A 72,089-nucleotide genomic window follows, 5' to 3' on the forward strand; every position below is an offset into this window, starting at 1 on the left:
GGAAAAAAAAGAGAAAAAAAAAAAGAAAAAAAAACTCTATCCTTCTATCCTTCCGACAGGGCATTCTTGTTAATACTGTTTTCTTTGCATCATTGTGTCCCTCACTCCGAGTCCAGTCCTTGTCAAAAAAAAAGCAGATTTTTTTTTTCAAAAATCTGCTACCAGCTTTTCAATTGCATAAAGTAAATGAGCCAGCATATTTCAGTTGTTATTTGTCAAAAAAGCCTTGAAGGGTACTTCATTCGCAATGGCTCCCTCCCAAAAGCGACTCCTGGTCAGCCTACTGCACAATACAGAGGGAACTGCGTATCATCTCTAACAGATCAAGTTTGCTCAAAAAAGCAGAAGTCATTCAATGATATCAGGAAAATCCCATAAGCAAAGATCTCCAGTTTGGGATTAACAGGTGATTGAGCCACAAAATCAGAAATGGTACTGGTGTGAAACAATCAGGGGTTTAATGCCAACAAAAGTCTCTTGAGACGACTGGAGCTGATTTGAGCAAAAAAGCCAAGCTGCCAAAGACTCAAGGGCCACAAACCGACCACCATTTTTCATGAAATATTATTTACTTTGGTGTGAACAGGAACAAAGCATTCAAAGGAAAGTGTTTCCAAAAAAAAGAGAAAAAAAGAGAAAAAAAAAGGAAAAAAAAGGAAAAAGAAATAATAAAAAAAAGAAGAACAAGAAAAGAAGAGAAGACCGACAAAGGGTAGTTTCTCAAAAATCTTTTCCTTTGTTTTCTTGCTATGTGCATTAAATCTTGCATTGATCTTCCCATTTTTTCCTCCTAGGAGTAAAAAGTTCCTAGTCTGACGAATTTTCCTCCAATAAAAATCTTAGTCTCATTGAGTTCTTCTCCTGTAAATAGAAACTTAGTCTATTGAACTTTATTCCTAGGATCAAATTCTTAGTTCTGATGAACTTTCTCCTAGGATTGAAATCTTAGTCTATGATATCTATCTCCTAAGAAAACCTAATAGTCTTGAGAACTTTCTGCCTAGGATCAAAATCGTTAGTCTGGCGAATCTTTCTCCTAAGATAGAAAACCCTAGTCTGATGAAACTTTCTGCCTAGGATTAAAATCTTAGTCTGATGAATCTCTCCTAAGATAGAAAACACTAGTCTGAATGAATCTTCTCCTAGGATCCAAAATTCTTAGTCTGATAAATTTTTCTCCTAAGATAGGAAATCTAATCGAATGAATTTATCTCCTAGGATCAAAATTTAGTCTGATTGAATATTTCTCCTAAGATAGATGACCTAGTCTGGTAAATTTTCTCGGTTAGGATCAAAATCTTAGTCTGATGATCTTTTCTCCTAAGATAGAAGACCTAGTCTGATGAATTTTTCTCCTAGAATAGAAATCTTAGTCTGATGAATTTTTTCCCTAAGATAACAAAAAATGGGAAACCTAGTTCCTGAATGAATTTTTCTCCTAGGATCAAAATCTTAGTCTGAGTGAATATTTCTGACTAAGAATAGAAAAGACCTAGTCTGATGAACTTTCCTCGCTAGGTAGAAATCTGTAGTCTGATGAGTATTTCTCCTAAGATAACAAAAAAAAAGGGACCTACTGATGAATATTTCTCCTAGGATCAAATCTTTAGCCTGATGAATTTTTCTCCAAGATAGGAAACCTAGTTTGACGAATTTTCTCCTATTGGTTAGATTTGAAAAAAGTCCTTTGTTCATGCTTTAAAGTTTTTCTAAAAAAAAAATTCCTTCTTGGATTCATTTTTTAGCAAGGTACCAACAATTCATAGTCTGCTTTTTTTCAACATTTAAGGGTCTCACTCCCTAGCTGATGCAGCATAAACCTGGTATCTTTTCCAACATCAGGGCTCCAATCCTTGAGTAGGTTTTTAGACATAGGGCCTCCATTCTAGTCCGCCTTTTTTGCTAACATTAGGGCTCCCAATCCCTGAGTTGAGATTTGTTAGACATAGGGCTGCCATTTGTCCTAGTCGCCTTTTTTGCCAACATAGGCCTCCATTCCCTATTTGAGAATATTTAAGATATAGGGGCGTCATTCCCTAATTCTTTCCTTCCTAAGATACACATATCCTTATTTTATTAACATTCAAAAAAAAAGTTCAGATTTTTGTTACAAAAAACTCACGAAATTTTCCTAGTGAAAACTAGGGCAAGAAAATTTCAGTTCGTTTGTTTGTTTTTGGTTTTAGTGTCGAGCAGAGGTTTACCCTCGAGCACACAGGTTCGAGTATGACCAAAAGAATGAAGTCCTCAATCCAGAATAAAGAAAAAGAAAAAAAGAAAAAAAAGTTGCAATTCAAAATGCAGAAATTGATGAAAGATGTGAGCTGCTCAAGACAACGGCTGAGGACAGAGTCTGTTGCATTCCCGTCTTGGTTGAAAAGCTGAAGAAGATTGAACCAACACCTGCAGCTAGACAAGCATCAAGAATTCAGATCAGGGTCCGCATGAAGAACCAACCCAAGACTCAAGATTCAGCTCAGAAGACTCAATAGAAAGGAATCCTTGCAACTCGTAGCTGATAGATTAAGTTAGTTTTTTCAGATTTTTGATTTTTGATTTAATAATGGGACCGCGGGACCAGAAACTCTCGACGGGACGGACCCCGCTCGGGGCTCTCAACCCTCGAATATTCATAAACCTCATTCACTTTTGAACTACACGTGGCCTTGATTCTTTTATAGCCATGAATATGAGCAGCTCATGTAGCAGCTCGGATAACAAGGGGCTCGATCACATTCTTTTCTTTTACTTTTCTCTAAATAAGGTCGGGGTCAAAAAATCTGTTAGTCATTCTTTGTCTGAAACTCTTTGCGTTTCCAGTCAAGGGGGGCAGCTGTAGGACATGTAATCTTTTTGAACCCTCACCCGTATGATTTCTCCACTAAATTTTAGTATGTAAATAATTTATTTAGGCTGAATACTAGCTATTTTTAATTAATTTTTCTCTTTACTTTTTTTTATACAAGCCAAAATGAAAATTAAATAAAAATAGTTTTTGTTTAGTGCTTTGAATCATTTTTTAATCTTGAAAAATACCAATAAATGTTTTAGTTTTAATGGTTTTAGTTATTTTAAATAATTATTTTTTCACTTCAGTCTAGGGCTAATTAATTATATTTTAAATAATATTTCTTATTGAACAGGATTTTTTAGGTTTAATAGGGCTAATTTTAGCTAAAGTTAGTAATAAGGCAAAAGTTTTCAAGCCCGTAATTTTAGCCCATACCCCTACATAATTCCTTCCCCTATATAATTTAGCACATTAATGCCTAAATAGTGCACTACACTCCTACACGCTCAAAACATAATACACAAGAATAAAAGAACGCTTCAAAACTGGAGAGGACGGAAAATCACCTAGCCGGCAATAACCAGAGACTCTCCCCAAACGTCTGCTTTCTCTCAGCCTAAAGACACCCACCCATCACCATACATGACAAACAAGAACAGGACCTACAGAGGTTAAGCTTTCAGGCCGCATAACAAACACATAAAAAATAACACCCCTAGCTTCCTCTTTCAGCCGTTGATCGAACCAGAGTCTCACCCAACACCCCGCTGTTCTTCTTCTTTCGTCTCACATCTCCAGCAACTACACGCTCACACTACGCGCGGCAACCAAATGAATGTCACGGCCAATTATGATAGTTTAAGCGACCGTGCTAGAACCACGGAATCCGGGGGTGCCTAACACCTTCCCCCGGGTTAATAGAATTCCTTAGTCAGAATTTCTGGTTCGCAGATTTCACTTGGAAAGTCGAAAATTTCCTCGATTTGGGATTCAAGATAAACCGGTGACTTGGGACACCAAAAGCCAAACCTTTCCCAAGTGGCGACTCTGATCATTAAATAATCCCATTTCGAATAATGTCACTTAAATTGGAAAAACTCCCTTATACACTATCCTTCGGGGTAGGTGTGTAAAAAAGGAGGTGTGACAGCTCTGGCGACTCCGTTGGGGATACGAACCCAGAATTTCAGTTCAGGGTTCAAGAATTCGAGATTAGAGTAGCTGTTATGATTGGCTTTATTTAGTATCTGATTTTCCTACATGTTTCATGATAAATGTGCTAAATGCTTTACCGCTTTGATATTTGGTGAATTGTATCTATAAACTACTACGAAACCCTTCCTCTCTCTGAGTCTTCAACATCATGGAGAAGGGTGCACTTCGTGTGACTTCTCTTCTGTTTAGAGTCTTATCCCATTTAGAACGAGGTTCGGATAAGTTGCTAAGCCGGCGGAGCTTCTGTATCCCCAGTACGCTGCCCCCTCCGGCTCGAGTTGTCCGCTCGGGTAAGCCAGGTCTAGAACAATAAACCCAGGTTTTAAACCTACTATAACAAAGCCTCATGCCGGATCCCTAGTAGGAACGCTTGTTAGCGTCATGTGCATTTGACTTTGGGGACTCAACACAGAGGTTGGGTCCGTCTAGGACAGGTGTACCAAAATTAAAAGACCATCCTGATGCATCTTACGTGGTACTTGCGTATCTGTCTGTTCAGGCTTGCATGTTGACTGGCTTCTAGAATAGGGAAAGAAAATGAAAAAAAAAGAGAAAAATGAAAAAAAAAAGTGAGAGGTAGGTATTTAGAAAATTCTGAAACTCTCCCGAAATTCAAAAAAAAAAAAGGAAAAAAAGAAGAAAAGTCATTTCAAAATAAGTCATGTTTTTCTTGTTCCGTCAAAATTGGCGAACTACGCGGGTCTAATTCTCACCGGATGTGAGATACGTAGGCAAACCTCATCGGTTCCGGCCCACAATTTTCAAATAAATCAAAAAATATTTTCCTTTAGTTCATTCTTTAGAGAGTCTTTCTTTTAGGCCCCAATTTTAAATAAAAAAATACAAAAATATTTTCTTTTAATCTCTCTCAAAATCCAAAAATATTTTCATTCTTCTTTCAAAAATTGAAAAGAAAATTAAAGATTCGAAAATATTTTCTTTTCCTTTAGAAGCATTTCCTTCATAAATTCAAAATAAAATTCCAAAAATCCAAAAAAAAAAAAAAAAGAAAAAGAAAAGGTCGATATTCGAAAAAATATCTCTTTTCTTTAGAAGTCTTTCTTTGCAAAAATTTTGAAGAAAAATCAAAATCCAAAAACATTCTCTTTCTTTCGAAAAATAAAATGAAAAATTCAAAAAAAAGGGTTAGTTTATTTACTTTATTCCCGATCTCCCGAACTACGCAAGATCTGATTCATGTTCCCATATGGTACGTAGGCAACCCACATCAGGTTCGATCAACCGTTGAAAAGAAATGAAAAAGAAAAATGAAAAAACAAAAGTAAAAATGTTGATAATAATAAGGACTGACTGAGTCCATTCTAACATGTCTTTTGTTTTGAATTGTGAAGAAAGTTTGAGGTGGTCGGTTTGTGGTAAGCGGACAACACAAGATTCAAGGAAAAATGATAACTGACATCGAAGCTGTTACAAGTGCTCAAGAGACTCAGGGTCAGAGGGTTCGACAAGAGTCTACTGTGGTTGAGGAAAATAAAATACTGAAACAGCAAATGACCAAAATGTGTCGAGCATGGGCCAATGGCCAAGGACAACTTTGTCATGAGTTACAATTTGCTACCCAGCAAGAGCAGTACCACTCTCCTGACTACCACTTGTACTTGTTTGATCATCCTGCAAACATCGAGAAGCCTGCCCGAAAGATGGCACAGGAAGAAATGACCCAAAGAGTGAAAAGCTTAGAACAACGGTTGAAAAACATGCAAGGGTTGGCAGGTCAAAAGAGTATTGCCTTCAAGTATCTATGTATGTTCCCCGATGTCCACTTGCCGCCTGGTTTCAAGACTCCCAAATTTGAAAAGTATGATGGACATGGAGACCCCATAGCCCACCTAAAAAGGTATTGCAATCAACTGAGAGGTGTGGGTAGAAATGAAGAATTGCTGATGGCTCATGTTGGGGAAAGCCTTACGGGAGTAGCCTCCGAATGGTTTATGGATCAAGACACATCTCGCTGGTATGTCTGGGATGACATGGCACATGCCTTTGTCAAATAGTTCCAATACAACATTGACATTGCCCCAGACCGTAATTCCCTTTCAAACCTAAAGAAGAAACCAAGTGAATGTTTCAGGGAATATGCCCTTAAATGGAGAGAGCAAGCAGCTAGAGTTAAGCCACCCATGAATGACCACGAGCTAATCACTGTTTTCCTTCAAGCGCAAGAGCCAGATTACTTTCAAAACATGAGGTCCGCAGTTGTTAAATCTTTCTCGAAAGCAATCAAAATGGGGGAAATGGTTGAGAATGGTCTTAAGATAGGCAGAATTATAAGTCAACCAGTTCTCAAAGCCGCAACTCAGGTTGACCAGATTGAATCCGATAATTTTGGTGACATGAATGAGAAGGTTGAAGAATTCATGATGACATCAGGGTCGAGAAGAGGTCTCAGGAGAACATCTCGAAGGTATGATCAGCCTCCTCAGGTTTTCCATGACTCCCCTTAGCAATATTATCCACCTCAGAACCCTCAATACTCTGTTGCTGCACCTCAGTATGATGCCCGGCCACCAAGATACCCTAGAAGGCGAGCACGAGCACCGCGAAATCTCCACCAGCCTCCACAAAATTTTCAAGTGCCCTATAACCCACATCCAAGCCAGGGGTATAGAAGGGAACAAAGGTTGAAAGGTAATTTTACACCAATAGGAGAGTCCTATGCAAGCTTGTTTGAGAAATTAAAGCATTATGACATGATTGCACCTATTCCTCCAAATCATGTGGACCCACGTGCAAGAAGCTTTGACCCTTCCAAAAGGTGTGAATACCATTCTGATGCCCCGAGGCACGATGTTGAAAGTAGTCGGGATTTGAAAAGAGAAATAGAAAGGACGATCCAGGAAAAACTGATTGTTCTCCAAGACAATGACACCCAGAATATCACGCAGAATCCTTTACCTGCACATGATAATGTACACTTTGTGGGGATGATGCCTGGTGACATGGAGTATGAGAGTCCTCTCGAGAGCTTGCGGACTGAAATTGGAGAAGGCCATGGTGATTCTAATGAGTAAATTTGTGGCTAAATGTCAAGCTTAGAAATTGAAAAGTCATTCTCTCCTTACTAGGAAGGAATCTTGGTAGCTTGTTTTGATGTTTTTTCTGCTATCTGTGTTATTTTAGGGTTGTGATCCAGATTTTATTTGTTTTATTGAGTCAAACCCTTCTATCGTTCTATTCTGCTTGTATGAGTCATGTCTGTCTGTTTTCGTTGCTATTTTCATTATCCGGGTTATTTTTGGTTTGTAACTCGGATTTTAGGTTGCTTGTTTAGTTGTCAAACCCTTCCATCCTTATTCAATAAAATACAGTTTGTCCTTTCATGACATTCTATTCCTAGTTCTTTTCTCGCTAGTTCTAATGACATGACATGCATGCGGAAATTTTGGCCAGATCTTAGAAACTGATTTAATCTTGAATTGTATAACTGGAAAAAGAAAAAAAAACACTTTTGAGGATGAATAAAGAGTTGAAATACTTTGGAATTAAGGTCGAGTAAAATTCACCTTCAAATCATTGTGAAGATCGGGCTTGAGGATGTTTAATCAATTGAAATTTGTTGGAAAGTAAGGGATGGAAAGTGTCTTGTGACCATGACACACCAAGAAGACAGAAATGTTCGTCAATGTTGTGATCGCGAAAAGATACTATGTTTGGCGTTCTCGAGGTTGGGAGGCCCTTTTTCTGCTACCCTAACACTTTATATCCTTCGCTACCCCTTTTGAGCCAATTTATTTTCTTTGACCACCCTCGTCTGGAATCAAGTTTAGAGTCAAGAGTCAAAAAAATGAAAAAAAAAAACGAAAAAAGAAAAAGAAAAAAAAAAGTCCATGTCCCAAGAATACAAACTGGGGCAATTCTTAGAATGTTCAAGTGAAAAAAAAGAAGAAGAAAAGAACAGTCAAAGGTCCATGCCCCTAGACAATAGAAGCTGGGGCAATTTATTTTTAAAAAAAAAAGAGAAGAGAAAAAGACAAAAAAGAAAAAGAAAAAAAACATAAAGAAAGATGAAAAATAGTTAGGTCAGATGTTTGAACTATGTTAGACCTGATTCTATTAAATGATACGAAGGCAGCCTCACGGTTCGGTCCAACCAAATAAGAATTTAGAAGAAAAAGAAAAAGAAAGAAATCCAAAAATTTCCAATAGCTGAAACAGGGGCAAAGATTTTATTTCATTTTCGAAAGAGTCGATTCCAAGGGTTGTAAGTCTACAACCCCGCATTTTGAATCTACTTTGAGCGTTCATGCCGACCCTTCTTTCCAACCCTATCCAAAAACCCTCCCAATAAGTCCTCCCGATGAGCCTTCAAGAATGTCAAGATACGCATGCAATGAGCAACAATTGTCACACGACATAGAACACTATCAAGTTGCTCACACAAAAAGGAAAAAGAAAAAGAAAGAAAAAAGAAAATAAAATGAGAGAGTCTTACTAGTGAAAACCCTCATGGGCACTGTATGGCGATGGTAAGAAGAGATAAATAAATGAGAGAGACTTGTTGGTGAAAAAACCCCTCGGGGCACCACTTGTCGAAAGTGAGTCGTGAAGCTGATGTGAAGGATTGGCACGAACAAGCCCGACATCAATGGTCATAAGAATGGAAAAATGGAAGATTGGATTAGTTTGATAGATCAGGCCGTTGAGTCCAAAATGAATGTCATGATCATTAAGGCTAGTTATTGAAAAAAAAAGAGAAAAAAAAAAGAAAAAAAAACTCTTCCTTCTATCCTTCCGACAGGGGCATTTCTTGTTAATACTTGTTTCTTTGCATCATTGTGTCCTTCACTCCGAGTCAGTCCTTGTCAAAAAAAGCAAGATTTTTTTTTTCAAAATCTGCTACCAGCTTTTCAATTGCATAAAGTAAATGTAGCCAGCATATTCAGTTGTTATTGTCAAAATACCTTGAGGATTCATGCAATGGCTCCCCCCCAAAAGACTCCTGTCAGCCTACTTGGCACAAACAGAGGTAACTGGTGATTCTCTCTAACAGACAAGTTGCTCAAAAAGCAGGAAGTCATTCAAGATATCAGAAAATCTCACCTAAGCAAAGATCTCCAGTTGGGATAAGGCTGATTGAGCCACAAATACAAATGGTACTGGGTGTGAAACAATCAGGGTTAATGCAGAGCAAAAGTCTCTNCTTCTAAAAGAGAATAGACAAAAAGCCAAGCTGCCAAAGACTCAAGGCCACAAACCGACCACCATTTTCAAAACTGACAAATTTTTCTTTGTGTGAAACAGGAACAAAGCAGTTCAAGGAAAGTGTTTCAAAAAAAAGAGAAAAAAAAGAGAAAAAAAAGGAAAAAAAGAAGAAAAAGAAAATAATAAAAAAAAGAAGAACAAAGAAAAGAAGAGAAGAGCCGACAAAGGGAAGTTTCTCAAATCTTTTCCTTTGTTTTTCTTGCTATTGTGCATTAAATCTTGCCATTGATCTTCCCATTTTTTCCTCCTAGGATAAAAAGTCCTAGTCTGACGAATTTTCCTCCCAATAAAAATCTTAGTCTCATGAGTCTTTCTCCTAAGATAGAAAACTTAGTCTGATGAACTTTCTCCTAGGATCAAAATTCTAGTCTGATGAACTTTCTCCTAGGATTGAAATCTTAGTCTGATGATCTATCTCCTAAGAAAACCTAGTCTGATGAACTTTCTCCTAGGATCAAAATCTTAGTCTGGCGAATCTTTCTCCTAAGATAGAAAACCTAGTCTGATGAACTTTCTCCTAGGATTAAAATCTTAGTCTGATGAATCTTTCTCCTAAGATAGAAAACCTAGTCTGATGAATCTTTCTCCTAGGATCAAAATCTTAGTCTGATAAATTTTTCTCCTAAGATAGAAAATCTAATCTGATGAATTTTCTCCTAGGATCAAAATCTTAGTCTGATGAATATTTCTCCTAAGATAGATGACCTAGTCTGGTAAATTTTCTCGTAGGATCAAAATCTTAGTCTGATGATCTTTTCTCCTAAGATAGAAGACCTAGTCTGATGAATTTTCTCCTAGAATAGAAATCTTAGTCTGATGAATTTTTCTCCTAAGATAACAAAAAATGGGAACCTAGTCTGATGAATTTTCTCCTAGGATCAAAATCTTAGTCTGATGAATATTTCTCCTAAGATAGAAGACCTAGTCTGATGAACTTTCTCCTAGGATAGAAATCTTAGTCTGATGAGTATTTCTCCTAAGATAACAAAAAAAAGGGACCTAGTCTGATGAATTTTCTCCTAGGATCAAAATCTTAGCCTGATGAATTTTTCTCCTAAGATAGGAAACCTAGTCTGACGAATTTTCTCCTAGGATAATTTGAAAAAAAAGGTCATTTGTTCATGCCTTTGAAAAAAAAAGTTGTTTTTTCTAAAAAAAAAATCCTTCTTGATTCATTTTAGCATAGGTACACAATTCAGTAGTCTGCTTTTTCAACATTAGGGTCTCACTCCCTAGCTGATGCCAGCATAACCTGGTAATCTTTTCCAACATCAGGGCTCCAATCCTTGAGTTGAGGTTTTTAGACATAGGGCCTCCATTCCCTAGTCGCCTTTTTTGCTAACATTAGGGCTCCAATCCCTGAGTTGAGATTTTAGACATAGGGCTTCCATTTCCTAGTCGCCTTTTTTGCCAACATAGGGCCTCCATTCCCTATTTGAGAATTTTAGATATAGGGCGTCATTCCCTAATCTTTCCTCCTAAAGATACACAATCCTTATTTTATTACATTCAAAAAAAAAGTTCAGATTTTTGTTACAAATAACTCACGAAATTTTCCTAGTGAAAACTAGGGCAGAAAATTTCGTTCGTTTGTTTGTTTTTGGTGTCTGAGCAGGTTTTACCTCGAGACACAGGGTTCGAGATGACCAAAAGAATGAGTCTCAATCCAGAATAAAGAAAAAGAAGAAAAGAAAAAAAAGTGCATTCAAAATGCAGAAATTGATGAAAGATGTGAGCTGCTCAAGACACGGCTGAGGTCACAAGCTTTGCATGTCCCGTCTTGGTTTGAAAAGCTGAAGAAGATTGAACCAACACCTGCAGCTAACAAGCATCAAGATTCAGATCAGGGTCCGCATGAAGAACCAACCAAGACTCAAGATCAAGCTTCAGAAGACTCATAGAAAGGAATCTTGCAACTCGTAGCTGATAGGATTAGTTAGTTTTTTCAATTTTGATTTTTGATTTAATAATGGGACCGCGGACCAGAACCTCGACGGAACGGCACCTCGCTCGGCTCTCAACCTCGATATTTCATAACCTCATTCACTTTTGAACTACACGTGGCCTGATTCTTTTATAGCCAATGATATGTAGGCAGCTCGGATAACAGGGCTCGATCACATTCTCCTTTCTTTTAGCTTTTGGCCTCTCTAAATAAGGGTCGGGTCAAAAAATCTGTCTAGTCATTCTTTGTCTGAAAACTCTTTGCGTTTCCAGTCAAAGGGGGGCAGCTGTAGACATGTAATTTTTGACCCTCCCCATGATTTTTCATATTTTAGTATGTAAATATTTAATTTAGGCTGAATATAGCTATTTTAATTAATTTTTACTCTTTTACTTTATTTTATTACAAGAAAATGAAAATTACAAAAAAATAGTTTTGTTTAGTGCTTTGAAGTCATTTTTAATCTTGAAAAATACCAAAAAATGTTTTTGTTTTAATGGTTAGTTTTATTTTAATAATTATTTTTCACTTCAGTAGGGCTAATTAATATTTTTAATAATATTTCTATATGAACAGATTTTTAGTTAATTAGGCTAATTTTAAGCAAAGTTAGTAATAAAGGCCAAAGTTTCAAGCCCGTAATTTCTAGGCCCATACCCCTAACATAATCCCTACCCCTATATAATAGCACATAATGCCTAAATAGTCACCTACACCCTATACACCAAAAAGAACGCTCAAAAGCTGGAGAGGACTGAAAATCACAGCCGCAATACCAGAGACGTCTCCCCAAACGTTCTGCTTTCTTCTTCAGCCAAAGACCCACCCATTTCACCATTACCATGGACAAAACAAGAACAGACCTACACCTTTAGAGCTTCAGCCGCATAACACCAAAAAATAACACCCCTAGCTTCCTCTTCTTCAGCGTTGATCGAACCAGAGTCTCACCCACCCCCGCTGGTCTTCTTCTTCGTCCTCACATCCTCCAGCAACCACGCTCACAACCTACAGCCGCAACCAAATGAATGTCACGACCCGGATTTCCCAACCTCGGGAGTCATGATGGCGCCTACTAATAGGAGCTAGGCAAGCAAATTATCGAATACCACTTTTAGCGAACATCGACAATATTAACAACAATGAAGCATTTAACGAATAAGGCGGAAGTCTCAAATAAAATTTACTAAAAGAAATGCGGAAGTTTAACAATCCTCTACCCAAGACTGGTGTCACAATACTCACGAACGTCTAGAGAAATACTAAATACAAGGTGTGAATGAAACATAAAACTGTCTGCTACGGTACAACGATAACAAATTGAATAAAATAGAAAGGACTCCGGGCCTGCGGACGTCAGCAAGGCTACCTCGAATGTCCCTGGACTGGAAATTGCTCACAGAATGCTACTGCTACTCAAATGCTGCTCCAGCACCTGGATCTGTGCAAAAAGATGCACAGAGTGTAGCATTAGCACAACCGACCCCATGTGCTGGTAAGTGCCTGGCCTAACCCCAACGAAGTAGTGACGAGGCTAGACCGGACTACCAAACAAGCCTGTGCAGTTCAAATATATATATACACAATAGAAGAGAATATTGACATTTAACAAGTCAAGAGGGGGGGGGGGAGCATGCTGTAGGGGCTGTAGCAGTTTAGAATACAAGGTCAATAAATAAAGAATGAAACGGTACAACTACAAAGTCGTCCCTTCGTGCATTACTAATCAAAACATGGCACGGAATGTCCCTTCGTGCATTAGTAATCAAAACATGGCACGGAATGTCCCTTCGTGCATTAATAATCAAAACATGGCACGGAATGTTCCTTCGTGCATTAATAATCAAAACATGGCACGAAATGTTCCTTCGTGCAATAATAATCAAAACATGGCACGGAATGTTCCTTCGTGCATTAATAATCAAAACATGGCACGGAATGTTCCTTCGTGCATTAATATATTCTCAACACAAATCGTGCACGACATCAACCTTCGTGCTTTATCACTCTTCCTCACCCAAGCAACAGTCACAAACAATGGGGCGAGGGGATAGACAAACAGTAATAGAAGTCCCGGCAAGGGAAAACACAAGTGAACAGCTAAATCCCGGTAAGGGAACAACAACAATAACTTTCACATCCCGACAAGGGAGAAAATCACTATACGAACACAGCCCGGCAAGGGAATAATCACATTTCTTTATCTTTCTTTCATTTCTTACTCAACAATTACTTTAGCATTCGAGACAACGCTCCTAAGAGTTCACAACTCATAATTCTTTCTCATACCTTTCACATTATATAGAAATCATCAATTGCACAAGGAAGAGTCACAACAAAATCAAAATAAGCACAACTAAGGACTCACGGTCATGCTAGACACCAGTGTATAGATACTCGTCACCATGCCTATACACCGTACTCAACAATTAGCAATTAGCAAACAATACTCTAATCCTATTCCATCAAGCCAAAGTTAGATCAAACACTTACCTCGAATGCTCCAAACTCAAGTCAAGCCTCTAGTATAGCTTTACCCCTCGAATTAGGCTCCAACACAGTCAAATCTACGAAATAATGACTTTACAATATTAATAATAGCTAAACAAACTAAACCCAATGCCTAAATATGAATTTCTATGCTTTGTTCCCAAAAATTCCAAAATCGACTCCGGGCCCACATGGTCCAAACACGAGGCTCGGACGAAAACCCAATCACCCATAACCCCACGAGTTCAACTATTCAATTTGTTTTAAGATTCGACCCCAAACTGAGGTTGAATCACCCAAAATTCTCAAAACCCTAACTCTACCCAAAACCTTTAACTTCTACTTTGATTTCAAGTTTTTAGGCTTAGAAACTTGCTAATTAATGAAGGAAAAGTGAAGGAAATGAGTGGGGAATTACTCACCCAAGAGGTCTTGAAGAATGGGGGCTTTAATGGCTTCCCAAAGCATGGGAGAGAAGAGAGCTCGTGAGAAAATTGGATAAATCCCGTAGGTTTTGATTCTGAAATTTAAAAATTATAGCTGGGCAATTTTGTTCTATGCGTTCGCGACCAAGGGGTCGCGTTCGCGAAGACGGGTGGACTGGAAGCATCGCGTTCGCGATCGTGGGGCTGCGAACGCGTAGAGAAATTTTTCTGGGGTCTGGGGTATGGGCCTACGCGAACGCGATAGGAGACACGCAAACGCGTTGAAGGAAGCAGCAGAGCTTCGCAATCGCGATGGCCAGAACGCGAACGCGAAGGAGGGAGAGAGCAAAGCTATGCGAACGCGAAGGCAACACTGCGAAGGCGAAGAAGGGTCTTTCTATGTAAAAATTGCAGAAAAATCTGAAGTCTTTCTAAGTTTAAAAACACCCCGAACACCCCCGAAAACACTCCCGAGCCCTCGGGCTCCTAACCAATCACACACACTAACTCAACAACATCCTATGAACTTACTCGAGCGATCAAGCCGCCAAAATAACATCAAAATCATTGAATCAAGCCCCAAATTCATCATTTTTCATTATAACTTCCTAAACTTCCAACTTTAGATATTTAGGTCCGATACACGTCAAATGACGTCCGATTTGGACCAAACTTTACAGAAAGCGCTTAACACATATTTAAGACTTGTACCGGGCGTCGGAACCAAAATACGAGCCCGATACCATAGTCTTTTAATCAATTTTCATTTCCATTTTCCTTAATAATTTCAGAAAAACAATTTCACAGAAAAATTCTTTTACTCGGGTTCTAGACCTCGGATTTCGACTCCGGGCACAAGCCCGAGTCCCATGTTTTTCTACGGACCCTCCGAGACCGTCGAATCACGGGTCCGAGTCCGTTTACCAAAAATGTTGACCGAAGTCAACTTTAAATCATTTTAAAGCCACATTTTGAAATTTTTCACATAATTTAACATATAGTCTTTCCGGCTACGTGCCGGAACTGCACACGCAAATCGAGGCAACTAAAGGAGAGGTTTCCAAGGCCTCGGAAGCGCGGAATGAATGAGGAAACTAGTGATGACCCTTCGGGGTCGTCACATCCTCCACCTCTAAAACAACCGTTCGTCCTCGAACGGACAAAAGAAGGAAGTACCTGAGTCGGGAGCTAGATGGGGATAACGGCTCCGCATATCAGATCCGGACTCCCAGGTCGAGGCCTCAGGGGGCTGACCTCTCCACTGAACATGAACAAAGGGAAAGATCCTAGATCTCCACTGACGAACCTGCCGGTCTAGAATAGCTATCGGCTCCTCCTCATAAGATAAATCCTTGTCCAATTGGACAGTGCTGAAGTCTAACACATGGGTAGAATCGCCGTGGTACCTCCGAAGCATAGACACATGAAGAACTGGATGCACGACTGATAAGCTAGGTGGAAATGCAAGTCTATAAGCCACCTCTCCCACTCGATTAAGCATCTCAAATGGGCCAATGAACCTAGGGCTAAACTTGCCCTTCTTCCCAAATCTCATCACGCCCTTCATAGGCGACACTCGGAGCAAGACCCGCTCACCAACCATGAAAGCTACATCTCGAACCTTACGATCTGCATAACTCTTTTGCCGCGACTGAGCCGAACGAAGCCTGTCCTGAATGATCTTGACCTTATCCAAGGCCTCCTGAACTAAATCTGTACCCAATAACCGAGCCTCTCCCGGCTCAAACCATCCGACCGGAGGCCGACATCGCCAACCATACAATGCCTCATATGGAGCCATCTGAATGCTGGACCGGTAGCTGTTGTTGTAGGCGAACTCTACTAAAGGCAAAAACTGGTTCCACGAGTCTCCAAAATCAATGACACAGGCTCGAAGCATATCCTCCAATATTTGAATAGTCCTCTCGGACTGACCATCCGTCTGAGGATGGAACGCTGTTCTCAACTCAACCCGTGTGCCCAACTCTCGCTGAATTGCGCCCCAGAAATGCGAGGTAAACTGCGTACCCCGATCCGAAACGATAGATGCCGGCACACCATGAAGGCGAACAATCTCCCAGATATAAATCTCAGCTAACCTCTAGGATGAATAGAAGACTACTACAGGAATGAAATGCGCTGACTTGGTCAGCCTATCAACAATAACCCATATCGAGTCGAACTTCTTCCGAGTCAACGCAGTCCAGTAACGAAATTCATGGTAATCCTCTCTCATTTCCACTCGGTAATCTCAATCCTCTGAAACAAACCACCAGGCCTCTGGTGCTCATACTTAACCTGCTGACAGTTCAAACATCGAGCCACAGATGCAACAATATCTTTCTTCATCCTATGCAGCCAATAATGCTGCCGCAAGTCCTGATACATCTTCGCGGCGCCCGGGTAAATGGAACACCGAGAACTGAGGGCCTCCGCTAAGATCAACTCTCGAATCCCATCGACATTGGGCACACAAACTCGTCCCTGCAATCTCAAAACACCATCATCATCTAAGGTCACCTTCGTGGCACCTCCACTCTGCACCGTGTCTCTCAGGAAACACAAATGGGAATCATCAAACTTCCGATCACGGATACGCTCCAATAATGAAGAACGAGCGACCGTGCAAGCTAACACTCTGCTAGGCGAATGTCCAACCTCACAAACCGATTGGCCAAGGCCTGAATATCCAAAGCAAGCGATCTCTAGCTGACCGGAATATAAGCAAGACTAGCCATGCTGGCGGACTTTCTACTCAATGCATCGGCCACCACATTGGCCTTCCCCGGGTGATACAAAATAGTAACATCATAGTCTTTTAACAACTCCAACCATCTTCTCTGCCTCAAATTCAATTCCTTCTGCTTGAACATGTACTGAAGGCTCTTGTGGTCAGTGAACACCTCATATGCCACGCCATACAAATAGTGCCTCCAAATCTTTAAGGTGTGAACAATAGCTGCCAACTCTAAATCATGCACTAGATAGTTCTTCTCCTGAATCTTCAACTGTCTGGAAGCATAGGCAATAACCTTGCCACCCTGTATCAACACTGCACCAAGCCCAATACAGGAAGCATCACAATAGACTGTATAGGGCCCTGATCCTGTGGGCAAAACCAACACCGGTGCTGAAGTCAGAGCTGTCTTGAGCTTCTGAAAGCTCGCCTGACACTCATCTGACCATCTGAACTGGGCACCCTTCTGGGTCAATCTGGTCATCGGGGCTGCAATAGATGAAATCCCTCCACGAACCGTCTGTAGTAGCCTGCCAACCCCAAGAAACTTCGAATCTTTGTCGCTGCTGGTCTATGCCAGCTCTTGACTGCCTCTATCTTCTTCGGGTCCACCTGAATACCCTCTGCTGATACGACGTGACCCAAAAATTCAACCGAACTCAACCAGAACTCGCACTTCGAGAACTTAGCATATAACTGACTATCCTTCAGAGTCTGAAGAACCACTCTGAGGTGCTGCTCGTGCTCCTCCTGGCTGCGGGAGTACACTAGAATATCATCAATAAAGACTAACACGGACAAGTCCAAGTAAGGCCTGAACACTCGGTTCATCAACTCCATAAATGAAGCTGGGGCATTGGTCAACCCAAATGACATGACCAGGAACTCATAATGCCCGTACCGAGTGCGGAATGCGGTCTTAGGGACATCGGATGCCCTAATCCTCGGCTGATGGTAGCCAGATCTCAAGTCTATCTCTGAAAACACCTTCGCACCCTGAAGCTGGTCGAACAATCGTCAAATCCTCGGTAGTGGATACTTGTTCTTAATCGTTACCTTGCTCAACTGCCGGTAATCTATGCACATCTTCATCGATCCGTCCTTCTTCTTGACAAATAACACTGGCAAACCCCCTTCTCGACCACGCGTCGAGCCTTAACATATGAATTAACACTGCGGGTGGTATGACCTGGGGTCCCTCTCCACTCCAAACAGGGCAAATCTGGTAAAGCCAAGGTCACGGTCTTGGCGTGACAATCCAAGATAGCATGATACGGGGGCAACCAATCCATCCCTAATATAACGTCGAAATCCACCATGTCTAAGAGCAATAAATCAACACGGGTCTCAAGACCCTCAAACACTTCCACACAGGAACGATGAACTCGGTCGACCACTATAGAATCACCTACCGGTGTAGATACATAAACAGGAATACCCAAAGCATCACTAGGCATAGCCAGGTAGGGTGCAAAATAGGACGACACATATGAATACATAGACCCTGGGTCAAATAGCACTGAAGCATCTCTAATACAAATCAGAATGGTACCTGTAATGTCTGTACCTGAAGACTCGGCCTCTGGCCTGGCTGCTGGTTGGCCTCTACCTCTGGCGACCTGAACTCCACCTCTAAGACCTCTACCTCCACCTCTAACACCTCTGCCACCGCCTCTAGCTGGCTGGGCAGGCTGGGGATTCTCTGGTGCCTGAATCATAGCACGAGAACTCTGATGCTGAGAGCTGCTCAAAACTCGATGGCAAAACCTGACAATGTGCCTCGGATCACCACAAGCATGGCAAGACCTCGTCTGCTGCGGCTGAGCACCCCTCAACCTCGGGCAAACCCTCCTGTTGTGACCATACTCACCACACTCATAACATCTACACAAACGCTGCAGCTGAGGGAACTGAGGCTGACCCTGTCGACCTGAATGACCACCTAAAGTACCATGAGTGACATGTGGAGCTGACTGAAAGGGCCTAGGAGAACGGCCTCTACCATAAGTACCTCTACCTCCAGACGAGGTACCACTGAATCTGCCTGCATGACGAGGCCTCTTATCCGACCCATGACTGCTTCCCTGTGGCAGGACCACCTCAACTCTACGGCCCACATTGGCCGCCTCCTGAAAAGTGATCTAACTCCCGGCCTGAGCCACTGTACCCGGCTGATCTGCCACCGCTGGCTGAACTCCTAGAAGCAAACCCGCTCGAATGACACTCTCAACGAAGCCTACCAATCGGACTAGAGCGTCCTCAAGAACTGGGATGGCAATGAACCCCTCTGGGACCTGAGTTGGGCCCACCGGGACTGCTGGAGCTGGAACCTCCTCCTCCAAATCAACCTGAAGCTCCGCCACTGGGGCTGCTGCTGGGGACTCGGACTGCTGAGCGGTAGATGAGGACGCGCGTGTTCTCGCCATCTACAAAAGAACACAGTAGAAACTCAATCGGGGTTTGACTAACAGAACCGCACGACAAGAAAGAACAAATGTAAAGTTTTTCCTAACTCTGTAGCCTCTGGGGATAAATACAGACGTCTCCGTACCAATCCCTCAGACTCTACTGAGTTTGTCCGTGAGTTGTGACACCTATGTAACCTAGTGCTCTGATACTAACTTGTCACGATCCGGATTTCCCACCCTCGGGAGTCGTGATGGCGCCTACTAATAGGAGCTAGGCAAGCCAATTATCGAATACCTCTTTTAGCGAACATCGACAATATTAACAACAATGAAGCATTTAACGAATAAGGCGGAAGTCTCAAATAAAATTTACTAAAAGAAATGCGGAAGTTTAACAATCTTCTACCCAAGACTGGTGTCACAATACTCACGAACGTCTAGAGAAATACTAAATACAAGGTGTGAATGAAACATAATACTGTCTACTACGGTACAACGATAACAAACTGAATAAAATAGAAAGGACTCCGGGCCTGCGGACGTCAGCAAGGCTACCTCGAAGGTCCCTAGACTTGAAACTTGCTCCCAGAATGCTACTGCTACTCAAATGCTGCTCCAGCACCTGGATCTGTGCAAAAAGATGCACAGAGTGTAGCATCAGCACAACCGACCCCATATGCTGGTAAGTGCCTGGCCTAACCCCGGCGAAGTAGTGACGAGGCTAGACCGGACTACCAAACAAGCCTGTGCAGTTCAAATATATATATACGCAATAGAAGATAATAAAGAAATTTAACAAGTCAAGAGGGGGGGAGCATGCTGTAGGGGCTGTAGCAGTTTAGAATACAAGGTCAATAAATAAGGAATGAAACGGTACAACTACAAAGTCAACGAGAGTGATAATCAAAACATGGCACGGAATGTCCCTTCGTGCATAATCAAAACATTGCATGGAATGTCCCTTCGTGCATTAATAATCAAAACATGGCACAGAATGTTCCTTCGTGCATTAATAATCAAAACATGGCACGGAATGTTCCTTCGTGCATTAATAATCAAAACATGGCACGGAATGTTCCTTCGTGCATTAATAATCAAAACATGGCACGGAATGTTCCTTCGTGCAATAAGAATCAAAACATGGCACTGAATGTTCCTTCGTGCAATAATAGTCAAAACATGGCACAGAATGTTCCTTCGTGCATTAATAATCAAAACATGGCACGGAATGTTCCTTCGTGCAATAATAATTAAAACATGGCACGGAATGTTCCTTCGTGCATTAATAATCAGAACATAGCACAGAATGTTCCTTCGTGCATTAATATATTCTCAACACAAATCGTGCACGGCATCAACCTTCGTGCTTTATCACTCTTCCTCACCCAAGCAACAATCACAAACAATGGGGCGAGGGGATAGACAAACAGTAATAGAAGTCCCGGCAAGGGAAAACACAAGTAAACAGCTAAATCCCGGCAAGGGAACAACAACAATAACTTTCACATCCTGACAAGGGAGAAAATCACTATACGAACACAGCCCGGCAAGGGAATAATCACATTTCTTTCTCTTTCTTTCATTTCTTACTCAACAATTACTTTAGCATTCGAGCCAACGCTCCAAAGAGTTCACAACTCATAATTCTTTCTCATACCCTTCACATTATATAGAAATCATCAATTACACAAGGAAGAGTCACAACAAAATCAAAATAAGCACAACTAAGGACTCACGGTCATGCTAGACACCAGTGTATAGATACTCGTCACCATGCCTATACATTGTACTCAACAATTAGCAATTAGAAAACAATACTCTGATCCTATTCCCTCAAGCCAAAGTTAGATCAAACACTTACCTCGAATGCTCCAAACTTAACTCAAGCCTCTAGTATAGCTTTACCCCTCGAATGCGGCTCCAACACAGTCAAATCTACAAAATGATGACTTTACAATATTAATAATAGCTAAACAAACTAAACCCAATGCCTAAATATGGATTTCTAAGCTTTCTTCCCAAAAATTCAAAAATCGACCCCGGGCCCACATGGTCCAAACACGAGGCTCGGACCAAAACCCAATCACCCATAACCCCACGAGTTCAAATATGCAATTTGTTTTAAGATTCAACCCCAAATTGAGGTTGAATTACCCAAAATTCTCAAAACCCTAACTCTACCCAAAACCCTTAATTTCTACTTTGATTTCATGTTTTTAGGCTTAGAAACATGAATGGGGGCTTTAATGGCTTCCCAAAGCTTGGGAGAGAAGAGAGCTCGTGAGAAAATTGGATAAATCCCGTAGGTTCTGATTCTGAAATTTTAAAGATTATAGCTGGGCGATTTTGTTCTATGTGTTCGCGACCAAGGGGTCGCGTTCGCGAAGACGGGTGGACTGGAAGCATCGCGTTCGCGATAGTGGGGCTGCGAACGCGTAGAGAAATTTCCTGGGGTCTGGGGTCTGGGCCTACGCGACGCGATAGGAGACACGCGAACGCGTTGAAGGAAGCAGCAGAGCTTCGCGATCGCGATGGCCAGAACGCGAACGCGAAGGAGGGAGAGAGCAAAGCTATGTGAACGCTAAGGCAACACTGCGAACGTGAAGAAGGGTCTTTCTATGGAAAAATTGCAGAAAAATCTGAAGTCTTTCTAAGTTTAAAAACACCCCGAACACCTCCGAAAACACTCCTGAGCCCTCGGGGCTCCTAACCAATCACACAAACTAACTCAACAACATCCTACGAACTTACTCGAGCGATCAAGCCGCCAAAATAACATCAAAATCATTGAATCAAGCCCCAAATTCATCATTTTTCATTATAACTTCCTAAACTTCCAACTTTAGATATTTAGGTCCGAAACACGTCAAATGACGTTCGATTTCGACCAAACTTTACAGAAAACGCTTAACACATATTTAAGACTTGTACCGGGCGTCGGAACCAAAATACGAGCCCGATACCATAGTCTTTTAATCAATTTTCATTTCCATTTTCTGTAATAATTTCAGAAAAATAATTTCACAGAAAAATTCTTTTCTTCGGGTTCTAGACCTCGGATTTCGACTCCGGGCACATGCCCAAGTCCCATATTTTTCTACGGAACCTCCGGGACCATTGAATCACGGGTCCGGGTCCGTTTACCAAAAATATTGACCGAAGTCAACTTTAAATCATTTTAAAGCCACATTTTGAAATTTTTCATAGAATTTAACATATAGTCTTTCCGGCAACGTGCCGGAACTGCGCACGTAAATCGAGGCAACTAAAGGTGAGGTTTTCAAGGCCTCGGAAGCGCGGAATGAATGAGGAAACAAGTGATGACCCTTTGGGGTCGTCACAATGGAGCTCCACTGGTTGGAGAAATCGATACTTATCGTTGGAGTTTGGCTGGAAGGTTCATATCGGACAGTGAAGATTGAACGCCGATCTGTTTGGTTTCGAGCTCCGGCGGCGGCTACTGTTCTTCTTTCTCCCTCATCTATCCATTTTTCTCTATTACTACTGCGACGAGGATGACGGATCTGACGAAATATACATGTTTTCCATCAACTCATTTCCAGTACATGTGAGGTCTGTGTTCAGTCGCGAAGTTACCGATTTTAGTTCCGTCCGAGGTTCGCGGTTTCGATTTGGCCTGCTGTTTCTGCTCGATAACAATGCTGTTTTTGTTAGCATAAAGGTCAGTCGTAGCTCGTTCCGTTTTCTATGAAGTTTTAGTTTCAGATTTGCTCCTTTCATTGTATCTTATTCTGGTATTATGTTAGCAAACACATGTTCTGGTTTTTGGTGAAATCTGTATGAAGGAGTTTTTAATTTCTTATGGTTTGTTTTGTGTTTTTAGTTGCTGATTCATTAATATTAGTGTAGTTGCAAGTTTTGAAAGCCTAACCTCTTAGGGTTTGCCTGTTCTTGATTGCAAAATTCTTGGCTTTTTCAATTGCAAAGTTTTAGTTTCAGATATGTGACGTGCCTAGGTTAACTGTATTTTTCCCATTAGAAATTTAAATGAATGAGAAAAGGAAAACAAATATACTTGTTTCAGTAATTAGGCCTCTTAATAATTGGTTTGATGTTTGGATAAAGAACCCAAGGTGTTTCTTTGATTGATTTGGGCCTAGAGAGAGGCATGCTGTGCCGAACAAAAATCACAATTGCATGGCCCTTGTTTTAACTAATTTTATTTAAAATCCTTAGAAATCGAGGCGCGCCATTTAGCGAATTTTCCATGGCCCTCGCAAAGTTAAAAACGTGCAGTTGCTTTAGGCGCGGTATTTTAATAATTTACCTTCCTAAACTCAGGTGTGCATTTCATGTGACCCAAATCCAAATCTCATCAACGTTAGATAAAATGTGTCGTGGACCACGGGTGCATTTCATGTGGCGTGGTCCAAAGACGCGTTTTAGATGACGTTGAAATCTTCCTTAAAATAATTAAAAGCGGTCAAATAAGTTAAAATATACCACAGGTTAAAACATGTATTAAAATCAGATAATAGGCCAATTTTGATAGTTTAAGCGACCGTGCTAGAACCACGGAATCCGGGGGTGCCTAACGCCTTCCCTCGGGTTAACAGAATTCCTTATTCAGAATTTCTGGTTCGCAAACTTCACCAGGAACGTCGAATTTTCCTCGATTTGGGATTTAAAATAAATCGGTGACTTGGGACACCAAATAAACTATCCCAAGTGGCGACTCTGACTAAAATTGAATAAATAATTCCATTTCGAATAATGTCACTTAAATTGGAAAAACTCCCTTATATATTCTTTCGGGTGGTAAAAAGGAGGTGTGACACCGCTGTTGTTGGACTGGTGGGAAAATCTTTCACCAACCGACATAAACCACGTGAAAAGGGTCCTTGGAAATCTACCTTCTTTATTGGACATCCAACCAAACAACATGTTGATCGAAGTTGCTACTATGTATTGGGACAGAGAAAGAGCTGTATTCTGTTTTGGTGACATATAAATGACTCCTCTCTTGAAGGAAATCGGAGGGTTCGCTGGATTATCATGGGATAGTCCCCGTTTGCTAGTACCAGAAAACCGCAATACTAGGGGGTTTCTGAAAATGATGGGCCTGAGAAAGAATGAGGACTTGGAGTGCTTTAATAAGTCTTACATACCATTTGACTTCCTCTATAAACGATACGGGCACAACAAATCTTACTGTATCTTTCATGACGAATTCTCCATCACTTCCCTAGGTTGGACTTACCGCAAGGTTTTTGTATTCATTGTCTGCTTTCTGGGTATGTTGGTGTTCCCAAGCCAAGGGGACAAAATTCACACCAGGTTGGCTTTAATGGAGGGAATTGAGGAACAAAATTATATTATTATCCCGATGATTGTAGCAGACATATACCGAGCCCTGGATCGTTGCAAGAAGGGGTTCAAACACTTTGACCTTTGTAACTTGCTACTATAGATTTTGTTGTTAGAACATCTTCAGAGGGGTCAATACCGCCAAGAGTTTCCACGGAGGCCATGGAACGATTACATCGCTTTCCACCACCCTAAAAGAATGACCTTTATCCCAAACAGATTTGCACAGCCAGAGAACGGTATAGAATGGGCACAGTTTTTCAACAATTTGACCGAGGACCAGGTTCACTAGATGTTCGAGTGGTTCCCTATCGATGAATTCATCATCAGATCCATGGATGTTCCGCACTTGGTGTTGACTGAGTTAAGGGGAATATATCCCTATGTCCCTATCAGGGTTATGAGACAAGCTGGTAGAAAACAAGTCATACCACGAGTCTCCAAAATGAGTCATTACAGAGCCAATTTTTAGGGTGACGCCATTCCGTACAAATATGAGGCCCAGCACATGTGGCATTTGAAGATTATCGTGGAAAAGGATACCATTGAGCCAGATCGATATCACGCTAGTCATGCGTACTTCTACCCTCATGGTTAGAAGATAACATAGCAGGAACATTTGAGCCAAGGGTTGGTCAAGGAAACAGGGTCATAGATGAAGTCGCTGAAACACAAGTGAAGTATGAGATGCTACGCAAAAGGTTCCTTAAATCTGAAGCCAAGCATCTGGAGCAACACAAGTTCGACATGGAATCAATCAAGGAGTGGAAAGAAATGGCTACAAGGTCGACAGAAAGGTTGGAGTACTTGGAGCAGGGTCTAATGGAACTGCAAGGGAAGATGTGGAAAAGGGTCGTAGATTGTCAGAATACAGAAGGCAACGAAGGAGGGCATCTAGCAAGGGCATACCTGCTGCTGGACATGCACGACCTGGGGAACCTGATCGATGGAGCCAAGAGGGCCAAATATGGGGAAGGTTCCTCCAGGACCAAGTAGATTAGGTTTATTTGTTTTGAGTCATTTTGGAATTCAAATGTAATAAGGCAGACGCAATTAGTAACTCATTTTTTCTTAGGGTTCGACTTATTTATTGCATTAATGAAATGAGGCATTTATCGGCATTAAATCTCTCCAAATCTACTTGTCTCTAGGCCTACCCGGGCATAACGAGGTTCCCGAAATTAGGACACGAATTTATGTTTCCGCAATATGTGTTTAAATCCTAAAAATGTTTTTCAGAATCCTTACAGACTTGTCTACCTTTGTTTTTTTCCTCTTTATTTTGATTATTCCCATCCCCTATGGTTGGTTCGCACATTCTGGCATCGTCAGTATTTCACACCAGATCTAGAGTCCCTCCACCTCCTCCTCCTCCGAGTAATCTAAAAAGTAAAGGAAAAGCTATGATGGATGATATGAGTGGTATCCGAAAAGAAAACGATGTACAAGTTGAGAATGTTGAAACTTCAGACGGTCGGAGTACTCCGGCCCAGAATGATTTGGTCCTACGATTGGAACAGAAAATACTGGAATTGCAAGGAGAACTTGAGTAGGTCCGCAATTTGGCAAACCTCTCCCTCACCCTAAACGTCCCAGATGTTAACCAACAAAATGCTCAAAACCCAGCACCTCCTTAAAACACACGTCCACAAAATCCTCTCGCACCCCATCAATACACAGCTCCTCCCCAAAATCCTAATCCTCTACCAATACCCACTCCCCCTCAGCACCAACATCTTCCTACCCAATACATACAGACCACTTACCATACTCCTCAGAATACCCCACAACCTATCCCCGATCCACAAAACTCCACTAATGATCACCACTACACTCCAACTCCCGGCACCCACCAAAATAATCCCATATACATGGAAACCTCACCTCACTCTACTCAACCAACAGTATATGCTCCAAATTGCCGAGAAGGACTTGCTCATTAAGAACATGGCCGAAGAGCTCAAGAAGCTCACGATCCAAGTCCAGGGTGTTGAAGGAGGCAAAGGAATTGAAGGTCTGAATTATGAAGATCTATGCATTCAGCCAGGCGTGGAATTGATGGAGGGTTAGAAACCACCTAAGTTCGAAATGTTTGACGAAACGGGTAACCCGAGGTACATTTGAGAACATACTGTGATAAGCTCGTGGGTGTTGGGAAAGATGAAAGGATTCGCATGAAGCTGTTCATGGGGAGTCCCACTGGAGATGCACTATCTTGGTATATCAGTCAGAATTCCAAGAAGTGGGTTAATTAGGTAAGCATGGCGTCGGACTTCATGGATCGATTCAGGTTTAACACAGAGAATGCACCGGATGTCTTCTACATAGAGAATCTAAAGAAGAAACAAAAAGAGACTTTCTATGAGTATGCTACTCGATGGAGGTCAGAAGCTACAAAAAGTCAGGTCGGCATTAGAGGAAGAGCGGATGAACAAATTTTTTATCAGGGCCCAGGATCCCCAATACTACGAAAGGTTAATGGTCATCAAAAATCACAAGTTCTCCGACATCATCAAACTCGGAAAAGGGATTGAAGAAGGGATCAAGAGTGGGATGGTGACCAATTTCGAGGCATTGCAGGCCACGAACAAAGCATTGCAGTCAGGGAGAATATCAAAGAAGAAAAAAGTAAGGGCAGTAATGGTGGCCCAAGGGCCAAAATCTCCACTCACATACCAAACACCTCTACCCACATACCAACCTTCACCTCCTAGATATTCTCAACCCTCTAGCACCTATCACACTTATAATACCCATCTAGCCTATTGCCATTCACCTCTAACCCGTCAAAACTATCCAAACCCTAGACCCAATTTTGATCGCAGGACGCCAAGACAATACACACCTATTGCTGAACCCATTGACCAACTATATGAAAGATTGAAGTCTGCCGGATATGTCACCCCCATTCCTATTGTTGCGATGGAAAACTTCTCCCATTGGGTCAACCCAAACAAAACTTTTGCATACCATTCTGGCATGAAAGGGCATACTATCGATGAATCTGCACCCTGAAAGATAAAATTCAAACCCTGATTGACACCAAAGTCATACAAGCAAAGGAACCCACGCCAAATGTCCGCAACAATCCCCTCCCAGATCATAAGGGTGAAGGAGTCAATGTGATAGAAACTAATGAAGAGAATGGGATCCTGAGGGGTCAATTGGGCTTATTCGGGAAGGTGATGACCCTAAACTTGCAGTCACACTCACTCCTATTGTGGTACAGATACAACCGCCTGTCGAAGTTGAAGTAGCCGCGCCAGTCCCATTCAAAATTGAAGTAACAGCAACTGTGACTACACCAGCTCCATTTGAAGTAGAAGTATCCACACCCTTCACTGTGACAGTAGCACCCACACCTCCTTTCAAGTCAAACGCCATACCCTGGGATTACGTTGCCGAATCTAGGAGAAACGAAAAGGCAAAGATGGAAGAATCTAATGCCGCACAGGGAATGACCAGAACTGGAAGGATCTATGCACCCGAAAATTTAGGAGGAACAAGCAAGGAAGCTACTACCAAACAAACCGTCATTGAAACTAGTCCAGACAATCTTTGGAAGAAAGTATAGGCAAGGGAATACTGTTACACCCTGCAATATTACGATGATGTTACGTCCTGCAGTATTATATTACGATGATGTTACGCCTTGCATTATTACATTATGGTGATGTTACGCTTCGCAGTATTAAGTTACGACGGTATTGCACCATTTAGTATTGTACGTTGAATTTGTCGTAAGGTAATTGGCATCAGTCCAAGGAAAAGTTTATTTGGATATAATAAGGATTATAAGTGATGAGTAAATTCTTGAAGGTGAGAGGGGAAGCAAGTCGAACAAAGTAAATGTCATTGAAATTTGGCATTTTTGGATAAAATACGGCCCGAGCTAAAATACCCGATATTTAAGGACTAGTACCATACAAGATATCACATGGCCATGATTGTAAGGTCTGTAAAAAGTGAGTAATATTTTAAGTAAGTGAAATAATTCTTAATTATATGGATAATTGGTTAATTACCGGGTAATAGGGATATTGCCTAATTAACTAGTAAGCGGATAAAGAATATTAATTCCCACCCCCACAAGCGACGTGGCAGCTAGCCACCTTATAAGGATATGACTAAGGTCATTCGTTGATTATGTGTCACAAGACTAAATATCCTTTCCAATTCCAAGGATTTCAATTCTTGAAAACATTAATATTATATTCCAAGGTTACATAACTTCACCATTTTTCATTCCTGAACGTAACACTTCTACTTCTCATCCTCAGAAGAACACTCCAAAAATCAGAATTTATACGTTAAGTAACTTCAACAGTTCAACGTAACGTAAATATTCAACAATGGTTATGCCTGTAGCAACATAAATGTTCAACAGTTCAACGTAAAAATATCGCGGTTCTAGAGAAGTACGATGCAATATTCTCCAAGAATACGGAGTATTCCTTACTCCAGGTATGTTAAGGCTATCCTTTCTTTCTTTTGGCATGACCTATACGACACAAACAAAACGAGCAAATGCACAAATTCCATAAATGACTCTATTCGTAGAAGTATTAGAGATATCTATGTTCTTGAGTTTCCATGTGTCATAATATTTTATCATCTGTTCATGGGTATCAGAAAAGTATGAAAGTTGAAAAGAGTTTACTTTATGATATTACTCAAAGGCAAAATGGTCTTATGACATTCCGAAAGATTTTATTAACGTACTTTTCATGCATTGCATTCATGTACATTGACCCATGACCACATGGCGTTATATACGCGTATATATGTATGTATATATATGTATATGGGATAAGGGAAAGGTTATGGCGTTATATACGCACCACCACCTGATCAGCTGGTATACATTAATGATTTTGCCACAGTGGCCGAAATGATATGATAGGATGCCCTCAGAGGCTGATGATGTTATGAAACATGTACCTATGCACGACATGACATTCATACGCATATGCATGACACTAAAATTATTTTATGATTTACAAAAGTTATCCAGACTTACAGGTGGAGTCATTTACTCTATATGTCCTCTGTGTCTGTCATGTAGTTATTTATGTGCCTTACATACTCAATACATTATTCGTATTGACATCCCTTTTGCCTGGGGATGCTGCGTTTCATGCCCGCAGGTCCTGATAGGACAGGTCGAGAGTCCTTCAAGTAGGCTATCAGCTCAGCAAAAGATGTTGGTACGCTCCATTTGCTTCGGAGTTGCTTGATTGGTTAGTATGATTTAGACTTGTATTTTTTTGTACGGAGGGACTATGTTCCGACCTTTATGATAATTATTTATCCTTAGAGGCTTGTCAACAGATGTCATGTGCGTAAAAGATTGTATGGCCTTGTCGGCTCATGTTCAGTACACAAGTGGCTATTTTGGTCTTATAGGCTCGTACTTCATATGTATAAGTTTGTATTCCCTCACACTTTACTCTGGTTCATTTACCTATGATAGAATGATATGAAAGATACGTTATGTTGGCACTCGGTTGAGTAAGGTACCGGGCGCCCATCGCGGCCCATCGCTTTGGGTCGTGACAAATACTCTGTCGTCGATCATCTGAACAAAACTCCCGCCCTGTTATCCATCTTGTCGCTATTACAAAATTCTGAGGCGCATAGGAGTGCTCTGATGAAGGTATTGAATGAAGCTTACGTACCCAACAACATCACCAGTAGGGAGATGGCCGACATGGTAGGGCAAGTACTGGAGAGTCACAAGATCACCTTCCACGAGGATGAGCTACCACCTGAAGGATTAAGTCACAACACGGCACTACAAATCACAGTACAGTTTGAAGACAAGTTCATCGCCAGGGTCTTAATAGATGGAGGTTCAAGACTCAACATTTGTCCATTGACTACCCTGAAAAGGTTGGGCAAAGATTCCCATGAGATACGAGAAGGAAGTATGAACGTGAAGGCATTTCATGGTGTCACGCCCCGAACCTGGGCCTGGACGTAACACGGCACTCGGTGCCTGACTACATGTGACCGAGCGAACCAACTGGCTGGCTGAATCAATATGTGATATCATAACATACTGAATGCGGAAGATAAACTAACACATGCTGATATACTGATAGTCTGGATGATATAAATCAAAGCGCGGAAATACTAAAACAAGTCTGAAACATATATGTAGACAACATTGCTTAACATGGAAAGCCTGAGACTCTATCTAACTGTTACTCTAGTCTATGAAGCCTCTATTGAAGTACTAAAAGCACTAACTATCTGTAAATACTGAAAGGCTGTAAAGTAATGATAATGCCCCGAAGAACTAGGGATCACCAAATAGCTGGTACGAGAGTCCTAGCGCTCTGAATCATCAACCTGTAAATCATTACCTGCATTGTGAGATGCAGGCCCTGGGCAAAAAGGGACCTCAGTACATTTGAATTGTACTGGTATGTAAAGCAACTGAAAGAAAGAATTATAAATGCTGAAACTGAAACTAAGCTGATAACTGAAATGATAACTATTGAAACTGAAACTGAAGTGAGAACTGGTAACTGAACTGATAGTTCGGGCAGATTGGATACGGGCGAGAAATAAAAATAACAACTAATTCAGAGAAAAAAATATTTTTGTCTTTTCCTAGAAAATGGTGAATCATGTGAACTCTTTTTGGATTTTCTTTTTCCTTTTTTTTTGGAAAATGATGGAAAAATGCAAAATCTTTATGGAATTTTCATATATATTTTTTTGGTCTTTTCATAAAAAAATGTGAAAGAAAAACATAATTGGGCCCTACTTGCTTTATTTTCACACTTCACCCTCTCTTTTTTTTCATTTATCCTCAAACCTCATTGGTCCGCCAAATGACCCTTTTTTACCCTTGAAAATTGCAACATGTAGCACATTAGGATGCATCAAGATGGTCTTTTATTTTTGGGTACACCTGTCCTAGACGGACCCAACCCCTGTGTTGAGTCCCCTAAGTCAAATGCACGTGATGCAACAAACATTCCTACTAGGATCCGGCATGAGGCTATGTTATTCTAGGTTTAAAAACCTGGGTTTATTTGTTCTAGACCTGGCCTACCCGAGCGGACAACTCGAGCCGAGGGGTGGCAGCGTACCGGGAATACAGAAGCTTCGCCGGCTTTGCAACTTGTCCGAACCTCGTTCAAAATTTGGAAATTGACTCTAACAGAAAAGAAGTCACACGAAGTACACACTCCTTCATGATTTAGAAGACTCAGAGAGGAGGGATTCGTAATAATTTATATACAATTCACAGAATATCAAAGCGGTAAAAGCAACAGTTAGCACATTAGGCCCAAACATGTAACAAAATCAGATAAAGCCAAATATAACAATTTATCTAAGCTCGAATTCTTGAACCCTGAACCGAAGTTCTGGGTTCGTCCCCAACAGAGTCGCCAGAGCTGTCACACCTCTTTTTTTTTTCACTACACCCCGTGAAGAGTATAACAAAGGGAGTTTTTCCAATTAAAGGACAATCGAAACGAAATTCTTCTATTAAGATATTCAGAGTCGCCACTTGGGAGATTCATGGTGTCCCAAGTCACCGGTTTGAATCCCGAATCGAGGAAAGGGTTTGACTCTGTTTAACAGTCGCGAACCAGAAATCTGGGTAAGGAATTCTGTTAACCCGGGAGAAGGGGTTAGGCACTCCCGAGTTCCGTGGTTCTAGCACGGTCGCTCAACTGCTGTATTCGGCTTAATTTTCTGATTTTAATACATTTTGAACCTATGTGAAAATTTTAGTTTTTAACCGCTTTTATTCAATTTTTTTAAAGAATGTTGAACGTCGTTTAAAACATGTCTTTGGATCGCATCACATGAAATGCACCCGCAATCCTAAACATATTTTATTCAAAGTTTTGGGATTTGGATTTGGGTCGCATGAAATGCACACCCGAGCTTAGGAAGGTAAAATTATTAATGAACGTGCCTAAAAGCAACTACGCGTTGTTAATTTTGCGAGGGCCATGAAAATTAGCTAAATGGCACGCCTCGAGTTCTAACTATTTTAAATAAACAATTAAAGAGGGCCACGCAATTTGTAATTTTGTTTGGCATGGCGCGCCTCAACTACTCTAACCAAAGGCTTCTAAATTAACTCATGAAGGCCATAAGATATGAATTTTCTTGTGAATGGCACGCCTCACCTTACTAAATATTACATTAAGCATGCAAATACTACCACGAAAAGCAATGACAAACACACTGCTACTCAGAAAAAGAAAAATAATCCTCTAGTTAACAGAAATTCCTAAAAATTAATAGTTAACAATAATAAACTATCATTCCTTACGGAAAGAGCACATATTATCAAATTAACCGTACATTAACAAATGACGAAGTGTACACCTCCATAATACACTCATTCCATCAGAACCAAACATGAAACGTCAAAGTAGAACAATACTAATGCTACTGCTTTTTCTTCTAATCAGCATCACACCAAATGAGGCTGCTTAATTTCTTAATGATTGCTGGGAAGAGACCTAAGAGATCCAAGATTTGGGAGAAGGAAAAAATACAGAAAAGGGTAATTTACTACAAAGTCCAAGCATCTCATAGATAGCACTATATATGTAGCGATAACAGGAATCAGGATCATTTTAAACCAGCATAGATCAGGCTTTCATGAAGACAATGCAGAAACCAACAAAAATTCCATTACACCAATAGCAACTAAGTTAATTTACCTAGCTAATAGCATTTCAAACATGAATCAGTAGTCTCATAGATCAAATTATCATCGACAATAAATCACCAAATTATCCATTAACATTTAATAACTCGAGTATCCAACTATTATCATACTTTAATCGCATCAAACTTGAGCAAAAGAATCAGAGACGAACCCGAAATAGCCTCTCGATTGATAAACAAAATCCAGCAATTACATGAACGAAATGGAACCATAGCCTCAATCAGAAATCAAAAAGCAATCACCTGAACGGAATCGCGAACCAAAGCGGAATCACCAACTTAAACCTCATGATTGGACCTCGACATCAAACTCCGATCTCCTAGGCGCAAATCCGTTTCTGTTTCGATTTTGTGAAGGAGATGGGGTAACGGTTATGAGGGTCTGATTCTTTGGAGTTGCGGCTGGAGCTCGTTAATCCGGCGAGCTACTGGAGCTCATTTCTCCGGCGAGTCTCAGGCAGCCATGGCTAGCTTTATTTACTTTTATCTTGTTTGGTGTTGATTTGCTCTAGAGATTTGGGAACACGGGCGATCCCTTGTTTTCAAGCGAAAAGGGCTGCTTATCGTCGAGCAGAAGAAGATCGATGGGAGGGGTCCTGGGTTGAGGAAGTCGGAGCCAAGAAAGGGGGGGGGGTTCCGTTCTTTTTTTTTTTTTTTTTTAAGAAGGAGACTCTTCAGGGGTCCTTTTTTCACTGTTGCGGCTCCCTCCAAAAATCTGATCGTCCCCCTTCAGATTTTTAAGTATTATTTATAGGTAGAGTCTAGGTATAGGTGTATTTTTGTGTATTTTGCCCATTAGTCCCTAGTTTTTTTGTGTTAAGTCCTTAGGGTCTTTTTTATTTATTTTTTATTTCAAAGAAGAGTCTAGAAGGGTCCCTAGACTACACAATGACTCTTTTTTTTATTTTGTATTTTTAAAAATAAGATAGAAATACTACACAACGCCAAAGCTAATCCTAATTAATTAAACTAGACATGAAACTATATTTTTTTTTGTTTTCGATATTATATAAAGATAAAAATAAGGTACTATTTTTGTGTTGTTTTTTTGAATTTATGCAAAATGCACAAACTAAATATTTTTTGTAGTTTTCATTTTTCTTGTACTAAAATAAAGTAAAAGCGTCAAAATTAATTGAAATAGCACTATTAGGCCTAAATTAAATATTTACATGCTAAAATATGAAAAATCTTGGGGAGGGTCAAAAGTCACTTGTCTACAACTGGATCACACTGAGTTACATGATACTAGAATACTGGATAGGACTAGACTAAGACATGTATTCTTGAACTGATTAAGAACACTGAAACTTCAACTGTTTATGACATGTTGAGTAAGCTATACTGAGACTCAGGGACATCAAACGCAAGTCTATATTGAATACGAACTGAGCTCACAACGTTCAGAATGAAAGTCATGAACGAGTTATGAACCTAGAGAATAGAAGTTCTACAACTATTCAAGGAACTAGGCTTATCTATATTTCTGAGGCAATTGATAACGTGGTAAAAGAAACGTAATGTGGGGAGAATCATTAATATTCCTAAACATGGAGAGTTAGCCTCACATACCTTAACTTCCTGCTCTTAAGCATAATACAACATTTGCCAACCCTTTCAACTTCAATCTATATCAATACAAGTCAAAGGGATTCCAAATTAGCAACAATAGTCATGTTTTGGTCATTTAGGCATTTTATCAAACACTCGGTGGCATAAAGCTTCATAGCCCTTATTAATGGTGTTTCTACACCCAATAACCCATTCTCTTGCTCCTAAATAAATTCTAAAGTTTCAAATGGTTATAAACAACATTATTCTTTATTACCCATAAGGTAAGCAACACCCATAACCAATAATAACCAATCAACAACCCAAACCTATCACCGCTCATGCTTTTCTACCAAACCCATAAACTCATATCTCATGAAATAGAGTCTATAATAATTAATTCAATGATAGAATCAACTAGAGGGTGAAGATATTACCTTTTTGACGTTCAATCTTCTTGAATTCGAGTTCTAGGGTTTCTTCTCTCAACAATGGTGTCTATATCGAATATCTAATGATATGGAGGGTTTACCCATGTTAATAAGATGTTGGGAAATTGAAATTAACTTAAAATCACCATTAGAACTTACCTTGGGTGGTGGAAGGACCCTTAAGGAGTTAGGTTTTTGAGAGCTTCCCTTTCTAGAGCAAGTTTTTATGTTTTGGGGCTGTGGGGGACTAAATATAGCTTTAAAACGACCCCGCACTAGCGCGCCCATGCTACTGGAGGCTTGCCCGCGCTAATGACCGTGCTAAATGGCAGTAACACTGCCTCAAAATTAGCGCGGCCGCGCTAAGGGCGCGCTACCGGCGTGCATATCGTGTACTGTTCTGTAAAATGCGCACAAATTTTTGCACAGAGATCTGTTCGGGCTCCATAATATATTGTTGGAAAGATATTTCAAAGGCTACAACTTTCATGCTTTGCGTTTTCCCCAATTCCTTAGGAATTTTCACTAAAACCTGCTGGAAGACAGACCTTCTGGAAACTTAGTTTATTTTTGTCAAATCTTATGCACCTCACTTTCCATCTTAATTTAAAAACAACTATTTTCACCCACAATCATCCCTCTAGGACTTCATATGTCTAAAATATCAAATTAATATCCACTTAACATATCCATACCTAGTCCGAATGTACAGGGTGTTACATTATCTCCCCCTTGGGATCATTCGTCCTCGAATGATTGTCCTGACTGTAACTTCTGCTAACTCCGGACCTTAAACGGGTCTGGTGGAACCATGAACTTCCATTAACACTTGCATACTAAACATAATGAATACATGATTACTAAACTGCTGAGATACTGAACTGAACTGCATTGACTGAATATTGATCTGCCATGAATACGTGAATACTGAACTAACATGGATATCTGAATATTGAACTGGCACAAATATTTGAGAATTGAACAAACATCAATATCAGAGTACTAAGCTGGCATGAATATCTAAGTATTGTACTGGCATGAGTAGCTGAGTATTGAACGGACTTGAATAGCTTAGTATTGAACTGACATGAGTATCTGAGTACTGAACTGGTATGAGTATATGAGTACTGAACTGACATGAGTATCTGAGTACTGAACTGACATGAGTATCTGAGTACTGAACTGACATGAGTATTTCAGTGCTGGAAACTTGAATGTTATAACATCACACGTGAAATACTGGTTGTACCACATCGATCCCTCACAAGATTCTATATGGCCCAATATAGTAGGGACTATGCTTTCCCTTCTTCCCAAATCTCATAATGCCTTCTATAGGCAAAACTTTCAGAAACACCCTATCACCAACTTGAACTAACAAGTTGGCGATCTACACCTTCTCCCATACAGAGTTTGGCACGATGCCATCTTGGTACTGGAATGGTAGGTGTTATTATTAGCAAGGTTAATGAGAGGTATGTGATCATCCCAATTACTTTTAACATCAAGGACATGTCCTCAACTGTTTAAATAAAATGCTCTGCCTGGCCATAAAGTTTACGACGTTCTTTTTCATGTCGTTCAACCAATAAATCTCCTTGGTCATGATGCATATTTGGGAACCTGGATGGAAAGAATACCTAGAATTATCGACTTTTAACATGATCTTCCCTCTTTAAGTCCATCTATGTCTGGGATACACAATCTGTCCTAGTATCTCAAAGTACTATCATCTCCCCCTTATTCAAAAGCTATCATTTTATGCCTGTGAATCCCCCTCTTCCAACTACAACAAGTAGGGATCATCAAACTATTTCTCCTTCACTTCGCCTACTAAGGGGAACAAGTCATATTCTAGACAACTACTCCGTCATCTTTAGAGTCCGAAGTTGAACTCCTATCTTGGCCGGTGGAATTTTTTTTTTACCATAGTTCTCTTATCTACCTCAATCAGGAGTTATACTTCCCACACTTTATCTTCTTAAGAACTTCCTGAAAACACTTATAGAATTGTTGTGAGCTAAGTCTTTAACCAATACTCCGAAGACTAGAGTCTCGTGCAATGGCACTACCATCTTGATACATAACTGGGCATGATTTTATAGCTTTTCTGTGATCACTTTATCATCAATAACTAAGTTCGGTGATCATTCTACTCACTTTGTGTTTCTCACACATGCTAGGCATATTCCTTGTGGTAATTATACAATTTTCCCTCATTACCAAACTGATTTTCTTTTCCATACCCCATGCTAACTATTCGGGTTTCAAATCTCTAGCTAGACTTACTGAAAATTTTCACATCACCCCTTAGACCAAAGGTCTTATTCTTGCGGATCCTTCTCTTTTTGCTGGGATCTGAACAACTTTCTTTAATTTTCTACAATTCTTGCACTCTACATCAATGATGATTCATCTTCCAACATACTTCTGAGAAATCTTCCTTACTAAGAAAAACTAATTTACTTACATAAATGAAAAGCTAATGTATTCACAACTATCACACACAATCTAAATGGTTTAACTCTGATCACACTGTCAGTCTTGGGGAGACCATTTTCGATAATTCTTAAAGGCTATTTTTCTATAGTTTGTTCTCTCACTGCTAGCTGATTTTTTTTCCCACTGCCATTGTACTTTGGGTTTAACTTAAACTCTCTGGGTTCTAACATACATTCGATATTTCATACTTTCATCCACTCACTAGAGTTAACCTGGCTAAGTAAATCAAATTGTATCTGTAGTAGCTCTGCTGAAATTTGCTAATTCACTGTATTAACTCAAACATACTAACTATTCTTTTACTAACTACCTGCTAGCGTCATGTGTTCATGTTCTGCTTTGAATAACTAAAGTGAAGCATAAGGCTATTTCTAATTTCCCTCATCATCCGACCCTATTCTATGGTCGCATACTATCTTTATTTATTTTCTAAACTATGTGCATAGATCACACTTAGGGAATTCATCTGTCTTAAATAAATTAGAATATCTAACCCCAAACTTTCTATATAATACAAAATCATATCATACTATAAACATCCGCGGTAATCACTTAGTCACATAACCTAAGGGGGAACTGCCATATCTTTTATCTTACATCAATAGCTGCTTCTTATAGTAGCTTACTAACGTGGTACTTCTAGTTCGGATTTGAACAAATCTAAGCAACTTAGAATCATTCCCTGAAATTCACTATTGGGTGCTCTTGGTTCTCATTGCATACATCATATCTCCTAGTCATTTGCATGAGTTCTACGAAAAATACTTCTCTAATAATAACAATCGTTTCTGACTCCTAGGTATTTTACCCTTAGGCTCTTTTCTGTCCAAACTATAGTGACCAATGTTAGGGTCTGACATTTGAACTATCATCATCCTGCATGTGGCTCCATCTGCAAGAATTAAAAGAAATTGTTCTCTGAGGTCAAACACATACGATTACCATACACAAACTTATCCTTCAGAGTATACCATCATCTGATAAATCACTTCCTGCGCCATCCGGTGAGTCTTGGTCTTAATCCAGACCTAAAATATGCGAATGTTTCACTATAATCATCGTTACTTACATTTTTTAGCACCCATAGGCATTATTGTATTACTCGCCAGTCACCAGAAGTTTTGATACACTGAAAATTGAATATTTGGTAAACATAAAACTGAATATTGGCATACTGAATAACCATAAACTTGCTAACTGAAAGACTGTATAACTGGTAACTGAGGTAAATTGATAATCATAAGACATGATAACTGCTTTTGCACTTTCTGATAAGGTTATGCTCAAATCTGTAATATTATCCATTGCATCCCACTTTTAACATCCTCACAAGTCTCATATTTACCAACCTGTACTCCATAATTATACCCCATTAGGCAATTATCCTCTCTAGGACCTTAGGTTTCTCCTGCGCGTCGCTTGGGCATCCAATACATTTGGAATTCGATAGGAAGAGAAGGTTAACTATTGCTCTAAGCTTCACGGCACGATCTAGAGTAGAAAGAAATGAGACAATCATGGATGTCTTGGTAGTTAACCATTTATATGAGTGGCCGGCACACACATAAAAAGGAAACTCCACCAGACACGGCTTCATAGACTCCCTAGGACTCTTGAACCTAGTGCTCTGATACCAAGCTTTGTCACGCCCCGAACCTGGGCCTGGACGTAATACGACACTCGGTGCTTGACTACATGTGACCGAGCAAACCAACTGGCTGGCTGAATCCACATGTGATATCATAACATACTGAATGCGGAAGATAAACTAACACATGCTGATATACTGAAAGTTTGGATGATATAAATCAAAGAGCGGAAATACTAAAACAAGTCTGAAACATATATGTGGACAACATTGCTTAACATGGAAAGCCTGTGACTCTATCTAACTATTACTTTAGTCTATGAAGCCTCTATTGAAGTACTGAAAGCACTAACTATCTGTAAACACTGAAAGGCTGTAAAGTAATGATAATGCCTTGAAAGAACTGGGATCACCAAATAGCTGGTACGAGAGTCCTAGCGCTCTGAATCATCAACCTGTAAATCATTACCTGCATTGTGAGATGCAGGCCCCGGGCAAAAAGGGACGTCAGTACATTTCAATTGTACCGGTATGTAAAGCAATTGAAAGAAAGAATTATAAATGCTGAAACTGAAACTAAGCTGATAACTGAAATGATAACTATTGAAACTGAAACTGAAGTGAGAACTGGTAACTGAACTGATAACTGAAAAGATAACTGATAACTAAAAAGATAACTGATAACTGATAACTAAACTGATAACTGAAAAGATAACTAATAACCGATAACTGAACTGATAACTGAAAAGATAACAGATAACTGATAACTGAACTGAATAAAGGAAGTAAGGATATGAATACTCCCTCTTCTGAATGATGAACAACCTGTTTATCTGAATAAGCTACGGCCTCGGGCCCAATATATATGTGCACAAGCTACGGCCTCAGGCCCAAGTATACGTATACATAACTACGGCCTTAGGCCCAAAAATGCATAAAGCATAAACTACGGCCTCAGGCCCAAACATGCATAAAGCATAAACTACGGCCTCAGTCCCAAATACAGGTGTTCCACATTCTGGAACTGAGAATCAAACTGCAATTTATGATAATGAAATACTGAATCACACTAAGTTACATGATACTAGAATACCGGATCACACTGAGTTACACGATACTAGAATATTGGATAGGACTAGACTGAGACATGTATTCTTGAACTTATTATGAACACTGAAACTTCAACTGTATATGACATGCTGAGTAAGCTATACTGAGACCCAAGGACATCAAACCCAAGTCTATATTGAATACGAACTGAGCTCACAACGTTCAGAATGAAAGTCATGAACGAGTTATGAACCTAGAGAATAGATGTTCTACAACTATTCAAGGAACTAGGCTTAACTATATTTCTGAGGCAATTGATAATGTGGTAAAAGAAACGTAATGTGGGGAGAATCATTAACATTCCCAAACATAGAGAGTTATCCTCGCATACCTTAACTTCCTGCTCTTGAGCATAATACAACATTTGCCAACCCTTTCAACTTCAATCTATATCAACACAAGTTAAAGGGATTGCAAATTAGCAACAATAGTCGTGTTTTGGTCACTTAGGCATTTTATCAAACACTCGGTGGAATAAAGCTTCATAGCCCTTATTAATGGTGTTTCTACACCCAATAACCCATTCTCTTGCTCCTAAATAAATTCTAAATTCTCAAATGGTTATAAACAACATTATTTTTTATCACCCATTAGATAATCAACACCCATGACCAATAATAACAAATCAACAACCCAAACGTATCACCGTTCATGCTTTTCTACCAAACCCATCAACTCATATCTCATGGAGTAGAGTCTATAATCATTAACTCAATGATAGAATCAACTAGAGGGTGAAGATATTACCTTTTTTACGTTCAATCTTCTTGAATTCGAGTTCTAGGGTTTCTTCTCTCAGCAATGGTGTCCCAATCGAATATCTAATGATATGGAGGGTTTACCCATGTTAATAAGATATTGGAAAATTGAAATTAACTTAAAATCACTATTAGAACTTACCTTGGGTGGTAGAAGGACCCTTAAGGAGTTAGGTTTTTGAGAGCTTCCCTTTGTAGAGCAAGTTTTTATGTTTTGGGGCTGTGGGGGACGAAATATAGCTTTAAAATGACCCCCCAATTGCGCGCCCCCGCTACTGGAGGCTTGTCCGCGCTAATGACCGCGCTAAACGGCAGTAACACTGCCTCAAAATTAGCGCGGCCGCACTAAGGGCGCGCATATCGCATATTGTTCTGTAAAACGCGCATAACTTTTTGCACAGAGATCCATTCGGGCTCCATAATATATCGTTGGAAAGCTATTTCAAGGGCCTATACCTATCGTGCTTTGAGTTTTCCCCAATTCCTTACAAACGTTCACTAAAACTTGCTGTAAAACAGACCTTCTGCAAACTTTGTTGAGTTTTGTCAAATCTTATGCACCTCACTTTCCATCTTGATTTAAAAACAACTATTTTCACCCACAATCATCCCGCTAGGACTTCATATGTCTAAAATATCAAATTAATACCCATTTAACATATCCATACCTAGTCCGAATGTACGGGGTGTTACACATGGGTCTCAAAGGGCCATGATTGGGGAGATTAACCTTTATCTGCAGATGGGTCCGACCTGGTTCGACGTTGAGTTCCAAGTACTAGACATATCTGCTACATACAATCTTCTATTGGGACAACCCAGGATACACGCCGTTGGAGCTGTAGCTTCCACGCTACACCAGGCCGTGAAGTTCGAATGGAACCATTAGGAGGTAATCATTCACGGAGATGGAAGTAACCCCGTTTACACCAATCAAGATGTCCCGGTTGTCGAGAATAGAAGAAGGCTGGGTGGAGAAACTTATCACAACATTGAGCATGTCAATGCAATGGAGAAAGATAAGTGGTGGAGAAACAAAATAGAAAGCATACTGGCATGGTCTGGGTATGAACCCGGCAAAGGGCTTGGGAAGGAACTCCAAGGCATTACCAAACCAGTACAGTTAAAACGTCACGACACAACTTTTGGGCTGGAATACCCATACACCTGGTAAGAATATAGTGATTGGTCTCCACCATAGAGTGGTTCTTATTATCCTCTCGAGCAGCCAGTGCCACATCTGAGTTAGACTTTTCACCATGCTGATACAATATGGGGATCCGCGGAGAAGGAAGTTTTTGCTGGGTTAAGGAATTTGTTTCAAGAAGACGAGAATATGAGAAGGCCTCACCATTCAGACCGTGGAGAAGGGAGTTGTTCTCAAGAATTGGACTGCCACAAAATCCCGGGCCCGTCGAGTTCCTGGGTAGCTTGGCAATTAGCCTGATCTGTTCTTAATAGCCATCTTAAGCATTTAAGATATTTTTCCGTACTTTGTTTTGAAGACGCGTTTTATTTCAAAATAATAGCTCGAGTCATCGAGCAGTACCTATTTTGGATATTTTCAAAATTAATTAATGCATTGTTCTTTAGTATTTACTATTATCTTCTACCTTTTTTCTCCTTCTACAACATTATTATTACTTTTCCTGATGAACCCGATGACTGTGACGTGTAATGAGACAACGCAATATAAGGATAGTGATTCAGAAGAAGAGGATGAAATACCTGAGGAAGTTGTCAGATAAGTTGAGAATTTTGAGAACAAACCTTAGTCCAATCTGGACGAAATCGAGGCAATCAATTTGGGAGATTCCGAAACCGTCAAAGAGACTCGCATAAGCATTCAACTATCACCGTCAGAAAAAGAAGAATATACTTGTTTCCTGAAAGAATATGAGGATTTTTGCATGGTCATATGATGACATGACCGGCCTAAGCACATCCATAGTGGCTTATAAGTTGCCTACCAATCCAATGTGTCCGCCGGTAAAACAGAAACTCAGAAAGTTCAAACCAGACATAAGCCTAAAGATCAAGGAAGAAGTCACTAAGCAGATCAAAGCCAAAGTCCTCAAGGTAGTCGAGTACCCAACCTGGTTAGCCAGCGTCGTAGCAATTCCGAAGAAAGATGGGAAAGTAAGGGTGTTTGTTGACTATCGGGATTTAAACAGAGAAAGTCCCAAGGATGATTTCCCGCTGCCAAATATACACATTCTGATCGTCAATTGCGCCAAGTATGAACTCCAATCCTTTCTAGATTGCTTCACGGGTTATCATCAAATTTGGATGGACGAGGAAGACGTACAGAAAACAGCCTTCATTACACCATGGGGAGTGTACTGCTATAAAATAATGTCATTCGGTCTAAAGAATGCTGGGGCTACCTACATAGGAGCCATGATGACCATCTTCCATGATATGATACACAAGGAAATAGAGGTGTATGTTGACGACATCATCATCAAATACAAGAGGGCCACAGATCACATAGCAGACTTGAGGAAGTTCTTTGATAGGCTAAGAAGGTACAATTTAAAACTGAACCCCGCAAAATGTACATTCGGGGTTCCTACAAGAAAATTATTGGGATTCATTGTCAGCCATCGAGGAATCGAGTTGGACCCGTCTAAAGTTAAGGCTATCCAAGAATTTCCACCACCGAAGAGAAAAAAGGACGTGATGAGCTTCCTGGGACGTCTTAACTACATTAGCCGCTTCATAGCACTGTCCATAGTAATATGTGAACCCATCTTCAAAATGTTGAGAAAGGACGCAAAATCTAGTTGGACTGAAGATTGTCAAAGGGCCTTTGACAAAATTAAGGTATACTTGTCCACGCCACCAGTCCTAGTCCCGCCATAACCTAGGAGACCTTTGCTACTCTATTTGTCCGTATTAGATGGGGATTTCGGTTGTGTTTTGGGACAACATGACGAGACAGGAAGAAAGGAGCAAGCCATATATTACTTGAGTAAGAAGTTCACACCATACGAAGCACGGTATTCTCTGCTAGAGCGCATATGCTGTGCTTTGACATGGACAGCTCAGAAATTGAGGCATTACTTCTGTTCCTATACCACATACCTCATATCTGGGATTGACCCTCTGAAGTATATCTTTCAGAAGCCCATGCCAACCGGGAAGTTAGCCAAGTGACAGATATTGTTAAGTGAGTTCGATATCATCTATGTAACTCAGACTATCTTACTGAAAAGCATTGGCAGACTATCTCGCTGAAAATCCTATGGGAGGAGAATACGAACCATTAAAAATGTATTTTCCTGATGAAGAAGTGTCATTCGTGGGGGAGACATTGCTGAAGCCTATGACGGTTGGAGAATGTTTTTCGATGGAGCTGCCAATTTCAAATGCGTGGGTATTGGAGTAGTTTTGGTATCAAGGACAGGTCAACATTATCCAGTATCCGCAAAGCTTAGGTTTCCGTGCACCAACAATATGGCAGAATACGAGGCTTGCATCATGGGGCTCAATTTGGCCATCGATATGAATATACAAGAGTTGTTGGTGATTGGTGATTCGAATCTTCTGGTACATTAGGTTCAAGGAGAGTGGGCTACGAAAAACACCAAGATACAACCATACTTGTATCACGTGCAAGAATTGACGAAGAGGTTCACAAAGATAGAATTCAAACATGTTCCAAGAGTCCAAAATGAGTTCGCAGACGCACTGGCCACCTTGTCCTCAATGATACAACATCCAGACAAGAATTTCATCGATCCCATTCCGGTGAGGATCCATAATCAACTGGCATACTATGCCCATGTTGAAGAAGAAGCGGATAGAAAACTTTGGTTCCACGACATCAAGGAATGTTTGGCAAAAAGGAGAATACCCAGAACAGGCGAACCATACTCAGAAACGAACACTGCAAAGGCTGTCCAATCACTTCTTCCAAAGCAGAGGAACCCTGTATAGAAGAACTCCTGATCTAGGATTGTTAAGGTATGTTGACACAAAAGAGGATTCCAGATTGCTCGAGGAGATACATGCCGGAACCTGTGAACCACATATGAACGGTTTTGTTCTAGCCAAAAAGATACTCAGAGCTGGATATTTTTTTATGACTATGGAAACAGATTGCATCTGGTACGTACAGAAGTGCCACCAATGACAGATACATGCAGACATGATAAAGGTACCACCAAATAAGCTCAATGCAACAACTGCACCTGGCCTTTTGCTGCCTGGGGAATGGATGTCATCGGTCCGATCGAGCCCACTTCTTCAAACGGGCACCGATTTATTTTAGTAGCCATCGATTACTTCACTAAATGGGTAGAGGCTGTATCTTACAAAGTTGTAACCAAGAAAATTGTTGCAGATTTTGTCAGGGATCGTATTATTTTTCGATTCGAGGTTCCCGAGTCCATCATCACTGATAATGCCGCCAATCTCAACAGTGATCTAAAAAAAGCCATGTGTGAAACTTTAAAAATCAAGCACAAAAACTCTACAGCATACAAGCCTTAAATGAATGGAGCTGTGGAAGCTGCCAACAAGAACATCAAGAAGATACTAAGGAAGATGGTAGAAAATCACAAACAATGGCACGAGAAGTTACCCTTCGCCCAATTGCGGTACCGTAATCCGCATGTCAACTGGGGTAACTCCCTACTTACTGGTTTATGGTACCGAAGTTTTCATTCCAGCCGAGGTAGAAATTCCTTCTTTAAGGATTATACAAGAAGCCGAACTCAGTGATGCAGAATGGATAAGTTGCCGCTATGATTAACTAGCCCTCATAGACAGAAAAATAATGAATGCAGTATGTCACGGTCAGCTTAATCAGCATAGAATGTCCACAGATTTCAACAAAAAGGTCACACCAAGACAATTCGCACAGGGGCAGTAGGTCCCACATCAGGATGAAGCGAAAGGGAAAATTTCACCCAACTGGCAAGGTCCTTACATGGTTCACAAGGTACTAACAGGAGGAGCACTCATACTTGCAGAAATGGATAAAGAAGTTTGGGCAAAATCTATCAATTCAGATGTAGTTAAGAGATACTATGTTTAGATTGTTTACATTCCTTCATCTGATGTAACTGAACTATGCTTGACCTGACTCCCGTTTAAGACAGGATACGTAGGCAGCCCTGTGGGTTCGGTCACATCTTAATAAAATCTTCATTTCCCCAAGAGCCAGAAACTGGGGCAGAATTTTGAGGACCCTCAAAATTCCGGAACAAGTCCAGCTGACGCCATCATATGCAAGACAGTTAGAAATCGGTTAAGTAACTGAGGCGGAATTTTGAGAAGGATTCTAAAAATTCTGGAGCAGATCCAACAAACTTCGTTACACGTAGAACGACCAAAGGATCATTCACCAAACTGGGGCAGAATTTTGACGAAGACACTCAAAATTCTAATGCTAGGAAGCCGCAATGTCTCTAAAAGTGTTACAGTCGTTGGTTCATCTAATTTACTTGATATTATATACCACTATGTTTTCTAAATAACACTATTTCATAATACCTCACAGCCAAGTGTTACCCGGGGTAACTCGAACGGGGTCTCCAGAGCAGAGCAAAGTAGAGCAAGCAGACAATGGCACGAACCAACCTCCCCACAAAACTCACAATTTTTCTTTGGGTGCAAGCACAGTGAACATAACAGAAGTATTCGCAAATATACACATATCAACACCACTATCCTCATAACAATCGGACCGCCAAGCAAAAAATATCTCCAGCGAAGAATATTCTGCTCCTATTTGCTATTTTTCTATCGCATAAGGCTAAGCATTGCCTTCTCTCTACATGAGGCTAAACCCAGCCTCCATATTTGCATAAGGCTAAGCATTGCCCTCTCCAATTCCATGAGACTAAGCCCTGCCTCAAATTATGCATGAGGCTAAGCCCTGTCTCAAATCTTGCATGAGGCTAAGCCCGGCCTCCATATTTGCATATGGCTAAGCATTGCCTTCTCCAATTTTATGAGACTAAGCCCTGTCTCAAATCTTTCATGAGGCTAAGCCATGCCTCCATATTTGCATAAGGCTAAGCATTGCCTTCTCCAATTGCATGAGACTAAGCCCTGTCTCAAATCTTGCATGAGGCTAAGCCCTGCCTCCATATTTGCATAAGGCTAAGAATTGCCTTCTCCAATTTCATGAGACTAAGCCGTGTCTCAAATCTTTCATGAGGCTAAGCTCTGCCTCCATATTTTCATATGACTAAGCATTACCTTCTCCAATTGCATGAGACTAAGCCCTATCTCAAATCTTGAATGAGGCTAAGCCCTGCCTCCCTACTTGCATAAGGCTAAGCATGGCCTTCTCTTTGCATGAGACTAAGCTTTTTCTCAATTCTTGCATGAGGCTAAGCCTTGCCTTACTATTTGCATAAGGCTAACCATTCTTTCTCTTTGCATGAGACTAAGCTCTGTCTCAATTCTTGCGTGAGGCTAAGCCTTGCCTCCCTATCTGCATAAGGCTAAGCATTGCCTTGTCTTTGCATGAGACTAAGCCCTATCTCAAATCCTGCATGAGGCTAAGCCCTGCCTCCCTATATGCATAAGGCTAAGCATTGCCTTTCCTTGCACGAGACTAAGCAATGTCTCCTTTCCTTGCATGATTCTAAGCATTGCCTCCCCATCTGCATAAGGCTAAGATCTGCCTTTCCTTGTCTAATCTTGAACGTAACCCTATCTGAAGCCTAGCACTATTTCACCTTCTCCGGGGCTAAGCTCTATCCCGATCCTATACAAGACTAAGCTCTGTCTCGCTTTGCTCATAAGATTCATCATCATGTCTCTATCCGAATGCGTCATAGTCCGAAGGCTTTACCCTCATAGCCTGAAGATACCATGTCATGACCTGAGGATCTCTCAATACTGCACATCATTATGCAAAGGCATCATGGTTCAGAGGCACCATTTTCATGGCCCAAGAACATCATTTCATGGCCTCCAAATTCCCTATCTCATGACTCATGGCCCAGGACGTCATCCTCTCCGTCCAAAGACAACCTTCATGGTCGAAAGGGAATTTGCATCATGCTTAATTTCACGCATTAATCCATATATATTTGCACGCATTGTGTTTTAAGTTTTGCAGGTAATTTAGAGGTTAACCGTTGTTAAAACAGGAGCAACCTTTGCTCCAGTTTCCGCTCATACCATTCATACCCTTATTCCGGACGTAACCGATTCCCATCAATTACTCGCCTTTATTCCATGACCGTTCGAATATCTGCCTCTTGATACATCCGTTACGTTCATAACTCTGCATAAACCCATCCGATACTATCCTTCCCAAAAGAACCTTTTTATGAAACATATGATTATTCCTATAATAATTCACCGTTGGGTCCAGAACTATATACGGCCTTATTCCTATAAAACCAGGGATATGTAGGCAGCTTAGAGACGAGGGTGCAGCCCATATTTTTCAGACATCCCATTCCGTCAAATCGGTCATCATTTCTTTACCCGACAACTCTTTCATCCTTCCCGAGTAAAGAGGGGCAGCTGTTGATACCCAATTGTTCCCTCATTTTTTTAAAAAAAAATGCATATATACTTTCAATATAGTGCATGAGCATCAACCAGTATTTTTCCATAATTTCCTGTAACTTTAAAAGGATTTTAATTAATTTATTCTAGCATTTTATTATGTAAATAATTACTAATTGCATCACAAATAATTTATTGATTAATTTTTATCATTTATATTTATATTGAACTTTAATCATTTTATGCATAATTTTATCTTTATGATAGAATTGCACATTTTGCAACAATAGCCCATATGTATGCACAATTGTATTATTTACACGGAAAATTAATTTTTATATTTTTATTATATTAAGTAATTATTTTAAATCATTTGCATAAACAAATAGCATTTTTATCATTTACTAATTATTTTTTATAAATTATTTTATTAATTTAACTGGATATTTAAAGCATAGACCTTTTTAATTAACTAATTTCGGATCTAGCCCAATAACCTGACCCAATTACCCTACCCGTCTAATTAAACTCACCCCAGCCTAAAACTGATCCTGGCCATTGATCTCAGAAGATCAACGGTCCAGGATCCACCTTCCTTTTTTATTACACTAAACCCCCCAAACCCTACCCATTTGGCCAAATCAGCCGCCCTTGAAACCCCTTCCCTCCTCTCGTCTCTCTCACCTTCCTCCTAACCCTAGCCCGCCGCCACAGAAACCCCTTTGATTCATTGGTTCATTCTTCAACCTCAGGCCTTATCCGGCCTCATATCGCCACTGGTTGTTTGGTCTTCATGATACTCGATGGAATCTCAAATAGATTCGATCCAGATTTGGTTCAAATCTCCCATTTTCTCTGTTAATCCGTCTGTGTTTGCTCATACGTCCGTGAGTACTAATATCTTCGTGTTTATGGCTTCAAATCTCTGGTTCAAACCAAATCTTTTCAGCTCTGTTTGTTTTTTACATAATCTAACTATTTCTGGCTAAATCGGGTCAGATCCCTGTTTGTTACTTTTCCTTTAAGATTCTTCTATTTTTCCTACTATTGTCAAACGATTTCAATTTTTCTAAAGCTACGGTTTTGGTTCTAAGTGATTTCTACAAAATGTTTCACAACGTTTAACTGTTTAGCTCTGGTTTTCTTCCATTTTCGACTGATTTTCATCTCCATGTCTTTATGCCCTAGGGTTTTCAATTGTTCTACTATTTGCTATAATGTTTGCCCGCTTACTTTGGCTGTCAATTAAAGTGATTAATTGATTTACTTTCCTAATTATGGTTCGAAATTGTGCATTCCTTTTTAAAACCGATATTTCCTTGACATGTTTTACCTATTCTTTCCTTATGTGTGATTCATAATTGGTACTAATTTCCTTAATTCTTTTGCTAGCCTGGTTTCTACACTTTGATTATTAGAACCGACTTTTAATTGATCTCTGGACTTACTACTTACCTTATTTAGACAACAATCTTGACTGTTGATTTATTCCGTGTTAAATTAAGTGATACTTCCGTGATTTTGCCTATTAATTGATTCTTGTTCGCTGTAATTGACTAAGTAACTGATCTCTTTGCCTTATTTGTGTGCCATTGATTTTCCTACCTTATTTAGTTTTACTCTACTGTATGCTATAAAAAACCTTTCTTTACTCTGATTTAACAGACACACGCTCACACTTACACACTCTTATAATTGCTTCACTTTGCAACTCAAAAGCTCTCTGCTTTCCTTCAAAGGATTTAAGTTCCCTCTCTGTGTGACTAATTTGATTTCTTAACTGTTTAGCCGGCTGGAAGCCAAGGCTAAACTCTTTGGATTTAAATTGCCATTACATTCCTGTTTCCTTTCTTCCTAACTTGTATGTGTTAACTCCTGTTATCCTATTCTGTTCCTTGTGCTTATATGGTTAGTTTACTTCAAACCTCAACATGTTTCTGTGTGATCTATGATTCCTGTTTACTCCTTTCTCAACTAGCATGTTTCAGTTCCTGTTATCTCATTCTGTCTTATAGTTCGACCTCAACATGTTTTTCTGTTACTGCTTTCTCAACTGGCATGCTTTAGTCTTCGTTACCCTATTCAACCCTATGTGCTTATTAGTTTGAGATTTCAGCATGCTTTTGTTTGCTATATGCCCATATGATTTCGCCTAGTTAACTAAGTTATCTCTAGTAATATGAAACCTTGTATAAATAATTGTATGTGGTTAGTTTACTTCAAACCTCAGCATGTTTCTGTGTGATCTATGATTCCTATTTACTTCTTTCTCAACAGGCATGTTTCAATTCATGTTATCTCATTCTGTCTTATAGTTTATTTCGACCTCAGCATGTTTTTCTGTTAAAACTTTCTCAACTGGCATGCTTTAGTCTTCGTTACCCTATTCAACCCTATGTGCTTATTAGTTTGAGATTTCAGTATGCTTTTGTTTGCTATATGCCCATATGATTTCGCCTAGTTAACTAAGTTCTAGTAATATGAAACCTTGTATAAATAATTGTATGTTCCCTGTTCTGCAAACATGTAATATGCTGCCTATTAGTTCAAGTATCCTGGATCTTTTGTGATTGCTTAAATTCTAGTACAGTATCCATGTCTGAATCAATACCAATCTGTTCGAACTATTTACTAAATAGGGATTCTGTTTGTTTTAAGTGAAATTTTGTTTGTAGTCCTGTAATTTAAATCTGTCTGCTCCTAAAAATCAAACTGTTTTCTAAAACTTTCCCCGTATTGGTTTTCAAACTCTAACTCTTAGTTACCTAGGTTCATACCACCCCCTGTGTGAGCACTGCCTAGGGTCCATGAGACTCCTTTGAACTCTGACATTTTGGGGCTGGTTTTCCAGTCTCATATGAATTCTGTGTTGAATGTGTGGATCAAGTGTGAGCATTGCCCGGGGTCCCTGAGGCTCTTTGGAAACTTTGACACACTGGAAGCCTGGTTTAAGGTATTGTGGATCGCTGCTAGTGTTTCAGAGTTGTTGTGTTTGAAGGCCTGGCTCCCAGGTTTAAATTGGGCCTGCTAAGGCTCCCTATAGTGTAGTAGACATTGTTATGTAACTTATTCATTCTGGGCTGTAATAATCTTTGTACTAAACTGATCTGGAGTTTATTAGTAAAAGCTGGGGGGAAGGGGTTTCTCTATATCTTTGTTTGAAACTCAGGTAGAAATCCTGCCTATAGGTTTGTTGGTGATTATGTGAATGTTACTACTTGTTTAGAGATTATGCCTATAGGAATTTCTGATTGCTTTATGATGTATTTCACTCATATGCTAGAAATCCTCTCTATAGGCCCCTTTGAATAAGAAATCTTGTCTATAGGATCCATGCACATTAGAAACTTACATGCATTAGTGACTATGTCTATAGGATTCTATCTGTTTGAATAATAACCTGTCCTGGCAATGTGCCTGCATGTGATTGATAGATATCATGCCTATAGGAGGTAAAAAAATCAATTTCAACTTAGATAACATGCCTATAGGAAATAAACAGATCAGTTTCGGCACCTAGAAATCATGTCTATAAGAGTTAATTAATCCTGCAAATTAGAAAGCATGCCTATATGGTCTAAAGAGATAATATCTGTTTTCATCGGTAATTCGCTTAAAAATCATGTTATAGGTCCTTAATCAACCCTTAGACATCATTCCTATAGGATTCTGTTCTAGTTATCAGTAGGCAAACCTATAGGTTTATTAAGAATCCTGGGTCAAAAACTGTGATCTCGTGCTGCTGGACACATGCCCAGATTCAGAACTTAATCAAATTAGTAGGCAAGCCCGTAGGTCCCAATGTTCATTTTAATAAGCTCCTTTCTTATATTCTTTTTATGCTCATCTCGACATCCTCCCTATAGGATCCTAACTCAATAAAGTTGTTTATTAAATTGCGTGCATTTGTTGTCTGTTTGTAGAGGTTAACGTGAGCCCGTATCTGCTCCTTACATGATAGACCTATTTGAATTTGTTTGTCGCCTAGCTTTTTTCTCATTTAAGCAACATAGGTCAGTCTAGAAAAACACAGAGGTCTTCAATACCTCCAGGACCATAGGAAAGGGACGGGTAGTGCACGAGTTAGAAGTGTCACACCTCCTTTTTCCTACGCCTGTGAGGGTGTAAAGGAGTTTTTCCAATTAAAGGACAGTCGGAACGGGATTTATTATTAATATTCAGAGTCGCCACTTGGGAGATTAATGGTGTCCCAAGTCACCGGTTGAATCCCGATCCGAGGAAATTATGACTCTGTTAACAGTCCGCGAACCAGAACTCCGAGTAAGGAATTCTGTTAACCCGGGAGAAGGTGTTAGGCATTTTCGGATTCCGTGGTTCTAGCACGGTCGCTCAACTGTTGTATTTGCTTTTATCTGCTTTTAAAACATATTCTAACCTATGTGCCTTTTATTTTAACCGCTTTTATTTTATGTCTTTTTAATAGGAATTGCAACGTCGTGAAAATGTATCTCGAACCACGTCACACCAGTGCACCCGTGGCTTTTGACGCATTTCGACTTCGTTGAGATTTAGATTTGGGTCACATAAATGTGCACCCGCATTCAGGAAGGTAATATTAAAATACGCGCCTAAAGCAACTACGCTTTTATTATCTTTGGGGAAAACCGTGAAATTTGCTAAACGGTTCACCCGAATTCTAAGCATTTTATAGCATTTATTGAGGGCCCCGCTATTTTGTATTCGGCTCGACGAGGCTCGTCTCATTTTAATTTGAAAGGGCAAGTCTAAAAGCAACTATGATGTTCTATTTTTGTTTTTGTTTATACAAATAAAGAAAAGATCCTAATTAATTATTGTTGTAAATTTCAGGCCTCGAGTTCAAACCCGAATTCAAACAAAAGGGAAACTCCAGTCCTGGGCCAGAGAGCCCAAGTTATGCCATAGACATTGGGCCGGAAACAGCCCAAATCAGATAAGCTAAACAAACGCGTAGGGAACGGCTAATCGAGTCCGGAGTTGGCAATCCACCAATTAGTTTAAACATTTGCCTACTGAATTGTCTCAAACTTCTCATGGGTGGGCTCTACACTTGTAACAGAGGCATTCAATATGCACCCAGTCAAATTAACGCAGTGTTATCCAATTGAGTTTCAGCTTCATGCCCAAATCGTTTCATTTACTCGTCCCTGATGAATTCTCAAATAGAACACAGGCTGGAAACGTGATGCCTAAAGTATGCTAATTAGTCTGATTTAATTCAAGCCTACATTCCTAAATCCATCCTCATAACTTAAAACTGAAATACTGCAATTAGCAAAGAGATTTAACGTGAACAGGACTCCTAGTTTATTTGCTAACAGGTTAATGCTTATAAAGTGAACAGATGCAATTATTTCCTGTTTCAGCTATATCTCTACTTCCAGTAGCCAAACTACACAAGGACAATTAACTGCCAAATTCCTGATTCAACTACAACACTTGACTAATAAGCATGAATGTAGGCTAGGAAACTGTTTCATCCACATACAAAGTGTAATAATCTCAATTATGCTGAGTTCCGACGTGATTTATGAACGAAGCTAATACTACTTCAATTTATCCCTAATTATCAACACAATCACACAAGTCCAAATAAGAGTCCAACGTTTCAAATGTACAATCCAGAATCAGTCTAAATTATACAATTTATAGTGATGCAGTTGAACGGATAACAAACGACACTTAAGCTCAATTCAGCTTCCATTTCATTTCACTCTCTCAACTCTACACCTCAAGGACACAGGAAGTGTACCTGGAATTAGAAAGGAATAGGAAATGAGAGAAGTCAGCAGCAATAGCAGGACTCAACAGCAATTCAGGAACAATTTCAGAAATCCAGTAATGGATCAATCAACGCAGCAACATCAAGAGCAATTTCGGATCAAAATAACTTCTCAAACACCCAGAAACATTTCAGCANGGGTTGCCTACGTATCTCACATCCGGTGAGAATCAAACCAGCGTAGTTCGGGCAAATAAAACTTAACTATTTTCGAAAACAAGACTCTTTTGTTTTTGTTGGCAAATACACTATTTATGAAAGCAAGATTCTTTTTTATATTTTCTTTTTCAGTGGCAAATAAACAAACTAATTTGAAAATAAAACTCTTTTTTGTTTTTCCATTGGCAAACAAAACAAACTAAAAAACTACTTTTCTTCTTTTTCCTTTCATTTTCTCAAAAAAAATCCGGCAGCATTTCGACACTACTTGGACATTGGTTTTTCTAATATAGGTAATTAACTCTCTACACTGCTATTTTCTCTTTTTCCCTTTTTGTTTTTTGTTTCCCATATTTTCAGATATTCAAAGCCGGTCAGCATGCGAGTCTAAAACAGATAAATGCACAAGTACGATGCATCAGGATGGTCCATTATTCCGGGTACACCTGTCCTAGACGGACCCAACCCCTGTGTTGAGTCCCCTATGTCATATGCAAATAAGCGTTCCTACTAGGGATCCGGCATGAGGTCAAGTTATTCTAGGTTCAAAACCTGGGTATAGGTTCTAGACTGTGTACCCGAGCGGACAACTCGAGTCGAGGAGGGGGCTACGTACCGGGAACCAAAAGGCCATCCGGCTTAGTAACTTGTCCGGCCTCTTTCTTATTTCAAGGTATTGACACTAACAGAATAGGGAGTCTCAACCAGTGAGCACATCCCCGGAGGTGAGAAGAGAAGGGTTTCGGCACAGTTTATATATACAGTTCAAATAATATCAAAGCGGTAAAGCATTTAGCACATTTAGCATGAAACATGTAGGAAAATCAGATATAACCAAATACAACAATTATTCTAAGCTCGAATTCTGAACCCTGAACCAAAGTTCTGGGTTCTTGTCCCCAGCAGAGTCGCCAGAGCTGTCACTCCTCCTTTTTCCTACGCCTGTGAGGGTGTAAAGGAGTTTTTCCGATTAAAGGACAGTCGGAACGGGATTTATTATTAATATTCAGAGTCGCCACTTGGGAGATTAATGGTGTCCCAAGTCACCGGTTGAATCCCGATCCGAGGAAATTATGACTCTGTTAACAGTCCGCGAACCAGAACTCCGAGTAAGGAATTCTGTTAACCCGGGAGAAGGTGTTAGGCATTTCCGGATTCCGTGGTTCTAGCACGGTCGCTCAACTGTTGTATTTGCTTTTATCTGATTTTAAAACATATTCTAACCTATGTGCCTTTTATTTTAACCGCTTTTATTTTATGTCTTTTTAATAGGAATTGCAACGTCGTGAAAATGTATGTCGAACCACGTCACACCAGTGCACCCGTGGCTTTTGACGCATTTCGACTTCGTTGAGATTTAGATTTGGGTCACATAAATGTGCACCCGCATTCAGGAAGGTAATATTAAAATACGCGCCTAAAGCAACTACGCTTTTATTATCTTTGGGAAAAACCGTGAAATTTGCTAAACGGTTCACCCGAATTCTAAGCATTTTATAGCATTTATTGAGGGCCCCGCTATTTTGTATTCGGCTCGACGAGGCTCGTCTCATTTATTTTGAAAGGGCAAGTCTAAAAGCAACTATGATTTTTGTTTTGTTTATACAAGTAAAAAAGATCCTAATTAATTATTGTTGTAAATTTCAGGCCTCGAGTTCAAACCCGAATTCAAACAAAAGGGAAACTCCAGTCCTGGGCCAGAGAGCCCAAGTTATGCCATAGACATTGGGCCGGAAACAGCCCAAATCAGATAAGCTAAACAAACGCGTAGGGAACGGCTAATCGAGTCCGGAGTTGGCAATCCACCAATTAGTTTAAACATTTGCCTACTGAATTGTCTCAAACTTCTCATGGGTGGGCTCTACGCTTGTAACAGAGGCATTCAATATGCACCCAGTCAAATTAACGCAGTGTTATCCAATTGAGTTTCAGCTTCATGCCCAAATCGTTTCATTTACTCGTCCCTGATGAATTCTCAAATAGAACACAGGCTGGAAACGTGATGCCTAAAGTATGCTAATTAGTCTGATTTAATTCAAGCCTACATTCCTAAATCCATCCTCATAACTTAAAACTGAAATACTGCAATTAGCAAAGAGATTTAACGTGAACAGGACTCCTAGTTTATTTGCTAACAGGTTAATGCTTATAAAGTGAACAGATGCAATTATTTCCTGTTTCAGCTATATCTCTACTTCCAGTAGCCAAACTACACAAGGACAATTAACTGCCAAATTCCTGATTCAACTACAACACTTGACAATAAGCATGAATGTAGGCTAGGAAACTGTTTCATCCACATACAAAGTGTAATAATCTCAATTATGCTGAGTTCCGACGTGATTTATGAATGAAGCTGATACTACTTCAATTTATCCCTAATTATCAACACAATCACACAAGTCCAAATAAGAGTCAAACGTTTCAAACGTACAATCCAGAATCAGTCTAAATTATACAATTTATAGTAATGCAGTTGAACGGATAACAAACGACACTTAAGCTCAAGTCAGCTTCCATTTCATTTCACTCTCTCAACTCTACACCTCAAGGACACAGGAAGTGTACCTGGAATTAGAAAGGAATAGGAAATGAGAGAAGTCAGCAGCAATAGCAGGACTCAACAGCAATTCAGGAACAATTTCAGAAATCCAGTAATGGATCAATCAACGCAGTAACATCAAGAGCAATTTTGGATCAAAATAACTTCTCAAACACCCAGGAACATTTCAGCAATCAAAAACCCACTAAACTGACCCACTATAGCCTAGTTTTTGGGGAAATTGTGAGGTTCAAAAACTTGCCTCACAAGGCAACTTCACTGCCTTTTATAGGCAAAGGGTCTAGATTTTTTCAGATTTCAATTTTCTTTTAAGTCCCTGAAGTTATGACTTCTTTTCCAAGCTTTTCATTTCAGTCCCTAATGAGTTTTCAATTAACCCCCTAGTTATTAACTTAGGCGTCAAGTTATCACACTTATTTCCTTTGAATTAACACTTTCAACCCCATCTAGGAACTCCTAGAAGATCCTTCCTCAAACCACCAACACCATTCACACGGCTATAACCAATCAATTAAACTAATCCTAAGAACTAAATGCACTAATGAATTACCCAGAACATTGATTAAACCAAACTAGACCAACTTAAGCTAACTAAAACTAATCAATCAAACATTAAATAAAAAAAAAATCAAGCAACTCTTAAACAGAATCATTAAGCTAAAACAATTGAATAAAAGAAACAAACATTGAACCAAAAATATAAACAGACTCAAATTGTTATCGAATTGGATTATCAATCATGCAGTGATTCGATTAAATAAATAAAACACGAATCAAACCATTAAGAAGCAAAATTAAATGAAAAACCAAAAGATAATAAAAGAGAAGCTCACTGATTCGGATTCAAAATTAAGCACCATTCAATGAGATTTGAACGCCATTGATCTTGAATTCGTTATGAGGGAACACCAGGAACCATATGGCACTGATTTGGTAGGAAATGAAGCAGTTAGGGTTTTGGCCGGAAGATGTTCAAATTGAAATTCGAACAATTCCGGCCATATTTGAGATACACGGTTAAGGGGGTTGGATAGGGGAGGCTTAGGCGGTTCTATGGTGTTAGTTTGATGTAATTTGGACGAGGTGTCGTCGTGGCCGGAAAATTTTCTAACGAAGATTCGACGAGCTCCGGTAAGATTCGAGAGAGAAGGACAGTGGATTCGAGTAGAGGAGGAGAAGGGGGACTCATGGTGTTATTTTTGGACGAATTGGTGGTGGTGGCGTCCGCCGGCGGCGGCTCCGGCGGAGTTACAGATGAGAGAGTACGAGGAAGACGATAATTGTTTTGTTTAGGTCTTAATTATTTGGACACTTTTATTATTAATCAAGAAAAGCCGTGAGCCGTTGGATTAAAAGGAATGAAGGGCTCAGATTGGGTGACGCCAAAACGGCGTCGTTTGGTGGGGGTGAGGGTGAACCGGGTAAATGGGGGCTGGGCCTGGGCGTGGGTGACAAATGGTTTGGGCTGGCAAAATAAGTAATAACGAGGCCCAATTCGGCAGCCCCCTTTTGTATTTCTTTTCTTCTTCTTTTTTTTTTTTAATTATTTTGTATTTTTGTATTTTCTGATTTGTTAAATGCTAAAATAAAAAACCCAAAACTCAAATTGACTCTAAAATTATACTTCCCAATTTTCAATTACACAAATTCCCTATTTAAATGCAAACTAAGACAAACTAAAACTAAAAATGTAAAAAGGATCATTTTTGTCATTTTCTTTACATTTTGTTTTAAACGCAATTTGGCTACTAATTAATCCTAAAATGTAAAATTAAACCCTAAATGCACATGCCAAATGTATATTTTTTATATTTTCGTATGAATTAAAATGCACAAATAAATGCAAACAATTAACAAAAAATAACACAAAAATTCACAAAATTGCAGAATAAAGAAAGAAATCATTTTGTTTGAATCTTTGGGAGTAATTCATATAGGGCAAAAATTACGTGCTCACAAGAAGCTATTAGAACGCTTAGGTAACAACTAAATGATAGTAATTGGGTAGTAAAGGAAATGATGACCCGTGCGCTAATGCTATGTGTAGCACCCCAACTTCGGGAAAGTTACCAAGTATTGCATGGAAATGATCCTATCGGCTAAAAAACCTAGGACCCTTTATTTCCTATTTTAAAGTAATATCTACTTGTCTAAATTGTTTTATTTTTCCATATGACTAATTCGCTTAATTTAAATTTGACCGGGACCCACCATTGTGGACCTCGAGGGGTCCCTAACACCTTCCCCTCAAGGTAATTTCGAGCCCTTACCCGATCTCTGGTGATGTGAACTGGTTATATAAGTTAATTGCTTTAGGTGACCAAACGCATCGTAATCCGTTAGGTGGCAACTCATCCAATCCCTTACCCCATCCCAAAAGGAAAGGAGTTGTCCCAGAAATATCGAAACCCGATTTCGTGAAAAAAAAAGGGTGCGACAGCATGGCGACTCTGTTGTGGATATCTTTAGCCTCTTACCATAACGAACTTGTCTATGAATTAGTCTTTAAGCATGTCTTTATTATTCCGTTAATTCTTACACACCCCTTCCCATGCTATGTGGATTTATTTGCCTATCCTTATTCAATTATGATTCCCCCCCTGCTTTATCACTTTTACTATGGAAACTGACTTGTCTCCTTGTCTTCTTTTCATTGATGTCTTTACAATTATTAAATAATGCATCTCATCGTTATTCCTCATGTAAATACTTGACAACGTGTTGTTTTCTTTTTACATAATTCCATGCCCAACATCATATTCCACTCATGCATTCTAATATTATAGCGGTACTTGATGAGTGTCCGCGCTCTTCCTAAAAATACCCTTTTAATTCAGAAAGGCTTATTTGCGGTAAAACTAGTCGATCAGCGGTGTAGTCGACGGTTCTGTTCCTTTCCCTCTCAAGTTATCCGTTTGAGGGTACCGGTCTAGACTTCTATAGAAACCTTGCTCCGATAATAACTGTACATGCATCATGGTCAAACCTAGCCGGGGATAATATGTTGTCCACATAATAACCCCCTAAGAAAGCCTTGTCCAAAGTCCACCGGGATTTCCATAATCCCAATGGACGTAATCACGATATGTGCATTATTTGGAGAGATAAATACCGACATGACAATTGTTAACGTGTAAGTAGTCAAATCCGGAGGGGTGCAAGGGTCTAACTTTGTTTGTTTTGCAGTAAATGAGGCGTGAAGTCCCGAGGTTTGGCATGGTCCGAAGTATACCACCGTTGTTGTTGGACTGGTGGGAAAATCTTTCACCTAGCGACAAAAACCACGTGAAAAGGGTCCTTGGAAATCTACCTTCTTTATTGGACATCCAATCAAACAACATGTTGATCGAAGTTGCTACTATGTTTTGGGACGGAGAAAGAGTTGTATTCCCTTTTGGTGACATAGAAATGACTCCTCTCTTGAAGGAAATCGGAGGGTTCGCTGGACCATGGGATAGTCCCGGTTTGCCAGTACCAGAAAACCGAAATACTAGGTGGTTTCTGAAAATGATGGGCCTGACAAAGAATGAGGATTTGGAGTGCTTGAAGAAGTCTTCCATACCCTTTGACTTCCTCTATATAAGTTAACTGCTTTAGGTGCCCTAGTGACCTTAATGCGTTAGGTGGCGGCTCTTCAAATCCCTTACCCCATCCCAAAAGGAAAGGATTTGTCCCATAAATGTGGAAACTCGATTTTGCGAGAAAAAAGGGGGCGCGACAACAGACGACCCTAGGTTCGCCAGTGTATCGGCCTCACTATTCTGATCTTGAGGAATGTGGACCAGAGTCCATTCTTTGAAGCGGTGCAATGTGACTTGAAGTTTATCTAAGTATCTTTGCATCATGTCTTCTCAAACCTCGAAGCTCCCATTTACTTGGTTGACTACCAGAAGGGAGTCGTATTTTGCTTCGACGACTTCTGCTCCTAGGCTCTTAGCTAGCTCGAGACCTGCAATCATAGCCTCATACTCGGCCTCGTTGTTAGTAAATTTTGAAGTTTTTATTGATTGCCTAATCATGCCGCCCGTAGGCAATTTCAGAATGATGTCGAGAATGGACCTTTTCACGTTCGAGGCATAGTCGGTGAATAGGGTCCATACCCCCGATGATGTGCCCATTTTTAGCAAGAGTTCTTTCTCTACCTCGAGCACGAGGGCAGGTGTAAAGTCGACCATGAAGTCCGCCAAAATTTGGGACTTGATAGCCGTCCGGGGTTGGTACTCGATATAATACCCTCCGAGCGCGATGGCCCATTTGGCCAATCTGCCCGATAATTCAGGTTTGTGCAAGATGTTCGAAGAGGGTATGTTGTTAAAACACATATACGATGGCATTGAAAATAAGTTTTTAATTTCCGAGCTGCACTTACTAATTCAAGAGCTAATTTTTCTAAGTGTGGATACCTGGTTTCAGCATCTCCTAGAGTCCGACTTACGTAATATATAGGGAATTGTGTACCTTGTTCTTCCCGAACCAACACATCACTTACCGCTACTTCAGATACGGCTAGATACAAGTACAATGTTTCATCTTCCTTCGTGGTGTGGAGCAAAGCCGGGCTCGAGAGATACCGCTTTAATTCCTCTATAGCATGTTGGCATTCCGGAGTCCACTCAAAGCTGTTTTTCTTCTTGAGCAAGGAGAAGAAATGATGACTTCGATCTGACGATCTCGAGATGAATCGGCCTAAGGCCGCTATCCGCCCGGTCAGCCGTTGTACGGCCTTCACATTGTTCACCACTGGGATTTCTTCAATGGCCTTGATTCTGTCGGGGTTGGTCTCGATCCCCCTATTCGACACCATGAAGCCTAAAAGTTTGCCCGATCATACTCCAAAGGCAAATTTCTCGGGGTTGAGATTCATGTTGTAGCTTCTAAGGATATCGAACGTTTCCTGCAAATGAGCCAAATGGTCCTCTGCGCGCAGGGACTTAACTAGCACGTCATCAATGTAAACTTCCATAGAATGGCCTATTTGATGTTCGAACATCTTATTAACTAGGCGTTGGTATGTAGCTACTACGTTTTTTAGCCCGAAGGTAATTACATTATAACAGTATGTACCATACATCGTGATGAACAAAGTCTTTTCCCTGTTTTCTGGGTTCATTTGAGTTTGATTATACCCGAAGTAGGCGTTGAGAAAAGTGAGGATCTTGTGACCGGCCGTGGCATCGATCAAGCGATCAACGTTGGGCAATGGGAATGAGTCTTTGGGGCATGCTTTATTCAGGTCTTTATAATCTACACACATTCTTAATTTATTGCCTTTTTTGGGAACCACTACTACATTAGCCAACCATTTGGGATATTTTACCTCCCTAATTGATCCTATTTTGAGAAGTTTTGTTACCTCGTCTTTGATGAACACATGTTTTACCTCGGACTGGGGCCTCCTTTTTTTCTTTACTGGTTTGAACCTGGGATCGACACTTAGTTGATGGTTTGTTATTTCTGGTAGGATCCCTTTCGATCTGGAAGATGCTCGATCAAGATGGCCTGTTCGAGTTCTTCGACCATTGATTTTGTTACATCCGACTGCTCAGGGGCAACAAAGGTTCGAGTTGTGAGGAATTATTCTTCATCATCTTCGTTCGAATGCTCATAGACCACCTATTCCTTGGGGGTCAGCCTGTTTTCTGACTCATCCTGGACGGGGGGAGTCGATGTTGGTGCCATGTCATTTACCGCGAACATCTCCTTTGCTGCATGTTCTTCTCCGTACACCATTTTATACCATCCTTTGTTGGGAACTTCATCATCTGATGAAGAGTTGATGGTACCGCCCTCGTGTTGTGTAGCCACGGCCTTCCAAGTAAGGCATTGTACCTCATGTCACCTTCGATGACATGAAACTTGGTGTCTTGAAAAGTACCGGACACGTCGACTGGGAGGATGATTTCTCCATTCATTGTCTCGCTTGCCATGTTGAACCCATTGAGGACTCGAGAGGTGGGTATGATCGGATCGAGCAGTCCGAGCTGCTCCACCACCTTCGGCCTAATTATGTTGGTCGAGCTACCTGGACCCACGAGCACACGTTTAATTTGAACGTAATTCAAAAGAAAAAAAATTACCAGTGCATCATTATGTGGTTGGGACAAGGCCTCGATGCCTTCTTCTCTAAATGTAAGGGCGTCCTTGGGTATACATCTCCGAGTTTGCCTTTCCGTTGCGATGGACACTTTGGCCCGTATGAACATGGGTCCTTGTGGGACGTCGGCTCCTCCAACGATCTTATGAATGATGTGCTGAGGATATTCCGGTCCACTCTTTCTGTTCGCCTCTCTTTCTCAAAAGTGGTTCTTGGCTCGATTGCTGAGGAATTCTCGAAGGTGCCCTTTGTTGATCAGCCGTGCCACCTCCTCTCAAAGCTGCCTACAATCCTCGGTCCTATGACCGTGAATTCCATGGTATTCGCATATCAAGGTGGGGCTCCTTCGGGAAGGATATGACTGTGTGGGATTTGGCCATCTGGTATCCCTGATTCTACCCATGGCTGATGCGATGTCTGAGACATCGATGTTGAAGTTGTATTCCGACAATTAGGGCGCCTCCATTGGCCTCGAATGCCTGTCAGACCCGATCTTGTTCATAAGTCCCCGGGAATTTTGGCCTCGATCTACTCCTCGATCATTTCGAGGTATATTCCGCCTCGAGGTGTCTCTTTGATCTTTGAAGTATGGCTGATACCTTTCTTTGCCTGATCTCGACTCCCTTTCTATAGACCTTAGTTCCTTTGCTAGGAGCCTGCTTGGATATACTAAGCCAGAGGGGCTCCCAATTGGTCGTCCTAGACCCTAATCTTCGATTGATACCTGTTGTGCATATCATCCCAGGTCACGGTGGGATATTCGATCAAATTTTGCTTTAGCTGTTTCGAAGCTATCAAGCTTCGTTTGTTGAAGCCCTGAGTGAAGGCCTGCACTGCCCAGTCATCGGAAGACCGGTGGTAATTCCATTCGCTCCATCTGGAAGCGAGATACAAATTCCCTCAGCATCCCGTCATCCTTTAAGTCATTCCCTTTTACAGCACAAGTATAACCGGTAATGTGTTCATTGGGGTTCGTGGTTCCGTTATACTTTGGGACATCGGGCATTCTGGATTTCTTCAGGATGGGCTTCGGAGCCGCACTTGATGGGAATGGTTTTTGTATGAACTTCTTTGAATCTACACCCTTTAGAATCGGGGGTGTGCCCAGGATCTGATCGACCCTAGAGTTACAAGTCTCCACCTTTTTATCGTTAGCCTTTATCTTCTTTTCTCCTGATTCAATCCTTTTGGTGAGGTCCTCAACCATCTTCACAATAGCGGGGTCTTCTGCTGACTTTGTGTGGAGCTTTTTGTTGACTTTGTAGCTAAGCAATAGCCACTTGTTGTGCTTGTAATATCTCAAAAATGACTTGAAGGCTAACTTCTCTTTTCTCCTGAGCTGGAGTCCCCTGTGCTTCATGTTGGTTTTCTCCGGGCACACTTCCATTGGTATGAGAGCTCATAACGACATGCACAGCATTGCGTGAGCCCGCGTTGATGGGAATTTGTGTTGGTGCCACCCTAGGGTTTTGGGGTGGTACACCGGCATCTGCACCGTTATCTCCATGAAGCCCAATACCGTTATTTTTGTGTGCATTAGCTGAGTTAGACATTTTTGACCTGAAATCAAAGATTCTTGGACAAGAAAAAGTGTGAAGAATAACTTGTGTTTTCAGAAAACTTGCACCAAAATAATCACTATTATTTTTAGCCACACGGTGGGTGCCAAACTGTTTACCTTGAAAATGGTATTAACAATTATATTTGATTTTATGGTTCTAAAAATATGTGATTTATTTCAATACTAGTTGTTAGGCAATAGACGCTAAGTGTAAGTAAATAGAATAAGATATGCAAACCAATATTGTCGCAAGACTAGGCCTCGAGCTGGCTGGAACAGGGGGCTTCGAGGTCTAGTTAAGGCAGTTAGCAAAGAACAATTGATGAAGAAGCAATGATATCGAAGGCCTCGAAGATAGCCTTTTGTGGTTAATAATGGTCAAAAAATGAAGAACAATAAATGAACAAGAAATAAATCTGTAGAGTAATTGTTGAACACGTTTAGGCAAGAAAAGCAGAGAATGTTCTATTGTATTGAATATTCATCTTTTTTACAAAATGACAAGGGTCCCGTTTAGTACATGTACATGTCTAATAATGACGAGGAAATGCTATTGGTACAGCTGTATAATGGCTTAGTACGGATTTGTACTATTTCCCGCGGACTCTGTCAGTTCTAATCACGTGCCCTCGGGAATTTCCTGCCTTTCCATGACGATCGTCGATTTTCATTCTGCCTCGAGGTACGCTGTAATGAGTCTTCGATATCCCCTCTCGAGGCGAGTGCTTCGGGGACGAGCCTTAGAGTATGCTTCGAGCCCATCGAGGCCGAGCTTGAAATGCCATAGAAGCCTTAAAATCGGCCTTCCCTGATTTTGATTTTATACAGAGTCACATCAATTTGGTATTAGAGCAGTAGGAGGTGAACCTAATATTCAAGTAAGAAAAGGCCGTTGGGTTCAAGAAGATGAAGAAACGAGACAATATGTATCACTTTTCCACACTAGTTGTACCTCCCATAGAAATGTTTGTTCGTTGATCATTGATCGTGGGAGTCACACAAATATCGTTTCTGAAGAGATGGTTATTAAACTTGGTTTGTCAACCAAATTTCATCCATATCCTTACAACATCGAAGTTGAAGATGATGATGTTTTAGAGGTAACTCGTCAATGCCTACTATCTTTTGTTATTCATAAAATCTACAAAGACCAAATTTGGTGTGACGTAGTGAAGATTGATGCTTGTCACTTATTACTTGGAAGACCATGGGTGTATGATAGGTGTGCTATATATGATGAAGACCTTAACACCTATTGTTTTACAAAGGATGAACGTAAGATTATTTTAGTACCATTGAATCCTGAAGAAATTGCTAAAAATCTGAAGCCAGGAATGATTCTTTTGCTACCAAATTAAAAACAAATTGTTCCAATCAATAGAGAAAAGTCTTTGAATGTTAGTATTACTATGGAAGAGCCCAAGGAGGAGGAGCATGCACTAGATCCACAAGTTGAGAATTTACCTACGAAGTTTGATGATGATCTGTTTGGGCATCCCATGTGTGAGCTTAAATTTTTACCTAATAGAGATGCTCAACATAATATTGATTTTATTGTTGATTATATCCTTCCAAACGAAGCAATATATTGCATTAATCCACAAGTCCATGAAATTTTGCAAATCTGAGAGGAAGGGTTTCTTAAAAAGGAGTCCACAATGAGTTTGAGTTCAATTTTTGTTCCAGGTTTTTTCCTGCCCCCAAAGAATGAATATTTTCAAGAATATGTAGGAACAAGAAATCTCAACGTAAATTCCATCTATGGTTATGATCTAGTTAAATATGAGAGCGTTGTTGCTGATGAACTCTCAAGAAGATATACTTTGATCTCCAAGCTTGATCCAAAGGTAATTGAATTTGATTCTTCTAAGGGTTTTATGGTACTAAATTGACTTTTTTGGGCATATCCCATAAGTACCACATTGACATGGAGAACTTCAGGATTCTTGATGATCAAAAGAAAATAACATATGGTTATGGGTTTCTGTTTAAAAAATGATTTAAGAGGATTCATTGTAGAAATATTTGTAGAAAGATACTATTGAGAAAGCAGAATTTAGTTCGGCCACATGCTAAACTTTGTTACAACACGATGAAGCTCTTTGATAGGTTAGAAAAATGCAACTTAGAGCATGGTGAATATGAGTTCAATCAAATCATGAACGTTGTCAATCTTGTGCCATTTGTTGAGCCTTTGGACTCGAGGAAGAGTCTTTCTCAACTAGGGGAGAATAATGTAAATGAAGAATCTATGTTAAATTTTATTAATTGTGGCAAAGATCATGTTTTACAGCTCAAGCCCAAACATATGGACTTATTTTCAAGATGCGCAAGAAGTCCAAGAAGCTCAAGATTGATTTCAAGAATTCAAGATTCTTTCCTTCTTAAAATATAATTTATTTTATTCCTTTTAGAATAAGGATTTTTCTTTTAGTAGGATTTAGTTTCTTTTCCTTGTAGAATAAGGATTTTACTTTCCTTGTCTTTAGCTATTTTATTTCCTTATTAGAATAGGAATTGTAGTCATCAAAAAAGAGACTCTAGGCCTATACAAAGGGTTCTCTTGCCTTGTCGAAGGGAATTCATATTTTTTAGGCTTGCCCTAGTTTTACAATAGAGTCGTTTTCTATATTTTGTCTTCTTTATCCTTGTTTTTGGTTCCAAGCAAGGTGGTGATACTCTTTATCTCGTTTTCAATTGCGTGTGGAGCTTCTTTATCACGTTAATTGATTTCAAGCGGTGACTTTAGGAACTTGTTTAGTTCTTGATCATTCAAGAACACATTTCTTGATCTAAATTCGTTCTTTTGATATCATAGAATCATAACTTTCCTTGAACCGGTATAGCATCAATATTTACTTGTTTTGAACGAGTGAATAGCCTTTATTATAGTTCAGATTGTCATCTTTCACCTCGTTTTTGAATCATCATATTCCGAGTCCTAAAACTTGAGATACACTGTTTCTTGAAACCAGCCTACAAACTACGTTTTCGTTTCAAGATCTTGATCCTGGTCGGTTGGTTCTTTGTTAACTCGTAGAATCATATCAATTTGTTAAATGTAACTTAGAGCCGGGTGAATATGAGTTCGATCAAATCATGGAAGTTGTCACATCAAGTTGCATTAATTTGTTAAAGTGCAACTTAGAGCCTGGTTTATATGAGTTCCATCAAATTATGGAAGTTGGCAATCTTGATCCATTTGTGGAGCCTTAAAACTCGAGGATGAGTCTTTCTCAAACAGGGGAAAATGAAGTAAACGAAGAATCTATATTAAATTTTATTAATTGTGGCAAAGATCATGTTTTAGAGATGAAGTCCAAACATATGGATTTATTTTCCAGAAGTCCAAGAAGCTCAAGATTGATTTCAAGAAGTCACGATTCTTTCCTTCTTAAAATATGATTTATTTTATTCCTTTTAGAAAAGAATTTTTCTTTTAGTAGGCTTATAGTTTCTTTTCCTTCTAGAATAGGAATTGTACTTTTCTTGTCTTTAGTTATTTTATTTCCTTATTAGAATAGGAATTGCAGTCATCAAAGAAGAGACTCTAGGACTATAGAAAGGGTTATCCTGCCTTGTAGTAGGGAATTCACGTTTTTTAGGCTTGCCCTAGTTTTACAATAGAGTATTTTTCTTTATTTTTTCTTCTTTATCCTTGTTTTTGGTTCCAAGCAAGGGGTGATAGATATTATCTTGTTTTCAATTGCGTGTGGTATTTCTTTATCACGTTAATTGATTCCATGCGGTAACTTTAGGAACTTATTTAGTTCTTGATCTTTCAAGAATACGTTTCTTGATCTAAATTCGTTCTTTTGATATCATAGAATCATAACTTTCATTGAACCGGTACATCATCAATATTTACTTGTTTTGGACAAGTAAATAGTCTTTATTATAGTTTATGTTGTCATATTTCACCTTATTTTTTAATCATCATATTCTGAGTCCTAAAACTTCAGATACACCATTTCTTCAAACCGGACCAAAAACTACTTTTTCGTTTCAAGATCTTGATCCTGGTCGGTTAGTTCTTTGTTAACTCGAATAATCACATCAATCCTTGAGGAAGGAAAAGCGTCAATCATTCGATTTTGAAAGAGCAACATATCCTCTCCAAGCCGGTCTAGCTTACTAATTATCTGAAGCCGCTGGCTTCAGCGAAGGATTGGAGAAAGATGGACTGCCTTTTTGGGGAGTGTCTAATAAATAATAGTATGCATTGTTCGGCGCTAGTATCATTCTACTTTCCTCTTTTCTTCTTTTCTGTTTATATTTTGCAACAATAACCTTGATTCTAACCTTTTTTAGGCCAAACTGTTTGCTTTTAAGGGCCTACAAAGGTTGATACTGGATGAATAAGAACTTTCTTCCAAGCGGGATCAACTTTTGGCTGAAAGAAACCAGCTTGTCGAGCGCCTCCTTGTGCTGGAGGAAAAAGCTGCACAAATGAACAAGCTTGAGGCTCGGTTATAGCAAACCGAGCTAGATAATATGGCCCACAGATAAGAAGCTGCACAATTGCATGAAGACCTTAAAGATGCTGAGGTTAAGTGGGTCGAATTTCATGATGGTGTAACCGCCACTGCAGAGCGTGAGTCCGCCTTCGAGGAACAAGTTAACAACTTGAAGGCCAATTTATGCTCCAAAACCGAGGAGGCCAATGTTGTATAGAAGAGGAGGGCCAAAATGGGAGAGTGGCTTAAGAGAGTCATGGAGCAAAACAAGCTTCACTCAACTACCAACGTTGAGCTTGATTCCAGACTCAAAGCGATGAAGGCTAAAAATGAAAAACTTAGGCCAAATTTGACAAACTCGGAGCAAAACTCCAGAACCATGAAGATTCCCTTAGTAAGTATGATGGAACAGTACACTCCTACTTTATAATATACCGAAGTACTGTGGGAACTACCTGAGCAAGGATGGATAAAAGTGAACACAGATGGTGCATCTAGAGGCAATCCAGGAAGGAGTTCATTTGGTTATGTTCTAAGAAATGAGGAAGGAGACCTTGTTCATGCATGTGGAAAAGAGATACAAGAGGGAAGGAATACAGAAGCTGAAGTGAGGGCCATATTAGAAGCTATGAAATATTGTGTGGGCAAAGATTATATTCTTATTGACCTACATACAGACTCGATGATGGTTACAAAGGTGCTACAAGGTGAGTGGTCTGTACCATGGTCAGTTGCAGCAGATCTGGAGGAAATAAAGGAGTTAATGGAGAGGTGCAATCTGAAGCTGTCACACACATTGAGGGAAGGTAATCAATTAGCAGATCATATAGTTAACTATGCTCTAGAAATAGGCCCATTGGAGTGTCACTCTTTCTGGGAATTGGATATGAAAGGGAGGAGGATTATTAATAGTGATAAACTACAATGTCCCTATTTAAGAGTGAAAGTTGCAAGAAGATAAGGAGAATGAAGGAATGCAACTTCAGATTACAATGTCCCTACTTAAGAGTTACAGTTGCAAGGAACTAGAAATTGGAGGAGGAGGATCACCAAAGGAGAAGGAGAGTTCAGGAGGATATTCAGTTGATCACTATACTCAAATCCTTTTGGAGGAGAGTATAGGGATATTTTTTACTAATTCTGTTTGTTTTTTTGCAAGTTTTTCACCATCTATGCACTACTCTTTAATGGAATTTCAGTTGGTGGTATTAGTGCTTGGCACTCATTTCACTGGAAGGACATTAAGAGTAGGTAAATGCATAGAGGCAAGGAGGAGTAATCTTCTGCTCAGAAGTGCTGGGAACCTCAGGGGTGCTAATCAAACCAAATCAAGAGGTTCAGAGGTGGTGGATGAGTGCAGTACATTGCAGGACAACACCTCAGCTACACAGAATGAAAATCACAATGCTAGTCACATCTACAACTTCAGAAAAGAACAGTCACAATGTGTTGTAACATATAGGCATAGTTGTTGCAGCTCTGAAGTCATGTGGTGTACGTGGGAAAAATTCAATGGATGGAGGGACTCAACTCTCTCCAATTTCACAACAAGTTATTCAGGGAGCCAGGCAATTTTTGTTGCAGAACATTATGTTGCTGCAGATCATCATGTTCAGCTCCTTAGGGAGTGGAATATGGTGGTCGTGTTTTCAAACACTGTTCTCTTTATGCAAGGAACTTTACTGTGACATACCCTATTATTTGGTACAATTTCTATGGGTGTTATTAGCATTTAATGCTCATTCCCTAGAAGGAGTACACATGATAGGCACAAGTATGGTAAAGAGGAGCAATGTACCCGGATTTTGGACCAAGTATAGAGTGGGCTTTTTGTGGGCAAATCTAGGAGGAATGAGTGCACTGTGGGATGTAATATCAATGCATTATAGTAGTCCTATAACAAAACAAGGGCTCAATACATTGGGTTTCAAACAGTGTAGCTGGAGATCACAGGAATGCAAGAACAAAAAGGGTGAATACAACAGTGGGCTGCCCAGTTTTTGTCTTTGCTGCGAAATCTGGGCAGCGTTTCAAGATGGATACATAAAGCATATGATTTTTTGGAGTACTTGGTTCAAGAACAAGCACAAGTCACATGGTAATGGAATGATAAAAAGAAGGAGCATGCGGTATAATTCTGCACAAAATACATACTGGAAAGGCAGTGGTTGATCGTGGGAGAAAAGCACAATTGTTGATGCACAAATTGAAGAATGCAGCAAGTGAAATTGATAATCCACACTCACAACTCATACACCATTGGGAAGATGATCAAAGAAACAACAAAGTTACGATTGCTAAATCACTTACGAGGGAAAACATATCATGGCTAGTTTTTATATATCATTTGTTCTATATTAGTAGTTTACATAATGTAATATTAGTATTGAGTGCATTGCTCGATATTGGTAATAGGAGCTATGTAGATGCCAAAGTCTATTTCTTTCATCGTTTAAGACCTCCTGACACTGTATTTTGTTTTCTGTTTTAGATATATATAAAAACTAGCCCCAGGCAAACTGCACAGTGGATTTTGCTAAAAAAAATAAAAATAAAGAGGAAGACTTTGATAGAGGCCAAAGAAGGCATTGCCAATATTGATGACTACATTGCCCAGGCCCGGGAACTGGAGTTAACTACTCGCGAGAACCTTCCTGCTCGACCTGCTGCAGCTAACTCCTCGAATACTAATTTTGAGTATTCGAGAACCGAAGGGGAGTCCGAAGAGGATGAAGGCCCCAAACCGAAAGTGGAACCACCTTTTTCCACCTAGGGAAATG

This window comes from Nicotiana attenuata, chromosome 6 (assembly GCF_001879085.1).
Source record: "Nicotiana attenuata strain UT chromosome 6, NIATTr2, whole genome shotgun sequence".
NCBI lineage: Eukaryota > Viridiplantae > Streptophyta > Magnoliopsida > Solanales > Solanaceae > Nicotiana > Nicotiana attenuata.